Below are 72,089 nucleotides of genomic sequence, written 5' to 3'. Positions count from 1 at the left end.
TGAACTAAGAGATAAAGTTGAATTTAAAACCCGATAATGAACCGCATTCCTTACGAGTCTATCTTTTAGCCCCTTGACCACCGAGCGGCCCGATCGGACCACGGCCCACGGGCCACGACACAATAGATTTTCTATTGTGTCTGTGATTCCGGGGGCTGAGGCATTAAAGAAATACAAATTTAATCTTTATGATCTAAGTTATAAAGTTGAATTTAGAACGCGATATTGAACCGCACTCCCCACGAGACAACTTGGAATGAAATACAAATTTAATCTTTATGAACTTAGGGATAGAGTTGAATTTAAAAACTCGTCGCTTAAAAGGTCATAAATTTTTACGACTTTCGTGACACAAATTATTTTTGTGAATGTGTGATTGTGTTTCAATAGTGTGAGTTACCTTCCCCGCACCAAAATCAGCAGAAAGTTTAGTTAGAACATTTGCCAGCGTACTCCATCCATTACTTAATGATCTAAGACCATGGACCACGTTGCTATGAACTGTTTTTGTCAAAGAATTACTCGAACAATTAGAGCATACATTTCTACGTAAGATGTATAGGTGCCCGTAGCTGTATTGATGAGTCTCGTACTTAAAAACCGATAGATGCTGGTTCAAATCATTGCCGTACATCTTTTTTTTTTTCCTTTCCCGTATTTTATGGTCATATAAATAATACTGTTTACAAGGGAATAATTAAGAAGAAAAAAGATATAGACATTTTTTTTAACAGAAAATAAAGAATTTAAATAATATATATTACTAGCGGTCCGCCCCGGCTTCGCCCGTGGTACATATTTACGTTTACTCTACATAAAAACCATCCTCGTACTTCAAGGAATATAATAAAAAAAGAATTATCGAAATCAGTTCAGCCGTTCTCGAGTTATGCGCTTACCAACACATTTTGCAATTCATTTTTATATATAAGACTAGCAGTCCGCCCCGGCTTCGCCCGTGGTACATATTCACGTTTTTTCTACATAAGAACCATCCTCGAACTTCAAGGAATATTATAAAAAAAGAATTAACGAAATCGGTTAATCCGTTCTCAAGTTATGCGCTTACCAACACATTTTGGGATTCATTTTTATATTATAAAGATATACACTACTCTGATCACTATGTCGAATGTTTGTAGTGGGTGTCGAAATCTTATTAAAGGTACTCTCTTCCTTAAGATGCTCCACAATCCTATATAAGTTACTCTATGATGCTCCACCACCGCGTTGCTATGAACTGTATTTATCAAAGAAATACTCGAACAATTAGAGCATAAAGGAGAATGACCACGGGTGGTATCGGTAAAATTTTAGTTGTGCCACGTATTCGTGATATTGTTAATTCCTATTTGTATTTATAATGATCATATGTATCAATATTAAGTCTTAATTATACCGGATAAATTGAAATAATAGTAAAAGTTATTCTTTTGAAACATGTATGACCACGTATGGAATCGGTAAAATACTAGTTGTGTCACGTGTTCGTGATATTGTTAATTCCTATTTGTATTTATAATGATCATATTTATCACTATTAAGTCGTAATTATACCGAATAAATAGAAATAAAAGTAAAAGTTTCTGTTTTGACACATTATATCTATCTCTCTTGCAAGCGTCCTGCGTCATATGTCATAGTTGAATGAATGTGTTCGACGCATTGTTCGACGTTATTTATTTTGAATTATAATGTTTATTACGATTTACTTTTCACATTTGTCTTGTAAATTAAAATATTACCTATGTAATAAATGTAAAACTTAACGTTCATCGTTAGTATAAACTCGATAAAGTATTTTTTTGAAGCGTTGAATAAAACTATTGTTTTATTTTTATTGTCGTGAACTGCGGCTTATTTACATAAAAACTTTAATCGTTTCTAAAAGTACTAACATCAAGCTTTAAATTGAGCTATATTTCATCTTGACACAATAAGTTTGATTGCGATACCAAGTGCCATAGTCACTTGGGCAATCTCCTTTCAATGTAAGACGTATAAGTGCCAGTAGCTGTGTTGACTGCACTTGACTGAGTCTCGTACTTTAAAATCGATAGATGCTGGTTCAAATCATCGCTGTTCATCCACATTTTTTTTTCTTTTCCCGTATTTTAAGGGTCATATAAATAATACTGTTTACAAGAGAATACTTAAGAAGAAAAAAGAAAAGACATTTTTTTTAACAGAAAATAAAGAATATATATAATATACACTACTCTGATCACTATGTTGAATGTTTGTAGTGGGTGTCGAAATCTTATTAAAGGTACTCACTTCCTTAAGATGCTCCACCACCGCGTTGCTATGAACTGTATTTACTATTTATCAAAGAAATACTCGAACAATTAGAGCATAAATTTCAATGTAAGACGTATAAGTGCCTGTAGCTGTGTTGACTGAGTCTCGTACTTTAAAATCGATAGATGCTGGTTCAAATCATCGCTGTACATCCACAATTTTTTTTCTTTTCCCGTATTTTATGGTCATATAAATAATACTGTTTACAAGGGAATACATAAGAAGAAAAAAGATATAGACATTTTTTTAACAGAAAATAAAGAATATATATAATATAATTATATTATATACACTACTCTGATCACTATGTCGAATGTTTGTAGTGGGTGTCGAAATCGTAATAGAGGTACTCACTTCCTTAGATGCTCCCTAAAAACTAAAATAATAATTCAAAAACACCGGAGTTTTTAAAACAACGCCCTCTAGATGTAATAATTGAAAATCGATAGTTTGCTGTTTCCTTAGTTCTACAATTGGTCACTAGGTGGCGCTTTTAAAACTGCAAATTAAATAATAAGCTCAAATGAGAGCGCCATCTAGCAATAAGCTGAAATTACGGGGTACGATCTCTAGTATGACAATCATCAGTCCTCTTTAGATTCTATTAGTCCATGATAATACTTCATGATCATATCTACAATATATACGTTTTATAAATACCTACTATACGGATAATCTAATGTGTGCACGTACGATAAAAATCGTTTTAAAGTAAAAGTTAATAGCATATTGAATAATCACTACATAGTATACAAAAAAACAAAGTCGCTTTCTCTGCCTCTATGTCCCTATGTATGCTTAAATCTTTAAAACTATACGCAACGGATTTTGATGCGGTTTTTTTTAATAGAACGAGTGATTCAAGAGGAAGGTTTTAGTATAAAATTTATTAGGTTTTAGACAAAGCGGGCGAAGCTGCGGGCGGTAAGCTAGTATACAATAATTATTGAGAGAATTAAGCGTGGATACTGCATAATAACATTATAAAATCATTGTTTCCTTTATTCGCTCTTGCACCTGACTTTTATAAGAACACAATTTCTGAGTAAAGCGGATGAAAATGAAACTTCAGCCAATAATTTTCCCGAGTGAGAACACTCGACGAACAACTTATACAACTCCAATGTTTTAGAGAATTGAAGTTATTGAATGAATATAATATGAACAAAAAACTCGCTTTAACTGATATCCAAATCGATTTATTACCTTATTTATACATACCTGCTTATAGCTATTATTATTATTTAGTTTTTAAAGCCAACGTTTAAGCTCCGCTTTTCTCGTTCTTTACCTTATTAATTAACTAAAAAGTGACAAAAAGGAATTTTATGAACAAATCAAAATAATTATGTTCATTAGCTCTTCTCAACAGGCATTTTCTCTTCAAGTGTATTTTGTAATTAAATATAGGTATAGAATACCATGGCCGGGCAACTTACCATTGCTGATCAGCTATATCAACTATATTGTATTTGTAATTTTCAAAGCTAATTTCAACCTTATAACCATAGCTACAAGAACCACTCACGCAAAAATTAGCCACTACATCCAAGCCTTATATAAAACTAATGATAGAGTATCTTCTAAGACCCTAAAGGGACAGTGTAGGGCCGTTCTAACCCATTAGGGACCATGGCCGTGCGTACCCTTTAATTTTTCCATAATCTCTTTCGAAGTTGAGTTTCCCGGGTACTTCTAAGGGCTATTTCTAAGGGCACTTTGCAAGTAATTAAGCTCGATTTCAATTTACGGAAAACTGATCCGTGACCGAAACTTTACCTGCAGCTTAGCTAGTTTTATTTCTTTACCGAAGTCCGAATATAATAAACTTTAACAAGCCGTTTTAGATTGTATGGAAATTTTTAATTTTTAAATCTTTTCAGAAGCTTTCTTGTTGCGTTCGATATTCTTTAGAGTTTTTATTTTCTTCCCATGAATACATCGGAATTTGAATTTATATACCTTAGAAATAAATAATATCGCCTTGTCTGATAATTAGACAAAAAATTTATACTTAAAGTTATGTATCCGCATGGTAGCACATCTGATAATTAAAACTTAATCAAGGTGATATAATAATTTAAACAGTAAGTAAATAAGCAATTTTACTTAATTAGTTCAATAATATGTTACTGCTACCATAAACATTTATAGCGACCAATATCCAAGGTTTGAATCCTCCCGACTCAAACACAACGTTAACAAATTAATAATATCTTTAATAAAGCATTAATAAAACTGATATAACACAAACAAACACACAAATATAATTCGCTGTTAATAATCGAAACTCCCTATAAAGCGAAGCCACAAACGCCGACCCGTCTTCTCTATAATTAGTTAGTGAATACGTTAGCAACACTAAATATTATGGTTTAATTAAGCGTACTGCTGTTCCGTATATTGGTTTTCGTAAATAACGTAAATATAATTATTTATTAGATATAAACATATCTAAAAGGATATATAGAGAAATGCTTTTTTCGACGTCTATTGAAAGTAATGCGACTGAATGATGGAAAAATTATGATATTCCTTTTCTATTGGAGTATTGTTAGATATAAGTGAAGTCCCATGTCCCCAAGTGGGGTAAGGGGCAGATGCATTATACATACATCTGTTTCACTGATCGATTTTCTTTTAGAGACATGTAGGTGATCAGCCTTCTGTGTCCTGCCAGACCGAGACATTTTTTTTCTTCGTCTCCACCGGGAATCGAACCCAGGACCCCTCGGTTCTGCGCTCATGCATCAACCACTGTACCAAGGAGGCGGTCATTGTTAGATATAATATTAGTTTAAAAATTCAATATAGAATACAAAATAAAGGCATATAAAACAAAGATATGAAGCACACAAAATACAGAAAATAGAATGGTTTTATGGGATCAAGGTACATACCACCGTTTGTATAAATTATATAAAGGCGAAGATATGTTTATGTTATGTTTTGAAAACAACCATTATTTATTTATCCAATAGGTTATACAAATGTATTTTAGAATGTATTTTACTTATTGAATCGAAAATTTATTTGTAAATAATATTATGATACCCTACACTTCTACTTTTCTATCTAATATATTTCAAATGTAATTTGGAAGAGATCGCTTACTAGTGACAAAGCTGCCTTTTATAAGGTACTAGCAGTCCGCCCCGGCTTCGCCCGTGGTACATATTTACGTTTTCTCTACATAAGAACCATCCTCGTACTTCAAGGAATATATAAAAAAAGAATTAACGAAATCGGTTCAGCCGTTCTCAAGTTATGCGCTTACCAACACATTTTGGGATTCATTTTTATATTATAGACAAGTATCTAATTTTTGTATGTGTCTGTTCTTTTTAATTTTAATACAGTTATTGTATTTTATTTCTCTCTTTAGGCCTTATAGCCACTTCCAAAACACTAAAAAAATCTTCTTAGACCATGTTAATGCACTTCCAAAACAAAAAAAAAAAAGTTTACACTCACAAAAGTTTCTTTTAACTAAAATCGACACTCGTATCGGTCATCACCAATTCATAAGAAGCCCACACACTATCTCATAATGTTAATATTGTTGCTGTATAAATTACTAAATGCGCGAGATACAAAACAGCGTCTCGCCCCCGGGAAATCTTACATAAATTATTCCATCCCCCGACAGATTCGCTGTCAAATAGAATACTTAATCTACGGCAAAAGCTATATTGTGTAGCTTTTATTTAGATTGTAGGAACAAATACGAATTATTATGGTAACGGATATTGAAGCCGTGTACATTCAAAGAGATCGCGTACGGTTTGCAGGGAAATTATTGGCAGTTATTATAAACTGTCAGGCTCAAGTATCTCTGAAACCGTAAAGTTTGATTTGTTTATTATGTAAATTTTTACCTCTAAAAGCAACGTTTATTTAGATTATCTTGACGTTTTAATCTAATTTTGCAATGGTTTCTACCTTAGGTTACTACTAAACTACTTGTAAGTAACTAATAAATAATATAATTAGAAATTGAAATTTGCTTAAATTTTTATCAGTGTAAGCAAGTAGACTGATTTTTCTGTTACTAAATATTGTATCCTTTATACTTATTATATACTAGCGGTCCGCCCCGGCCTCGCCCGTGGTACATATTAACGTTTTCTTTACATAAGAACCATCCTCGTACTTCAAGGAATATATAATAAAAAATAATTATCGAAATCGGTCCACCCGCTCACGCGTGATGCCGTGACCAAGGATAACGGGTTTCATTTTTATATAATATGTAGATTAAAACGTACATGTTCTTACGTATCGATATTCCCCGATACGTGCAGACGTGCATTGTAATGGAAAGTCGATAGAAGGACGAATTTCAACCACCGGGCGATTCCATTAGACATAAATTCGTAAGGGCGCTTGTGCACTACAAGGAATTTTACTGTCCGGCATTCCGATTTTTTACGGTCCGGTGTGGCATGAAAAAACCGATGAATTGCTTGTGCACCTGTCTGTCTTTACTCGGATCAGTGCGGTACAGTTCAAGGAAGTTTGGCGGTATAATGCGGTAATACGGTATAATTACAAGAAACGAGTAAAAAATATAGAAGGTGAAATATTATATCTGAATATTACTTCGTTATAATAAAAAGTAAAGTTCCGTAAGAGATTTAAAATGCGTGTTTCACTTATTTATTTTAATCGGTGACGAGGAGCTAACGCTATTCCCACTTGAACTTTAACTTACCAACACTTACTTAGATAATAATTATAGGTCAATGCTTGGTCAATGTATATAAAATAACAATAACGACTTCTCAAATCTCATTGCCAACTAAAAGAAAGTAAAACAAGAGCTTGCTTTTAATTGGCATATGCAGTAAAAACAGTAAAATCCAAGCAAGTGGGCATTCGAAAACAATTATATACCTACAGCGACTCGTAAACTCAAAAAACCATCCGGAATAGGGAAAAGTAAAATGTCGGACAGTAAAATTACGTATAGTGCACAAGCTAGTATTTAGATTAATTGCGTGCCATACCGGACCGTAAAAAATCGGAATGCCGGACCGTAAAATTCCTTGTAGTGGACAAACGCCCTAAGCCTTGTGTGATTGAATTAAAAAAATATAATAGTTTAAAAAAACTAAAAAACACGCTTTTTGAAAATTGAAAAATGGAATAACTTTATCAAATTACTGTATTGTCATCGGTCCTCAATAAATCTACAAAGTTTGAACGAAATCTGGCCGTTAAAAGTGGGTCAAAATCGCGCCCAAAGAAGTCGGTTACAAACATACAGGTGAAGCTAATATAAAGCGTGTAAAAAACACTGACAAATAAATTCTAAATCCAATTTATAATATTATTATCGAGTTTTCGAGTTTAAATTTTCAACTAGATCAAAAAGAATCCGATCAGAAAGCTTTTTATAACACGCCCTTTCTGACATCCTACTAATATGTATTTATAAATGCGAAAGTTTGTGAGGATGTGTGTGTGTGTGTGTCTGTTTGTTACTCTTTAACGCAAATAATACTGAACCGATTACAATGAAATTTAGCACACATATAGAGGATAACTTGGATTAACACATAGGATAGGTTTTATCCCGAAAATACCCACGGGAACGGAAACTATGCGGGTTTTTCTTTGAAAACGCGGGCGAAGCCGCGGGTGGAAAGCTAGTTTTTTATAAACATCCATTCATGCTTTCTTATTTCATTAGGAAACAATTTTTCGTACTTTTACCAACGTTAATGATATAGAAAGGAAGAAGAAATACTTTCTTCCTTCTTTGTTCCTAATTATATGTATATAGGATGAGCCTTTTTTTACATTCAACAAACATAGACAGATCTAAATAGGCTTTTTTAATTTTGAATTTCATCCAAAACTGTTTAGTTATTTAGGATAAAACCACATGATACTGGTAGATTACATTCTCCAAAGTTAATATGCGATACTCTACAGCTACAGTATGAAACATAAAAGTTAAAAACTCTTATAACAAGAACTTATGTAGTTTTATTACTTTCACTTGATATTAATCAAACATTTTTAGAATTATTTGATAGTTGTTCTTCTAAAAATAGATAGCTTCACATCGAAAAAATCGATTGAATTAATAATAAATATTTAGCGTCAATGTTGTCTTAAAATGATTGAATTGCAAATATTAAATGTTATAAAGGATGGCTTAGTGATTAGGACTGGGACTTCATAAAAAGTCTGGGTCAGTTTTAGACGTGAGCTAAAATTTTGCAAAAATTAAATTAAATTTTGGCATTTTTAGGAATCAAAATTCGACAATATGTTAAATCTGTTCTTCACCTGCGTGTGAACAAACATGGACTGAAACTGATGATGATGATGAATGTCATTAAATGTTGTAATCTATATAAATTCATGGTTTTTATGATATTATAACTTAATATAAATTAAACTATATTCAAAAGCAAATATTTACAGTTCACAATAGTTTCAAATAATAAAAATGGCTGCAGTCCATATTTCAGAACAGCAGATGTCAAGATGCTTTCTATCCTGTAAGTATGAGGACATTTTATTGTGGACAATGCATTTAACACTACTTTATTTTTATTTATTTTTTTCTAATATAAAGGTATTCGCCAAAATTGACAATGTATATATGTACATTTTATTAAATAAACACAGTTTAACTTATATCTCGTAAAAACAAATTTACACTCATTATCTACGTAATATTATTAATCGATGTTTACTAAAAAGACTTTTCTAAACTTAGAATATTTTTTTAAGACGAATGTTTTATTAATTACATTTTGTTATCTAGAGTTACTTGGTATAACTTAAGTTATTAAGCGGGTTTAAACCCGCAACTTATTGGAAAGACATTACATAAAAAATATTAAATTAAAATAACTCATCAGCGTTAAAATTATGCTGTAAGTCTAACGTTCGAAGCAGCTGTTACCGGAATTAATTTTAATCGTAAGAACTGTAATAAAATCCGTCTAATCTTGGTGTAATGGTGTAAACTTCGTGGTTATAACTGAGAGTGTTAGTTTATATGTATTATTGGAAGGATATCGACAGTCAAGACATTAAGGCCCTTCGCTCATGGAGCTACTCAAAAAGAACTAGTCACAAACTCAAATTACTAACGAGTTGTCTGAGCGTCACAGCCCATACATGTTCTATGGAGATTCGCACACGACGCGACTAGTTACTAACTGGTGAGTAACGCGTTAGCAACAAATCACGCGCGACGCGTCGTGTCGGTCTCCACGCTACTGGTTTCCCGAGTTTCTTTGTTTTTTATGATAAAAATGAACGAGCAAATAACAGAAGTGACTGAAACCTTATAACTTGAGTAGCGTTGTATGCGAGATACAATTTGTAACAGGTTTGTAATCAGTAATTACTGATTAGTTCAGTCATTTTTGAGTAGCTCCATGAGCGAAGGGCCTAACGGGAATCGAAGTGACTTCTCTGGCTCTGCCTTGTGCCATCGCGACTATTTGTGTTGTAACTGAATTGAGAATGAAGTGTTGCAGATTCTTTGCAGAATCCTCGTATTGATTGTTACTGATTACGGAAGAAACATAAACTGTATGCTGTAGTATGCTTTTTCCGCGTGCTACAGAAATGAAAATGGGCCCTTTAATAAAAAATAAAAAAACACCTTTCTTTAAGACCGGCAACACAGTCACCTTATTGAATGTGCAAATGAGCAACGTTGATCATCATCAACATCATATTACTCGTCTGTTCATTGGCTGGTTTTTATAAAATAAATATGGCGGTATCCCTTATTTTTCCCTCTCTCATACAGCTCAATATTAAATTTGGGATACATAATAATTATTGGTAATGCTTTTGAATCAGAAGTTAATTCGTAAGTGATATAAATAAGAAATCAGATACCTACTGACGTATAAGTTTTAATTTCTAACAAGTAGGTATACGGAAAATTAGATGGCATGCAGTATGTAAAAGACACCGTTTAAACTTGAAGTTAAGTTCAGATAACTTGGTGGCACTAGTTAAAGTGAGAATTTGTTTCAAATCTAAACTTTCTCTGGTTGCCTGGAATTTTCTACTTTTTTCTTTTTAATATTGGATAAGTTTATTCAGTAAAGGTGATAAAAATATTCATCAGCTGTGATTACTTAAACTGGTACATATATACACGTTAAAACTCTGTACATAAACTTGAGTTAAACACAAAATTTTTAAATTTAGAAGTGTTTTTAATTTTGCGTACTACACAGCACATACCACTGGTTCGTAAAGAGATATAACATAATATAAATAAAGTACTTATACGAATATAATAAAACTCATGTGAATGTTGCTTCAATATTTATACGATAAATCCAATATACACAAAAGCTCTTAAATTATTAAATTCAACAGTCACGCATCCATAGTGATTATCTCACTATATCCAGATTACCTTCAAAGGTGTCACTTACTAAAGGATAATAGCCTTAAGGTACGGAATAAGTTACCCTTTTGACCCTTCAAACCTAAACCTTTATGTTATAAATTATTAAATTATTTATTGCTCTTTGTAGTTCATATAATGTTGACGTCACGTATGTGATGTTATAAAATAAAAATAGTTTTTGAGTCAAACGTTCGTATGAATTTATCATATTACCAACAATTAAAAAAAGACAGATGAGTGATAAAGAAAACAATAGACTATCCAATTATTCAAATATAATTTGGAAGTCTTAACTATGTACCTAGAATAATCGTATTTAATAATCTTCTTATGTATATAAAAATGAATCGCAAAATGTGTTGGTAAGCGCATAACTCGAGAACGGCTGAACCGATTTCGATAATTCTTTTTTTATTATATTCCTTGAAGTACGAGGATGGTTCTTATGTAGAGAAAACGTAAATATGTACCACGGGCGAAGCCGGGGCGGACCGCTAGTAATATTATAGATAAAACTCGCAAAGAATGTGATGTTACAGCTATTTCATATAAACAGACTTTTAAAATAGTAGCATACATTTATCAAAACATCCAATCTAAGGCGTTGGATCGGAAGTAAAATTAAATAAACATACATCAGCAGCTCGGAGTAATTTCCGTAAAACGGTGCACCGTGCCGTGACGTCACTCGCGTTTATTTTGTGTTCGATTTTCAATTTGAATTGATTATTTTTTTATGTAACGTTCTTTTAACGTACGTGATTTATAGGTGTTTATAGTTAACTAGGAAAGTTAAAGGATTCAAATTATGCAAAAAAATGTGTATATTGACTGCTCTAGATGTGCATATATGAATAACGGTGGAATAACGCATAATGTCTACATAATAATATGCTAAATGTATTTTAATTTAAACCCATAGAATTTAATTAAATAAGGTAAATTAATATATTTTCTTTGTTTAGAGAGATTCATGTTTAGAGAAAAGATAAGTATATAAAGTCTACAAATACAATTATATAAGTATTCGGGATTTTAGTGTTTCATTAATAATTAATATGAATACTAATAAAGAGCGCAGGGCCAGCAAAATACTAGACAAATCACCTTTGACCTTTACCTCATATAACTCTATATAATAGTAGTATTTATTTGCTAAACAAAATGTTTACTGCTGAACGCGTAAAAACTTTTTTAATAAGCATCCGAGTTCATAGCTTTCACAATAACAGAACAATGTTCAATGTTCATACAGTCTTTCCTCGAGGTTCATTTGTAAGTGCTATAACTTGTGTGATAATTTGTTTAGAAACTTGTAGAATGTTCTAGAAATATATGGGCTTAAATTTGTTTACCTAAAATATACTAGACGATTATATCCTTAACACGCATTTATTATTAAAAAGGCTATAATTTAAATAGGCTCAGAAACTTTTAAATTTTAACTTATAACACAAAACGTATAAATATTTAAATCGGCTAATAAAATACAAGATCCTTTGTAGCAGTCTAAAGCATAATAGTAATTTAGGGAACGCCATCTCCATACTAATTCGTTTCAAAAGGCACGGTTACATTAAAATCAAGTGACTTTCGAAGCGAACCGAACTTACCTACGTGTAGGGTGACTAGATAGAATGAAAATGGCAGACTTTAAATTTATTAAAAAAAAGTTAGATATATAAAACAATATCAATCTTCAATTTAGAGCAATGAAGTAGATTTTGTTTTGCTAGTGCATAAATTCTACATGTATGATATAAAATTATTTTAATCAAAGATTTCTAATTTTACAGATATTAGTAAATAGTTAAATCTAAAGGATTGGCGTGAGATTATGACCATTCTTTACAGGTGTGAACACTCAACGGAAGCAAAACTCACGACCGGTCACTTCCCATTCAATACAATAAAGTTAAAGTGCTCAAGGAAATTATCACATGAAAAACTAATCATGATAATGCTTTATAGAACAAAATATTCCTTCATTCTGCTAAAACAATATTCACTCTACAGACGCCCAATTGAAAAGGTGGCTCGGCCTAATTATATTGAGGCGACAACTTTTTTACCCGAGTCTTTCCAGTGAATACAGAGTAGACGCTGCACTAACGACTCCGTTTCTTGATTTTGAGAACTCGCCTAACTATTTTCATTACTTTTCTGTTAAATTGTAATTGGTTCGTTGTCTGTTCGTTTCGTTGGTCTGTGGAATCGTTGGGACTATGTTATGAATAGTTTTGTTCTAATAAAGTGGAGAGGAAGATTTTGGTATTTTTTCTCACCAGTAGGAAGGTGATTTTTTTTTTTTTGAAAAAGTAAGCTAAGTTAACGATCACTCAGCTGATGTTCACCATACTTCATAGCGTGAACACACACTGGTGGTATTACAGGTACTTCGTCTTAAACACTATTTGTGTTTAAATGTTAAAAACTGATAGATTTAGGACTAGGAAACTTTTCGTTTTGGCTAAAAGCAAATTATTCATACCGTGTTAACTAATGCTATAAGTAGGTACTTTATAGAATATTTGATGTTATTTATTACCTTTGGATAAGTCATAAGTTAGAAATAAAAATACGGTCAAGTAGTAAACTCTATTTTAAATTTATGAAAAATAATAAGTATTCATATATTGAACTAGCTTTCCGCCCGCGGCTTCGCCCGCGTTTTCAAAGAAAAACCCGTTCCCGTAGGATTTCCGGGATAAAATCTATCCTATGTCCTTTCTCGGGTATCAAAATATCTCTATACCAAATTTCATGCAAATTGGTTCAGTAGTTAAGGCGTGATTGAGTAACAGACAGACAAACAGAGTTATTTTCGCATTTATAATATTAGTATGGATTTATATATCAATAGCAGCCGACTTTATTATTTTACACTACATAATACCTTGTTATTTATAGGCGTTAAAATTGGATTGTAAAATAAGTGGTTTTGTTAAATCGATGTTAAACGAAACAGATTTAAAACAACCCGTGGTTTTGTTAAACACATTGTTGTACATATATGATTTTGCTCCCTGGGGAAATAGTTTTATATTTTTAAGGGCTAATTTTTCAATCCTTGGTTAAAACTTATTCGTCAAAGAACGTAAATTAAACTACCATTTCAAAAAATGTATTATAATTGTCCATATTTGACAGTTTTCGGGTGACATTTTAATAATATTATCGTGTAATACTTAATTGGACGGGTAAGTTTTAACCAAGGATTGAAAAATCGGATCTGAATAATTTCAATAAAGAAATGTAAAATATTTTGTCAAAACATATTATACATATAAAGCCGCCGCCTTTCCGCTGGGGCTTCACCCGCAGCCAAACTGCATTTAAATTGGAATGGGATGTTCTATTGCAGTAAGAAGTAGCCTATACCACTGTCTAGCCTACCAACTATATCCCGACGGAAAAATCATACCATAAAACCGCTCTATATTAGACACTAGCTGTGCCCCGCGGTTTCACCCGCGTGGCTCCGGTCCTGTTGGTCTAAGTTGTCTAAGCATTGGTCTAAGCGTGATGATATAATATGGTTCCTCGATAAATGGGCTATCTGACACCGAAAGAATTTTACAAGTAGTTCCTGAGATTAGCGCGTTCAAACAAACAAACTCTTCAGCTTTATATTATTAGTTATACTAATATATACAATACTTAATACAAACCAAAACATGATAACCTATTCTAAAAGATAGCAGCTCACATATAGTTAGTTATATGTGTTATAGAAAAGAATAGACACATAGTTTTATTATGTACTTGGGTACGTAATATGAGTGTCACCCTACTGAAAAGCTATGGTCACTAAGAGGACAACTTTCAATAGAAAGTAGAAACAACTGCAACGTTATTAGAAACGTAATATCTGATGTATTAACAAGAGTCATACATGGTGTTAGCCTAGTACAGTCCTTTCATACACCAATTACAATACCTAGAGGACGCGTATGATATTTAGATCATAATATTATTATGTATGATGAAACCCTGTGAGGACTTACCTAATAAGATTTTCATTTTCGAAATAGGAAAATAATATTGGATGTGACAATTTATTACAAATACAACAGAAGACAATATTACAATTACAATTCGTGTATTTCTATGAGTTCCGAGTTGACTGAATAAAAATTCTATTTATTTATTTAAAAAAAGCGTGAGTCAGATAATTTATAACAAGGACGCATCTATTAACTTCATAGCTCAGTTACAAAAAAAGACTAAAAGTAAGTATGTGGTAAGTATTTCACATTATATTGTATAACAGTTAATACACATAGAAATTGTAGAATAATTCCAATCGACAATTTCAAAACCGCGTTCCCGCGTAAATAGAACAAGATTCATTCGTCTCCAAAGCACACGAACGATTAAACAGAACAAACGAGCGAAGTCGTCGCTTCGTCAGCGCTTGGCTACACGTGATATAATATAATACTGCTGGTCGCTGAAAGCGCTGCTTTAAAGCGTTTTATGGTTATGGACATGAGCGTAGCGATATCGGAGTTGACAAGTCTTACCTTAATTTAATTGTTAGAATAATTAATTTGGTTCTATTAACCGTCATTTGTTATTAGATATCTTATTGTGATTTTATTTGGGTTGGTTTCCTGATAGATATTATTTTGAATATCTTTAATGTAGTGTATTAGCTTGAATCATAATCGTTTCATTTCGTTAAAAAATACATTAGAACTCTACCTAGAGTTTTAAGACAATTTCTTTATTTAGGATTTCTAACCTAAATAAACTTCAAAACTTCAGTAAATTTCCCGCCAATTTCGTCGCCCGCCAATGCATCGAGCGCGGCTTAACGGCCATCATATTGTACACACGCTTCAATGGATTCTTGGTTTTTGAAAATGGAACACTGTTGGCCTTGTATGAAAAATGTGCGGCCAGCGATGGTATTTTGTTTTAAAACTATACTCTGTGTTGCTTTTTAATTTGATACGTCGAAAAATAGTTAAAGGTTATTGGAAAAATGTAATTACAATGGCATGATAAAAAAAAATTTTTTTTTTTGAGAAAAAAAGCTACATGCCGCACATGCAACAAAATATCTAATTCGTGCTAAAAGTTTTATATAGTTTTATTGGCATTAAAAAATATTTCCTATTTTTTAATATGAACCAATTTTACTTGAATTTTGTGTTGTTCCTTAATCCTAACATTTCTTTGCCATTTCGTTCTTTTTTATAGTAAACGTTATAAAATTCTTTCTTATAAAATTGAAGACATCTAGAAACATCTAGAATTAAGCATCAACATGCCTATTTGTTATCAGTTCACTAGAAAAAAACATGTTTATACATCTCGGATTTGTGTGATCCCACCATTACAAAACACCGTGTAGCCGCACCATGACGAAATTATACAAACGCAAGTGAGTTCTACATAAAATATGAAAGGAGTACAAATATAATTTACCTTACACGCGTATCATCTTAAAGTCGCCATTTTCCTTAACCTGTTTTCGTTTTTGGTACAAAATTGACTATTGTGTAAAATGGAACGACACAGCTTCTTGCTCGCGGGTTTTTGCCGCCATTTGTAAAGATTGGTGCGCAATGGGTAATTTTTTTATTTATTTCTATTACAAATATTATCAGCATCGATTCAGTCGCTAGTCGAAAAACATAAAACAGTTATACAACGACAGACAGGCAATTATAGAGAAACGACTTTGTACTGAATTTTTTTTCGTGTGTGAAAAATTTGTTAAGATAACATGGTAGGAAGGTACTTAACTTTAAAAATATTTTTGCTTCACATTTTTGTTGGTCGTTGATAGTTTTTTTATAGATGATACATTTAAAATTGTAGAAATATCATCTTTATAATACTGTATAATTTAATTAACTATTACCTATTTTAGCTGTTATAAAAACGCTTTGACACAAATAAACGTGAATAAAACACAAGTATTTCTGTAACATTATTCTGTACATTATGTTACCGCAGAGAAATATAAATATTTGTGAATGTATGGAGTTATTACTAAAATAGGCACGTATTCAATATTTGGTCAAAATGTGTTTTTGTCAATATTTTAGGTAACATCCGAGTTTTTAAGCAATAATAGTTTTTTTGGTTCTGGCTGTAGCTTTACTGATTCAGGAATCAAGGTAAATAAATGGTAATAGGTTCCAGTACCTAAGACCTTTTATCATCTACTAGCTGTGCTCCGCGGTTTCACCCGCGTGCCTCCGGTCCTGTTGGTCTTAGCGTGATGATAATAAAATACAATAGCCTATAGCCTTCCTCGATGAAATTGCTATCTAACACTGAAATAATTTTTCAAATCGAACCAGTACCTAGTTCCTGAGATTAGCACGTTCAAACAAACAAACAAACTCTTCAGCTTTATGATATAAGTATATAGATTGGTTTTACTAAGTTATTTTTCTTCCTCTGATAGTGTGTAATAATAGTTAAACAGTTAATTATTACTACTTAAATGAAAAGCTATTATGAGTATGAAAACTGACGCCTGACCCAATTTATAATGAAGCATGCTTGACGCTTATTGGACCTCTTTTGGACAGTGGTAAAATTGTTGTGTACCTATACGAAATACGAAGTTATTTGTTGTTTTTTTCCATAACGGGATGTTTTGTACATACTGAGTTTTATATTTTTGGAAATTATTTAAACTTTTTATAATTTATATCCTAATCAAAGCTGATATCCACCAATACAACAAACCAAAGATAATTACAATCCGTTTAGACTTTAGAGGCTTACACAGGTAAGTCATGTAACTAACAACTAACAACTTCTATAAAAGTTTATCGCAATCTAAGAAAAGAAAATATCCAATGAATATATTATCTTTATACTTAAGTAATCCTTACACATCTGTATTAAAATTCCACTCTTGTCAGCTCAATCAAATTTAAAGCGCAAATAAAAACCCCTGCACAGAATTAAACCCATTGATTAAATACCATAACTGTCCGAACTGAGAAACTAATTTAAATTCATTAACGGTCTCTCGTTGTCTAAATATTTGAATAATTCGATTTCGCTCTGTTGAGTTGGAATAAACGCAATTCAGGTCCGTTAATAATTAGAAGGGACAGTGGTAACAAGGGTGTAGCTATGTAAGTATAAGTGAGCTGGAGTTCAAACTCAAACTCAAACATTCATTTATTCAATAAGACTACTATTTAGTAGCACTTTCGAATCGTCATTACATAGTATTTTTAACATTTACCACCGATTCGGAAAGCAGTATCTATGGAGAAGAATCGGCAAGAAACTCCATAGTTGCTCTTTTAAATAATGTCAATAAATTTACATAATATGTAACTTATATCTAACTACATAATATGCCAAAGAACTGTCCTGTGGTTTTTACGCGACAACCCTCCATGGGTCTTTATCGTCCATATATTCCTGAATACTGTAGTACGCTCTCTGAACTAGTACATTTTTTATGTAAGTTTTAAATTTAGAACTACTAAACTCTTTAATATTGTGAGGAATTCTATATTATAAGCGTATACCTTGACCCATAAATGAATTTTTAACTTTAGCTAATCGGAAAAATGGCATTTCAATTCTATTCTTGTTCCTTGTGCCATAATCGTGTCTATCTCCTACTCTTGTGTGTAAGTCAGAGCTTTTGTGTACATGCAAAATATTATTAAATATATACTGTGATGTACAGTACAGTTGTATAGGACAACACATTTTTGAAGAATAATGGACCATTTAGGATTTTCTGTATTTATAACCAACTTCAAAAAAAGGAGGAGGTTCTCAATGCTACTGTATTTTTTGGGTTCGTAACTTCGGAATTTGAAAAGTTGGTGAACCGATTATGATGATCCCATTTTTATATGAAAGATAGTGCTTTCCCGTTGATTCTATTTAAATTTTGTCCACTTCGTAGTATATTATGACGTGTGTACGATATTTTCGACAATTGTGAACCGATTTAAGTTTTTATTTTGCTTACAAGTGACAGTCCTGTCTAAATTCTTGGCGGCTCAGATTTTATCGGTTTTTCTCTTGGGCATTTTTGTGGCACATGGATAATGTGAATGGGCATTACGAATTCAGTCTAAGCTTACAAGATTTGACTGAGCTACGCAACTGTCAGATATGATATCTGACAGATCTTAGGCCTGTACCCTAATAATAAAACATATCAAATGTAGAATAAGAGCTGCTGAAAATTATACGAGATCAGGATTAAAAATAAATCGATTTAAAATAAATCAAATGTATAAAATGAAACGAACATTTGTTAAATGATTAAAAATTTATTGATTACATTACATAATAACCACTACATTCTTTAATCAAGCGTATACACATTGATGGAGATACTCTTTAAGAGTAGTAACTCCTTCATCAGTGTTCCTCCTTACAACTGAGCAGCAATTGGCCAGCTTTTCGCAAGACTGTCCGTTGTGACGTCGGGCATTGGTTAGACTTAAGTCCAGCTCATAGCCCAGAGAAGCGGCCGCACGAGATATCTCCTTGAGACAAGATGTTATATTTGATCTGAAAGAATATTGTAGCATTTTAAGAATCCATCGTGATCTGATGGAAAATACGTGAATAATGATCCAAATTTTATTTGAGTTATTAAATGTTAAAACCATTTATTCTGCAACAGAATCTATGTCATTTGCTAGGGCATATAGAATGGTGCAAAACTTTATCCAAATATGAAAGCTTTAATTTTTCAATATTAATCCCCTTCAAAGTGTACTATTATACTATTAATGAAGGGGATTAATTTTGAAAGAGTATTAACATAAAGTGGGTTAAACAAACACGATAAACAGGCGTCAACTCCTGAACTAATTCTGATGAAATTTAGTATACGAATAAATCATGATCAGTTGTAGGCTTTGCATTATTTCATAGTAAAACATATTATAGCTTAGATAGTAGATAATTAAATAACATACTTCGGTACATCCTTATTCATAAACTTAGTAGCATCAGCTACAGCAGCTTGCATATGATTTCTTGTAATGCTGATCATTTCTTCAGCATATTTACCCATTTTGGCTATAGATGCTCTAGCTTCTTCTGTACATCGGTATGTTAGTGCTACATGTCTGCTGGCTATAGTTCTGGCTTCTCGTTTCTCTTCGTCACACATTTCTGTTAAATATTCGTGAAAATTTATTAATGGATAGTGGATTTCCTTAGTGCATATATCTTTAGTGATCTTATTAACGAGACAGTCGTCTTGGCTTTCTATACAACTTAAATATTAGTTCTTCTTGCTTAAACCCTAAGTCATATTTTATAATCAAAAATTCCCTTTATAATATGTACTATCGTTTTTTGACTTGAATTTTTACTCTTTACAGTCTACGTAAATTTCTATCTATTCAAAGACCTTCTCATACACACACACACACATACACATTTTACAAGAAAAGCTCCACTTTAATATTTTTTCTGGAATTGGTAAGAGCAACAATAGTTTTTCCAAATTACTATATTAGTAGCTGGTTGACCCAAATGATTATTTGGCTGTACACTTCCCGTATTGTTTACATTCAACAAAATATACAAAACAATTCAATTTTAAACATTTTCAACAAACACGGCATTTGTTTGCAATACTTTGCGAAAAGATCCGGAGTAGCTAACCCAGTTTTAAAATATTTCATAAACGTGTCCTCTTTTCGTTTGAATGCCGTGGCATATAAAATGTCACCTGATACTTTAATAGAAGTTTTCTGTTTACATTATACGCTTATTATACAATGGAATATTTTCATGGTATAAAATAAAGATGAAAAGTAAAATTAAGTTAATGGTTGGACATGAATATAGCTCTCTCGACTCGTATAGATCATCTTATTCCGTAGAAATATATTTAAACTGTTTTGTTATAACTGTCAAAAATTGATTCGACCACGAATAGCTGAAATGGAAAGACTGCCTAGTTGGTCTGGTTGTGAGTACATTTGATGGCAGATGGCAGAGGCAAGAGGTGCAGTGTATAACCCGGGTAAGTTCAAAAATAATTAATAGAACGTTTTTTAACTAATCTAAACTAAAGCCAGGAGGGAAGAAATAGTAGGAACAGAAAGAAGAGAAGAAGATTATGTAGTGGTGTCCATTCTACGCCTGATATCATCCTGGTCGTGACAAACAGTAGGAATTTTGAATTTGTGCATTTGTGTTTGCGAACATTTTCGTGCACTTTAATATAATCTCCAGAGAAGTCAGTCTCAATTGAAATAGCCGAATATAAACCGGGAGAATAATTATTTCAACTAGCTATTTTAGCAGAAGTAAAATGAAAATGGCGTTTTGATGAAAATACCTGGTACGTTTAATTTATCAGCCAGATCAATGAGTTCTGAATAAATCTTCTGCTTCTTTCTTAATGCTGCATTAATTTCCTCTTTTATTCGTTTGAGAATTTTATTGGTAAGTTGCTGGTATGCGTTCTGGATGTTTCTGTGGTATGTGTCCAGAAACGGTGCTATTACTGTTGCCATGTATCGGTTTACCTCGCTGGAGAATATATATCAATAAGATAAGTAAGTATCCGTAATAATCCTACTAATGCTATAAATGCGAAAGTAGCTCTATCTCTATGTCTGATTGTCTCTTCTTCAATCCTAAACCACTGAATCCATTTGGACGAAATTTGGTTCAAAGATAGTTTGAGACCTGAGAAAGGTTTTATTCCACAAATCCCATGGGAACGGGATCTATGGAGGTTTTCCTTTGACTAAACAAGCGAAGCTGCGGCCCAAAGCTTGTTCAGAATAAATAAATATTATTGTGCGTGTAATGGAAGTTAGAAGTAGACAGAAATAATTGAAATGAGCCGGAATTGAAGTGTTCTCGTGATAATATTGGTTAAAGGTCAAACATAAGCATCGCATTCATAATGGATAAAATGAAAGGTTATTCAGCTTTTATTGCAGTACGTATATAATTAATAAACTACTGTTATATGAAGGCTTTGTATTGTTTTAACTTGGCTATTTAATGACATTGTTATTCGTTATTCGCAAATAATTAAAGTCTCGCGTACAATCAGTTTAATGACTAGAAAAGTTAGTATTTTTTAATAATGAAACATAAAACGTTATCCACATTGGTAGAATTAATAGAGATAAAATCGAATAAAAAACTACAGTCTAAACATAAGCATAGGCATTAGTAGTTTTTTACTGGATAAATAATTTCCAATCAATAGTTCAGAATATAACTTCCAACCAACAAACTTCCTATTTTTATTTTCTTTTATGTCGTGAAATGGCCGTAGGTTATGTCGGACCCCCACTGCCTAAAGATCCATAAGCAGTGGACCGAAACTTCTCACTTTATAGTATTACTATACATGAATAAATTCTCACCTATTTATAAGTGATAAGCGTGGTTTCCTCAATTGCCGCCTGGTGTCATTTCCCCATACATCCTTTATTTTATTGAGATGTTCGTCCACTTCGACTGGTTGATGCTGCCACGGAGGTATCTCGAAGCAAAACCCTCCATCTTGGCGAAGATGATTGCTACGGTCCTGAAAGAGAGTAAGAAGTAAAGTCAGAAGTGACTGAAGAGTAAAAACATTATAGTAACTAGGAAAAGAGTCTTTCAAGTTAAGACCGAAAATTAAAAATGTTTTTTTTTTCTAAATTGAATTGACATTATGTCTATTACGGTCGTTATCTTCAATCAATAATGTTGTTATGAAGGCAATGCATATTTAATTGAATATTGTTGAACGTGTTGTAGGCTTAAGTTTATGAATTTCATAAACTTTATTTCTCCGGTTAAACTTGGCGATAATTTCAACAGATCTACATCAACAGTAGTAATTTTTTTAGACTCCGGTTTCCTGGTGGCAATTTCTATAAAAGTCTTCAATATAAAATATGCTTCTTGTATATAGCCTAAGAGCTGATGACAAATTTTTCAATTAAACATTAACATAAGCAGAATATTAAACTTAGTTCGAAACAACCGAATAGTACTGACAATTGGATGAACAAATGACACTCATTTTAGAGCTACGCAAATTATTTCATTCGTAACTAAAAACGGACGTCATGTTATTAAAACTGTTCCAGTCTCACGCGAATTTTAAATGTGAGTTATATTGCAAATGTGGCAATACAAAACATACTGTATTTTATAAACCTATATTTATTTATTTATTTACTCTTTATTGTACAACATATTAAAATAAAAGTACATAAAACAAAACCATTTAAAATGTACAAATGGCTATATATAGGGTGTATTTTTTTTTGATGTCAATGTCACAAAAGAATTCCACCCAAACGACGTTAAAACGTAAATTACACATTTACCCACCAGTAAAAATACACAGTGGAGTAAATTAAATGCTATTTTTAGCTATATATTAATTTAATTTAAAATTTTCCGTACATTTATTTAACCCTTTACAATACGAAAACTGATATAAACGTTGTTCTGTCAACCAACGCAACTGGAAAACGCCCACATTGGACGAGCGGTTACTTTCCGCGGTTTTTCGCTATATGTTGTGGTAATATTTCTTTCGCCCGAGAACCACGGCGGGTAACACTGTAATTTGCTCCATGTTACTTGAATTAAAATTATGTTTATTTTACTTTATTAACTGGTTTAAGCCACGAAGGCATCAGTTATAGAAAATTCGAGATTTTTCTTTCTTGAATTTAACGTATTGATACATTCTGTATAGTCTCGGTTTATAAGATGTATTTACTAAATAAGTTTCAGGACCTTATTTTATGATGTTACCTTATTTTTCAGTTCCTTAATATTGACTGACCGGTTGGCTTGGTAAGTACAGGCCCTGCCTTCCAAGACAGAGATCGTGGGTTCGATTCCCACCCGGGGCAAATATTTGTGTGATGAACATAGATGTTTGCTCTGTGTCTGGATGTTAATTATCTATATTAGTATTTATTTAAAATTATATTTGTATGTTTATCAGCCATCTGGTTTCCATAACACAAGCGAAAGCTTAGTATGGGATCAGATGGTGCCGTGTGTGAAAATTGTCCTGAAATATTTAATTTATTCCTGAAATATTTTTCGATTTTATATTATCATTTTTTTACAATCACAAAGAGAAGGATACGGCCAAAATGTGTGATGAATCTATCTTTCCATAAAAACTCACCCTGCAGTTAACAGCCGGGTGTACGGTACCCACCAACACACATACGATCACAAAACACAACATAGCCTGTACTTATTTCACATCAATTTCACGTAAAGCAAACCAATTATAGGCTTCAGTGAGACGTAAAAAATGAATCTTATATCTTTATTGGTTTTTAGGGTGCCGCGAGTCGAGGAAATTAGTTTCATGGAATGCGTCAGTGTAAGCAAATTTTATATTTGACATATATCCCTTTTCCCTAAATATTAACTGTGTATTTGTTTTTAAGTCGATTTTGTAAACATCACATTCTAATGTATTATAAGGACTTAGAGTTCTGGTGCGAAATGAAAACTTAGTTTATTAAATATGAATTAGCCATTTTAAATCAATACATATAATAAAATTCTAGAAAAGTGGTGTCTGTACAATGAAAATATGTAAAAAAAAATTAGCAGGGGTTATTACTAAATCGATCCCAAACCCAAAACTGTCGTTAAAAAATTTTTTGTCTGTTTGTCTGTTTGTCTGTTTGTCTGTTTGTCGGTTTGTCTGTTTGTCTGTATGTTTGAACACGCTAATCTCAGAAACGGCTTATCCGATTTAAATGCGGTTTTCACTAATATATTGTGGTAAGCTTCATTTAACATTTAGTGTTTATTTCATGTCAATCGGTTCATAAATAAAAAAGTTATGACCATTTAAGTAATCACAGCGAACATTTGCTAAGGCATTCTATACATGAATTACTTTATTACGTAAATTATACGCTAAAGTTATTCCTTAACATGTCCAGATGATCATATCGAAAGTTCCCAAGCGTGGGGGGGGGTGGTTATGCTGAGGGGGTAGTAGTAGTATAGGTCAAAGGAACTTTATTTAGATTTTTGCTCATAAGTCTAAAACCTGCACAAATAGCATTATGGTTACTTCTAGGTAAATTTTTTATATAAAAGGTCTTTGAAATTATGTCGTAGGTATTATATTTTTAACCCCCGACGCAAAAAGAGGGGTGTTATGTTCGCTATGTGTGTATTGCGTGTCTGTCTGTGCCACCGTAGCTCGCTAACGGGTATTATACGAATTAGATGCGTTTTTTTGTTACATTAGTTGTTTATATAGGGGTAAGTGGGAATGAAAAAAACGAATGTTAGTTGTTAATGTAGGTTGTAGGTTATACCCAAGTGATATATCAAATGAAAATAGACGACATGTCAGAAATAATTAGTCAAATTTTATCAAAATCGGTTCATCCATTTATTTGATATAGGGGTAAAAGTGGGAATAAATAAATGAATTTTATCAAATATACTCAAGTGACGTATCTAATGAAAGACATGACGTGTAAAGTACAATAAGACATATTTTATCAAAATTGGTTCATCCATTTATTGGATAAAAGTGGCAATAAAAGTTGTCAAATATACCTAAGTGGCATATCAAATGAAAGGGCATGACCTGACGTGAGAAGTATAATGAGGCATATTTAATCAAAATCGGTTCATCCATTTATTGATTTATAGCGGTAAAAGTGGGAATGAATAATCGAATGTGGTCAAATAATATAAACAAGCGGCATATCAAATGACGTGTGAGTTACAATTAGTCATGTTTTATCAAAATTAGTTAATCTGTTTATTACATATAGGGCACCTTAGGGGTGATAGTGGGGATACATAATCCAAATGGAGTACCAAACGAAAGGATATGACATGTACATAATATATAGGTATGATTAGACATGGTTTAGAATTTAGATCAAAATCGGTTCTGCCATTTACCAGGGGTGCAAGGGAAAAGTTGAAAGTCTGTGAAAGTAGAAGGAATATGGGAGCGGGAGAATAACCACATCCAGGAAATTTTGAACTCTTCTGTACCTAAGTTTTATAGCTCAGTTTAGTAATAAATTTTACTAACAGTTCTTTTGTGTTATTATTTATTTTATTTCTTAACTTTATAATAATGTGTAAGTACTTATAATTTAGTTGTATATGATAGTACGTGTTTCAAGACGTGTTTACTCAATAATTGTGTGTTAAGTGGTAACTACTATGCAGTCACTATTCCACGCGGACGAAGTCGCGGGCACAGCTAGTCATAGGAATAAGGCTTATTACCATGCACATTATCTGCTCAATAAACATCTCCACTAAATCCTTATCTATTTCTACATACCAAAATCAGCGGTTTACAAATTAACATACAAACACTATATTCATGAACTTTAAACGGATTATTTAAGGATGTATTGATAATCTAAATCTGTACCGATAAACCTACAGAATGCATTTTTACTTGTGACATAACTTATTATGGTAACAAGCATTGAAGGAATATATTAGATTGGTAATCCGGATATCGCAAGATTCTGTCCAATTAGTGATCAATAAAATAATATTATAAGTGCATTTTTCTATAATATGTCTTATCCGATATCTTGCCATCTAATCCCAATATAAAGAAATATTATATTTCCTCGACTTGGTTGTACGTACTATTACGACTAAAAGTTCAAAGCTTGCGATAAAGTTGATCTTTACGTATCAATTGACATTATAAACACTACTAGCTTTCCGCCCGCGGCTTCACCCGCTTTGTCTAAAACATAATAAATTATATAATAAAACCTTCCTCTTGAATCACTCTATCTATTAAAAAAACCGGATCAAAAACCCGTTGCGTAGTTTTAAAGATTTAAGGGACAGAGAAAGCGACTTTGTTTTATACTATGACTACATACTCTTATCACTATCACTAGATAGTGATAAGAATAATAATAAAAAAAACAAATTCTCCATATTTTTTTGGTACTAGCAGCAGATAAATTCGATAATTTATCAGACGTTCGACAGACGTTTCATTATAAAATCTAAAAGAACATTCAACAAACGCATCACCACCAATCTTAATTAAAACAAGCTAAACACTATAAAAATATGAAAGCACGTATTTTGCACCGATTTCGCAGACGGTGGAAGAAATTTAATTAACTGTCTAATTAATTCAGGTAACGCTAAGACTGGTCTGGCACTTAACGTTGAAAAAACACATTATGAAAGATCCTTTGCAGTGCTGGTATCCTGGTAATATTTTTGATGAAAATAACTCAGCGTTTCCAAGCATTTCATTATAATTGTTTGGTCTTTGGAGACGTTTCTTTAACATGTTTCTGTTTTGTCTTGTGTAGAAAGGCATGTGCTTTGAAATATATATGGTTTTAGTGCAAAAAATATGTTGATTTTGTTTTTACGATTGGATAAATTTAAGCAAGGTGAAATAATATTTAATTAGCAATGTTATAAATCAAAGCAAAATATTGCTTTAACACACGACTAGGCTATAAAATCACACTTCAATACATGTGTATTTCTAATTTTAACGTGATTATTTTTCCGACCCAAATATCGACCAATAGAATTGCACCATTCGACGTCACGTGGTACAACCTACATGGTATTATATCTAGTGATAATTTTTTGAAAATTTTCTCTGGTAGTTGACGTCAAACTGACAGGTTGAATTCAATTGTGAAATTATTGGCCGACATTTGGGACGGAAAAATAATCCCCCGAATACCACACGAGCTTCAAAATCAAATAGCAAAAAAGCTCTTGAGGTATTATTACTCATTAGCGTGTCTAAAATTAGTCTACATTATGTAAGGTCATACCTGTATTTTCTTCAGTTTCTATATTCAGTGAACACCTGGAAAGCCTTTTACGAGCGATGTGGTTCTTGTGAAAGCTTATTCTTTGTAGCAAACGTACTGTTAACCCTTCGTTAGTCTTTATATTTTTATTTGTGGCTCTGGTCATTATAACCATAAATTGCTGATAAAGAAGAAAGGAAGTTTTAAAATTATTAAACTTTATTCACATAAACGTATGCTTTAAATAATCTGGCAATCATTGACAGACTTTATTAATTGCGCTCCTTTATAAAATTTTGTTTAACTGTCATGTTATATATTTTAATTTTAATATATAACAGCTAGTGTGTGCGTTCAATATGTTTCCACATGCAATAGATACACATAGTTACATCTATAATATTATTATCAACGAAACTAAAAAAAGACAAACCTAAAGGAAACAACGCAGCCGAATACCAGTGACATTTTAATCGGATTATTTCACCCCACGCTGGCCGAGCAAGGGTTAAACTCTAAAGAAATATTCTATCGCCTGCCTACGTGTTGCGAGGTAAGGCATGCTTCAGACTTGTTCAGAATAAGAAAAGGCTGAACATAAAATACGGGATAAAACGAAATTTTTTTAGCTCCATTTCCAAGTGCGGTTCTTTGAGGAAAAAATGTTTTCATTAGAGTTTGTTTGATACGCTCGCTTTGAATTTTTGTTATTTGTTTATCCATGTTCTGTCTAGTTTTAGAATGGTTTAGCGATTGAACATGAAAGACGGTAAAATGTTTGTAGCAGCTTTTGAGATCCTTGAAGCTTTTGTCGATTTAAGGAAGGTATTCGTTTGTGTTGAACTACTAACTAGATGTTTGAATGCGGATGTTCTTTATGTAATTCATCGAACAATGTCGAACTTCGAATTCAGTGCATTCAGTATAACCCTCCCATTTCCCAAGTATAACATAACATAACACAACATAACACTCCTGCGTTATGACTTTTAGAAGTACATATACCTGTATACGAATAGTGATGGTAAATATGTGACAAAAAGTTAGAATTCTTACGGCTCAGATCCTGATATTAGTTCTCACAAGCTTAACAATTTAGAGGTATTAGTTAAGTCTCAAATTATATTAAGTTTGCTTCTAGGTTTCTCGAACATTCGCTTCACTTTGTCGATGACGTCACCGTCACAGCAGCTAATCACTCAAACTGCACATGCAGGTATATAAAAGATATTTCACTACATTCCTGTACTAGACATCAGAGTTTCAGACACATAATGTAAATAGTAAAGCGACACGTATAAGAATGCGTTAACTCCAGCAATGCAGACGGAGTTTTGTGACTTGAATATTTATTCCTTCTCACTCTTTAAAGAGCATTGCTCCTGAGATATTGGGTGTTTCTGTACATTTGTCTGAAGCTGCAAAGTTATTTGGCTTTAAAAGAAACCAAAGTAACGTTCAGCACTACAAGTGTTGAACAGTTAATTTTTAAAATTAACTAGATAACACATTCTCTATTAACTTAATAAAAAGACACAGAAATGCAAAGTGAGAAGAGAAATGAGATACTTACTTGTTATATACTAGTCAATTTAAAATTGTATTATATGTATTTACCTCCTCATCCGCAATAACCCTTGCATATATTACATAACAAATATTATAAAGAGGAAAGGTTTGATTTTTTGTTTGTTTGTTTGTTTGTATGAATTGAATAGGCTCCGAAACTACTTGGCAGATTTGAAAAATTCTTTCACTGTTGGAAAGCTACATCATTTCTGAGTGACATAGGCTAGGTTTTATCCCGGAAATCCCACGGGAACGGGAACTATGCGGGTTTTTTTTTTGAAAACGCGGGCGAAGCCGCAGGCGGAAAGCTAGTATATTAATAAATTAACTAACATCGTCATCATCATCTTCAATCGTCATCATCAGTCTATGTTTTCTATAATACCTATCAATTATTTCAGAAAATATAATATTATTTACCTATATTTAAATACAATTTCATCTTTGCAACTCCGAATGTTAAAATCGTATCTATCAAGCACGAACCAGTTAAACTCATTTCTATACATTCACATAGTTATCGCAAGGAGCGTACAAAGAAAAAAATAATAATTTCACTTTTATTGGTAAAGTCCTTCAACAAGATTTTTCCATACGAAGAAAGCAATTTATGTGATAACGTTCGGGGAAAATTGCTTTCTGGCCTTTTCTTGCGTCTATTGAATTTATTGCCTGATTCAAATTGAGTGATATTTATTATACGACCATTGATATAGAATACAAAGCCGCGCTATGGACGCAAAGCCAATTATTAACTGATTTCCTTAAGGCTACTAATACAATAGGTACTTACTATATAGTGATTCAAAGTGATAAACTATTGTCATCCAGATAATTTAGCTAATAAAATAACGAAAAAAGAATGAAACAAAAATAACGCTATGTACCGACAGCTCTAGGTGTGAAACTACTAATAATATAATTTTTATGAAGCTTAAAAACGATACCGCATACTATTATGAACTTTGAGTTAATTTTTTAAGATTTTCCTTTAATAATTTCACATAAAAAAGTGAAATTATTAGTTATAACTAATAATTTTATAATTTATAATAAATTATAAATATTTACTTACATTAATGCTGAAATCATCTTGTGTCTTGCAAGTACCTACTTTCAATGATAACACCACAATTCACGTCATATTTGTTTCAAAGAAAATATTACAACGAATCCATACATATTTCAATAAGGATGCAAAAAGAAACACGGGATTAAAAATGGAATCTGAAAAGCGCGCCAATACACCGCGTTCTGTCATTGTAAAAAAAAAAAATAAAACAGGCAATGGCCGAACGGCGTTCAGCCTATATTTCATTCCACAACCACAACCCTCCAAGTTCGATAAATCTACAAGATTTCTATTACAGATAACGGCTTGATTCTTTCCGGATATTTTAATTTTATGTCCGCTCTGCAGCTTCGGATTCTTGGTTTGTTATTGGTTTTTAATTTTTATGTATTCCCTCGCTTCAATTTGTTACCTGAGCCGCGGTATTCGTATTTCGAATTTTAATTTAAGCAGTTTTTTTTCCTTTATTTGCGTATGGGTATTTATAATTAAGGTGTAGGTATTTGGTAATTTTGTTACTTTAATACTCATTGAAAGTTAATTACACCACGGATAATATTATAATACTACGATCAGGCTTAGTTAATAACATTATTAACAATTACAGTAGAACAGTACACACACACACATACATATTATGGTGTGTGTACTGTGTGTTTCAAATTTCTTACGTTTCTGTGTCATTATTTAAATCATGGACGTATAAAAAAAGACGGACACCGTATTACGAACAAACAACGTGAAGCCACCATAGTAAGCTAGCGATAGTGTAAAGACAATAAACACGCACACACTCTCACCATAGTAAGCTAGTCGGCCGCCATTACGTCGTGAACTACCGACTGATTAACTGCGTCACTGTTTCACAAAAAATATTTAAAATGCCGTCTTGTGTGGTTAAATAGTGCCGCAACAGTACAATTTTAAATAACAAAACACAAGGGATTACATTCCACAGGGAAGCAAGTTATTTCTTTTATGTTTTAATGACAAAATTATTACGGCAAAATTTATAGAAAAAAAATACAGCCGCCATTGTCATCAGGACAGCTGTTGCCATGGCAACATGGCACACACACATGGATGTTTCGCCGCCATTACTAGGCTTCACTCAATGTTTAGGCGATATACCGTCCGTCTTTTTTTATACGTCCATGATTTAAATCTTTTATTTCTTTCACTATTAAAATAATTTTTATATCCAAATAAGCATACATTTATGTAAGAAAGTATAATTAAATAATACGTTAGAACAACTACATAATAACAAATTGCAAAGTAAACGTTCCTACTGAAATAATCTCACAAATCCTTGAGAAATGATCATAAAATAAAACAAGCATTGGCGGTATTGCAGAGTCGTCATATTTTAAAAATTCGTTAACAGTAAACATGAGAGATAAAATCTCAACTTTAGACTTCTGTATTTTATAGAATACAATCTACGGACAATATCAAGCTGACTGTGCTATTTTTCAATTTATTTCCAGGTAAAATATTTTTCAAAAGATTCATAATATATGAATTTTTATTACCTCCAGTTTGTGACGTGGTTTTTTAATGTAAAAACTGTGTATTTAAATAAATTTCGCTGTAACCGGAGATAAAAAACTATTGAATATGATATTGTGCTGATGTTCAGGAAAAAACTGTATTGACTATTATTTCAGGATCGTGTCGTTGGATGTGGAATATAATTTTCGAAGCTCTCACATAAAGTGTTAGCACAAATATAATCTAGACACATACCTATATATAAATGTATAGGAATTTTTAGAAATTCACGATTGATGTTTTTTTTACGGTAGTATAATTAAGTATTATTTCATAGGAAGGAGGTACCTGTATAAATTGGGATCGAATATGAATGACGAATGATGGTGATTATATTTTTTAGGACAGATTAATAAATATTCCATCTCTGCTCTCAAATTTTACAAAGGTGTGTGGCGTTTCCACATTTGTGTGGCGAAAATTATATTGGTGAGGATAAACGTTTATGATTTTTGTTTAGAATTTAAGAATGAGTCAGCCGGGTTTGTTGGTATGGCCGGTTTATCTAGTTAATATACTTTTTCATTTGTACATGTAGTATTTCATTTATTTTTGTTTAATTTTCATTCAATTAATCTGCAGGAATAGCAATCAAAGCCGCTGGAGCATCTAGTACAGAATAAATAAATGAACCACACAGCTGTAATTATATATCAAACGAATTTACAGATTAGTTTCTGAATGCAGGCACTGTAAACACTCGGTTCTAGTACCAATGTAACTAAATAGGTAAATTCCAGCATTGAAGCAGGCGCCGCAAACCTTTTGTTTGATTTGCGAATGCTGTTTGCTTTTGGGAGATTTCCAAAGGTTTATGATTTCTGAGCAACATTATTGTGGTTATTTAATTTATGTCGAATGGTTTATGTTTACTATGTAATGACAGAACGATCGTTTTGGTAAATAGAAGATTATTATACATTTATGAATTATTCCAAGAAAAAGTATTTTAAGTTCTATTTATTTGTATAAAAGGTAATATTTAAAGATATTAGAAGTTAGATAGTAAGATATTTATTATTTGATCTCTCTCTATGTTAGTCTGAATTTATTTAGTAAATACCTAGGAGTAAGATTGAATTATGAATAAGTACTAAGTATGATTGCCCTTTGCAACGACTCTCATATAATATTATGATAGTCGATGAATAATATGAAGCAAAAAAATCTGTTTTAAATTAGTCAGTAAAACAGAATTTCCCTTTATTAAAATGTATAAATTAATGTTATAATAAAAATCGGCTTTATGTATGTTCCCCACATCATATAAGTCGTAAAGACGATGCATAATCAATCTGTATACAAATTACGAACTAAATTAAAACAGTAAACCAAAAAACTCAATACAAAAATTCCAATAACATACAATACGGCAAAACAGAATAAAAATATAAACAAATAAACGTTAGAAATTGAATTTGGATCCTTGTCTTTGGATACTTTCCAATTTTTGCAATTAACAGAAAAGATATTTAAATTTTAATTGGATACTGAATGACTCGTTACCTTAATGGGTACGAGTGCCTACTTTTAAATAATTAAAATTACTACGAGCGTCTTTGACTTCTGCCACAGATAATAAAATATTAGACAGTTCAAGAGTTCGCCAGTCAGATAAAATTACGCGCAGCAAAACTTTTGCGGGGGTACTAAGAAAACAAAATCCAAACTATAAAATGATACTTAATGTTTATTATCATACCCAAACTATAAGTAGGTACATAAGTTTGGATTATGGTAATGGAAAGGCTAAGTAAAAATTAAACAAGATTTTTTTATATGTCTGTAATAGTAAAATGCAATTTTATTTATGTATAACGTATTCTATTTCAGTGTACTTTTACATATATACACAATCAAGCTTTAGTAATGTGCCAAATCACAATATAGATTCATTGAAATAGATTCTTACTTGATTTCGCTATTAATAACTAAAGTTAAATAAATATCTAGTTTGAAATAAAAGAGCAAATAAATAGTTTGAAATATAAGAGTCAATAAATGCTTTTACAATGAAATTGAAAATTAGTATCTAATATAAGATGAAGGAATCTCTCATTTTTTATTTGTCTGTGTCGTTATTTAAAAGCGATGATACTTGATGAAAAGGGACGCTATTTCGTCGCCAACCCTTTTCTAATCATATCTATTTCTAACAAATATTACAATTCTAATATTAGTAATAGAATAATTCATATTTGGTATTTTTTTCCCAACTTGTACGAATTTATTTCATCATTCTATACATTCGTTCTATAAAACTTTGATTGATTTTACCGAGAATAGTTTTGCTTTTTGTAGAAAATGTTATGAACTGATAAATAACTATTATAATACCGAATAATTTTAGGCTTATAGTTACAATCCCGGATGTATTATATTACATCCCAAAACGAGATTCTTATAATTATTTTTAACAAAAAACTAACCCCATAAATGGTCAGAGAAAAACCAAATTTGAATGGAACGACATGGGAAGCACCAGCTTTGACACATCAAAATCTTTCTTCATTCCAAGTTGTTGTTAGAATAAGTTGTTATCTTAAAAAATACACAACATATTTTTGTAAATACATGCAAATTCTTCGACATGTGGCAAGGCCAACCTAGATTTGGCCTGTGGAAGAAAAATAAGAAGCCTATTTTCTTGCAGTCGCAAAAAATATAGGCTTATATGAGAAACACCCTGGTGACAACTATATATTAGGTATATAGTTTATCCCACGATATTTTTGTGGAGGTAGTTCAACTTACAATTGGCACAACATCAATCAATTATAAAGTGGGTATATTTCTATATGATTTTAACATGTTTTATTCAAAGTAACTCGCGTGGGTGAGAGCACTGTTTCTATGAGTGCTTCCATAATAAGATGCCTTAGGCGTGAGCTTTTTGTAGGCTGAAATTTATCATTATTATAAACAAACATTTGGGGTTGTAGAGTCAGTTTGTAGAAAGCATTACGAGGTATTATTTTACTGTTTTCATAAATTTATATTGGGCTTCATTATTTCGCACTTATAAATAATTGTGAATACTTTTAGTATCCATAATATTTTACTGTTTTTATATTAATGCTATTTTCTATATAGTTTCAGTGAAATTATGAGGATAATTTAAACCAATAAACCCATGGAAACATTCCGGCGAACAACACTCAAAGCGAAATCTGAAAATACATATTATAACGACATCAAAAACAAACGTTAAACATTCTCAAGAAGGATTAAAAGTTAAACAGAAAGCCATGCATTCTATAACGACACTAAGTTCACATCACCCTTATCCTTTAATTAAAATAAATACAATCTTACATCCGACTTAACGAGTTGGTGCCATATTGCCCCAATATTTATTTAGGCACGTTCCAGACAAGTAATGACGATACATTTTAATATGGGGTTCATGCACCAGGGGTTACCATCTTATAACAGTATTATTTCTTGTGTGGGACAGTGATGGCGCTAGACGACCTATATAGCGCTGTCTCTTTTCCATACTGGAAGTAATACTGCTTTAAGACTTCATAGTACGGGGGCAGGTTTTGGTATTCGTTTTTGAAAGGGCTCTTTAATTGGTGGTGAGGAACGTGTTAATATGTCTCATTGTAGCGTGCGTAATCGTTGTTAGAAATTTGAATATCATTAAAAATATGTATTCTTGAAAACAATTTAGCTAAATGAGACTGTAAACACGACCTTAATGAATGATTGTGTATTGACTGAATTATAATTCAGTTGATTATGTTTAAATTATGTTTTAAATGTCAATACTCATAGAGCAATAAATAAAGAAAACAGTTGAATTGAAATCTATCTAGTTAAAATGACTATTTTAATAGATTTTCTAGTCCTTTTTAATATTACTTATGGTCAAGAATTGCAGTTACTATTTGTGTTTATTTCAACATGTTTAATCATAGGAGTATAAACTAAAACCAAAGTGATGTCCCGTGTCTCTGTAGTGGGGTAAGGGGCAGATGCATTATGCATACATCTGTTTCACTGATCGATTTTCTTTAGGGACAAGTAGGTGATCAGCCTTCTGTGTCCTACCAGACCGAGACATTTTTTTTCTTCGTCTCCACCGGGAATCCAACCCAGGACCCCTCGGTTCTACGCTCCCGCGTCAACCACTGTACCAAGGAGGCGGTCAAACTGAAACCAAAGATTAGGATTATTATTTCATCGTCATTTCTTGCACTTAAACCTAACAAGAAAATGTCCAATTTCATTTCATATAATATTTGGCTCATCAAAAGCCAGAATCATATCTGCTACAAACCCATAACCTGTGAGCAGGTAAGCGGGCATCATATTAAAGAACGAGCTTAAGGGCTGACCCCCTTTTATCATCGCCCAACAATGGACGCGGGAAATGAAATACTGAATCTGAGATACCTTCCGTGGATTACGCACTGCGCGGTGGATATCTACACAATATCGATATATGAGGTAGCCGATTCCCCCAGCTTAAAAAATAGCCTATGTTACTATATAGCTTTAAGGTAAACTAATGTGAAAATCGATCGAGAAGCTTTCTACTTAAATTGCATCTTCGACTTAAATAATATAGCGTATAAGTCGCATTTAAATCCTTCAAATGCGACTTATACGCTTAACTTCCTTAATTTATCCAAATGTTAACTTAGGTAAAAGCAAACACAAGAAAATGCCATGTTTAACAATGATTAAATCAGTTTTTGTGCCATGCAAAGTAAAGTCTTTGTTGGTTTGGGACCAGAGAGCTTTCTATGACATGTCCGGAAATATTTTTTATGTTGACGCTGAATTTTATGTACAGGTTTAAAAAGTTAGTTGCATATGAATATCTATACTAATATTATGTAACTGAAGACTTTGTTTGTTTAAACGCGCTTATCCCAGGAACCAAGGGTTTGATTTCATAAATTATTTCTCTGGTAGGCAGTCCATTTATCGAGGAAGGCTATAATATATCAACACGCTTCTTAGCATTATAGCCAATAAGAACGGAGCAATGCGTGTAAAACATCGGGACACAGCCTAGCTATACGAAGCACGACTGTGCTTTGTTGTAATATTATTTTTTTTTAGCACAGTCGGTAAACTAGCTTACCCGAAAGAATTGTTTCCTTAAGAGTTCCTGCGGGGCACGTAAAAATTAAATTGCCCTTTCTGACTGAATATCGGATGGGTCTCTATGGCGAATTGAATTTGCCCTGTATGATACAAGAATCAAATTATTTTGACGACACTCGATACAAGTTGTGTTGTGGATGAATAGAATATTGATAATATAACATCACCACATATTTTCCGAGCGAGTAAATGTGATAATAGGTCACGAATGTTATTGTTGATTTGTGTGATAGAGAAAATGAGAGACGATAGAGATGTAGTACCTAGATAGAAAATAGAAACAGCATTAATAATACGATAAACTTTATAGAGTTAACTTAAAAATCGCATTGCTTGCGAAGAGCTGAAGTATTACAGTTAAGGTCTTCAAGGTTTTGCGGCTAAAAGGGCACGCAAATAGACAAATTGATGATCTTGGAGAAAAGGTACTTATCTACAAAATCTCCACATCACTACTTTATGAAATGGTAGAGGTGCAGGAAAGAAAGGATTGAAGTAACGTGCTATGTTTAAAAACATTTGATCAAGCGTCTAATAATATATAATATCGTCATATCAATAATAATCAGTCCAGTTGTTAATGGTCTAAGCTTTTATCCTCACGAGCCTTGTCCCAGCATTAATAAAGATTGGTTGAACTGAAAAAAAACAATAGCTAATTTTGTAAAATATAAACATTTGAAACATAACTGTGAATTCGTACCTTTAATAATAATTCAATACAATATAGAAAGAGAAAAATAATTTCATTTCGCATTTTAATACTCTAAGTGCAAATACAATGAATTTTAAAACGTTAATTTACTTGTCCACCCTGACGCAGCACTCGAGAACTTTCCTAACAAATTATATCATGAATAGACAAATAGTCTCTTTTAGCCTTGTTTGAGTATTATATTTTGATTGTCTGTAAATAAACCTCTCATCTACAGCAATAATAGGAATTTATGGGGGCAGAAATGATCCCGTGTCAATACTCGTGATTAATTATATATGGGCATGGACCGTTGCTTAGTCACCGTGAAAGGGTTAAAAGGGTGCCTGTGATACCTTCGATTGTGGGAAAATCTATTTAAAATCGTGGCGCTAAATGATTTTTAGGGTTATCAATATAACCAATGTTGGCTTGAAAAGAACGAGTAGGCGATAGATGGTGCCTTTGTTAGTTACTAGATAATTGGTTGATTTGAATATAATCAATTATGCTATTGTGAAGAGAAATTGGCGATAGGCTATATTTTTTTAATCTCCACCATTTGAAACATTCATGTCATTACTACATGTATCTCAATTATTAGATCGCATTCAAGTGATTTTTCCAATAATTGCATTTAAAAACTATCATATCATATAACTAACTTGTAACTATCTTCAATAGCTGTCTCGAGGATCAGAAACTCTCATAGATACAAATATTATCCTATTATAGAATTCAAAGCATGGTCAAATTTGTCCGCACGGCTAGTTAAACATAATACGGTTCTACCTCAAAGCAGTCTGTTTATAAGTCGCTTGGGATACTTTGGGGTCTACACTTAATGTCATTAGTCCCACTTCTGAGTACTTTGAATCTAGTTAAATTAATAATATAGAAGTTAATTTTAGACTTTGATTTAAGGAAGTGTGCACTTTTAATTTGAGTGCTCTTGAATACGCTTTTTGGAATAATTTAATGTTGGTATTTTAAACTTCTTTTTTATCGACTTCAGTTATAACTGCTATTAGGTGATGTGAATGATATGAAACGAGTAGGAAAAGTAAAAAATAGCAGAGATATTATATTTATTGGAAACAAGGTGAATTTTTCCAACGAAATATTTGGCGTAGAAAGTTTTCCATTTTTACAGTTACAATATGACAAGTTTAAATTAAGTAAGAAAAATTTGAATAATAATTTTTTTCTCCGGTAAACTGATTGTTGCGTATATTTGGATTTCAGAAAAATAATATAATTTTGTCTGAAAAAGACGATATAAACAACAACGCCTTTTTAATCGCACAAACCAAAAATATATCAAACAATAGACCTCAAGAAAGAAACATTCAACAAAAAGTGTAGAATATAAATTAAAAATCTTAACCGCTTTTATTAATGGATGAACAGAAATCCGAGGGACGGTCCCCGCAGCAGACAATTACGTGCCGTAGTTTGACAAACTTCGCTTCACTGACTTAAAGACAAGTTTATTTCTAAAATACAGCTTTCAAACAGAATATTTTATCTTGAAAGTAAGTAAAAGTGACGGACGTAGGGATTCTGGATGTGATGGATAGAAAATTTTCAAGATTACAAAAATACGAATTTTCTTTAGTTCGTACTTTTGTAGTGTTGGAATCTCAAGTTAGCAGCTCAACAATATTTTTTTGAATTCAGAAAATCCAAACCAGATTGTCAATAGATTGTTTATAGTAAGATTGGATATTTTAAAGTGTGTAGACTATGTTATTTTGGTAATATAAAATTCACTACACGTTAAGTTGAAAGGACCTGAAAAGCCGGCAACATACTCACAATGTCTCTGGCACTGTGGGTACATATGGGCGACGTGGAGCACTTACCACCAGGTGACGCGTCTGCTCTGTTGCCTCCTATTGCATAAAAAAAAGTTGAATGCACCACTGAAGAACTAGTATTGTTTATTTGTCTGTATGGATGTGGTTATGCAACTTTACAGCTATTTAAATATGTACAGAGATATTAATAAATAATGCCCAAGTTTTTATACTTTTTAAACAACTTAAATTCTTTTGTTTTGTTTAAAATATTTTTTTTTGGTAGTGCTGTTGTTCTTAACACATATAATATGAATTTATTTGGTGTAAAGTGAGTGTTGCTTTAACCTATTTTAAGAACATCATGCATTTCAATAATGACATTTTTTGGGTTGCGAATTGGAAAGATTTCTAAAATATTATGTTGAAAATAGCTAGCTAGTTTTCTAATAAATTTTGTGGTAAGAAATTATTTTTGTGATTACGTAAGATGATTCCTGCTTATTGATAAATTAAAATAAAACTTAATCCAATATCAAGTTTGTCTATTAAAATAAGGTTTCCAGTGATAAATTAAGTCTTTAGAAACCTTATCCGTAGAAGTATAACTTTTCTTTGATCTCACATAAGTGTCTAATGATGTAAACGTCGTTCGGATAAATTCTTTGTCTCAAGTATGCATATAAGAATGTTTTCTTTGTTCTGGGGGGTTACCATTGATGTCTTATAGCAGTTTTATTTCTAGTGTGGGAAAGTGATGGTGCTAGACGACGATAATAGCGCTGTCATTTTTCACTCTGGAATTATTTCTGCCATACATTGTTCGTGAGCTGAGCTGCCCTTTACGATATTATGTTGAAATATAAGTGATAGTGAGGTCTGTAGATAGATGCATGTAATGTTGTTTATGTGGTTTGGAGTTGTAGATAAGTACAATTTATAGTAGAATGAAACCAATAGCAAAAGAAGGAGAATTTAAAAAGAAGACAGGGTGAGATCGAGTTGCCACTAAAGAAAAAAAAAAAAGACGTGTGGCACTCGGGGACTGCCGCGGTAAAGCTATTGCATGCTATGCCTTCAAGCCACACCTCCGTGCCCGTCGGAGTGGGGAGCGTGAGGTTTTTTCGTTACGGAATTTCTGGATTCGGTCCCCGCGCTCAAGGCCCGCGATAGAAGCTATGCAATAGCTTAAAAGAAGAATACAATTTAAATAACCACAACAATCCACATTCCTCTTAGTAAATAAAATAGAATGTACCAAAAGACACATAATCTATTCATAAGCGATATCGTTTTATTAACATTCTATAGTACTCTTAAAACCCGATTGTAAAATAAATATTTTAAAAGCATAGAGCATTAACCACATTAAAACCATTCATTAAATATGAATAGTGCTAATGCTCCACTAATTAATTTAAAGCTAATTCGTGATCAATAAATCGCCGATCAAACAGCAATGAGAAGTTAGAACTGAAATCAGCTAATTCTATGACTTGAATATTTAATGAAATGCACTTCTAGACTTTGACGCTGACTTCGTAATTTGCAGTTCGACTGCCGGAGTTTTGAATATAAGAGCTGCTGATCATTTTTGAGCTGTTTTATTTAATTTTACTCGTTTATTATCTGTATAGGATTGCTAATAAGGTCGACTTTATCATCAGCCGTTTACGGAATGAAAAAATATATCTATCTAAATTTAAATTGATTTGCAAGATAGTATTTGATTACTTTTATTTGTTACAGCGTTCTTGTACGACTTTTGGCTTTTCAGCCTTCTTAACTGCAGCAAGATGAAATACTAAAACATAATAAGACAACCAATAAACGAATGTTACATATTACTATTGATAATAATAATTAAAAACACCGTATACCTGCTATATTTTATTAATGTAGGGAAAAATATAAAAAAATATAAAAGGGAATATTAAGGTTACCAATAAATTAAAAATAATGTCCTCCAATATTTTTACTCCATACAATCACCGGAAAGTTGCCAACTACCCTTAACCACGAAAATATTAACATAAATATGAACGTTAATTATATCATCAGCCCTTGGTCTAAAAGCCCGACAAAATTCAGTACACCCCCAGCGAGTTCAAACTACTATTTAAAGTGAAGCCATTGCAATTGGTAGCTTTTCGTTTTAAAGCAAATTTGACGGGAATCCGGGACTCGCCTTTTAGCGCAATTTTCATATTGCTTTGGGAGTTATGGTTGCCCTTAGGTTATTAATTAATACATTTATATGTTTTTTATCAAGGGAGAACAAATTGGCTTGTAATTAAGGTTCATTTTTGTATTATTTTTCATTTTTATAAATTTATTTAATGTACAAGATAACATAACCTTTTTTTTTCATTTTATCCTGCCAGATTGAAATAATGTTATTAATCATAAATACACCTCTAACCTAGAAATCTGTTGATACTAAACAAGTATGAGGAAATAAGACGTGTTATACATTTGTAAATAGGACCGTCTTCACTATCAACTACATTGTATAAAACAAAGTATGCTTAAATCTTTAAAATTAACGCAACGGATTTTGATTGAATAGATATATAGATTCAAGAGGAAGGTTTTATTATAATTATAATTTATTAGGTTTTAGACAAAGCGGGCGAAGTAGCGGGCGGAAAGGCAGTCAATCATAAATATAGGTCTTATCTAGAAATCTGGGTTGATATTAAACAAGGCGTGTATGAAGAAATAAGGCATGTAACAAATGAGCTAAAATAGACCATCTTAGGGTTATAAATCACGCGCTCATTAGGCATTCAGTTGTTCCCCACACCACGCTGCACGGCCTACTATCTAGATCTTAAAATCAGCCTTCTGTTTACAGAATTAGACTAGGGTACACAACCATAGCCTTTGCTGAAATATACTGAAGTTGTAATAAGGGAGTCGCTGAGAATCGCTTTCGTATTTAAAACCTGTGCTTGTATGTTATGGTATGGTTAAGAGGCAATCATTTTAGCATGAAGACAATAATTTAAGTATTTTTTGAGTTAGCGAATGTCACATGACCGCGTATACGTAATTATGTAGCCTATGTGCAGCTATATGGCCTATCTAGCCTATATGCCACTCTGATGATTACAACTACACCGTATAATTCATAATCCGACCAGTGGTTTTCGCTGTAGGGCGTGTCAAAGAAATATAAATACTTACCTACATTCTTTCGCAGTCGGATAGAAATACATCGGCCTATTGGCTCTTTTATTCGAACATTGCGTTAAGGAGTAGCGTTTTATATCGCTTCATAATTGAATACTTAATAGTATAGCCTACAATGTTTGCTGGAGTACACGTATTTCCTTGTCGTGGGCAGCATGAATGCATTACATAAGCCCTACCCTGATAATACCTTATTGCACCGAATTGCCACAAGGTCCGCTTGGAGTCACGCCAGGTAGACTTAATCTTTGATGCCCGACTTGAATTATTCTTGCTTTACCTTCGCGACCTTCTGAAAAGAGGTGTTTTTATTTACTACACATATCTATTTCAAAAACTGCTGCTCTTTTTATAATACAAATGTTGAATCGCCAAATGTTTTGCTAAGTGCAAAACTCGAGAACGACTGAACCGATTTCGTTAATACATTTATTATTATATTCCTTGAAGTACGAGGATGGTTCGTATTTAGAGAAAACGCCAGGGCGGACCGCTAGCATTAAATAATAAAAAACTTGAGCGATATCAAGGGACATCCGGATGGAGCGAAGTGTTAAGTTAGAGAGAGACAGACAGAGAACAACGCGCACGCCGCACGGCTTACAACTTTAGCAAAAAGTGTCGTGAAAAGTTTTCGCAAGAATTTTTTCCGTCTAGCCCCTTTTCACAACGCGCGATAAGGAACTTCGTTCCAAAAATTGTATGACTAGTATGTTTCTCTTTGATATCTACCATTTAAAAAAGCAAATAGGGTTGGAAATATTCAAACACCATTAATTAGCAAGTAGTATTTGCTTTTGTTAACTACATTGCTATAAATTGTGAAAAATGGTCGTCGCAACTAACAGACAGATGGAATCAATAAGCCAGTAGATTGTATTACATCAATCAGCCTCGGAACTATCGGATGGGATTTGTAATTACAAGAGAGGATTCCTTTTTTGTTCAAAAATATGTATTTTATTTTTATTTTTAAAGTATTTAGCGTAAATAATAGGCTACGATAACATTTTAGCGCCACGAAAACTACGATGTAAATCAATTAAAAAAAATTGCAATCATTGTTAAAAATCTTTAACAAAGCTATGCTTTTATAGTTGACTACATTTCCACTTCTCCCACGTTTTCAAAGAAAAACCTGTACAGTTCCCGTTGTGGAATTTCGGGGATAAAAAGTAGCCTATGTTTTATTCTTTCAGCTACCTACATACCAAATTTCTTTGTAATCGGTTCAGTAGTATTTTCGTGTTCATAAAATTTCGCGTTTATAATATTAGTAGTATGGTGGTTATTATTTTATACATCTAGTTTAAATAAAGCTTTATATGAATTTAAATTAATTATTGCTATTCCCAGAATTTTTTTTTGACGTGATAACGTTTTTAAAATCGTTTTAGTCGGGTGACATGTTCAGAAACTTGTGTCACACCAAAACCTCACCAATAAGACGTTATCACGTAAACATCTCGATCGTAAACCTACTTTACAAACAACCAATTTTTTTTTATACTCGATAGGCAGACGTTTGACCACAATCCCACCTGATGGAAAGCGGCGATGTGGTCTACTTGGGTGCACGTCTGCCTAGGAGGAGCCTATTCACCCTAGCTTTGAAGAGGCCCAGGTTGTATTGAACGAAAAATTTTAATTACTTCAATAAATATCAGCGTACAACTAATTCATTGTTTCGTTAATTCATGCAGTTTCATAATATAATATAATTAACAAATTGAGAAGTATTGTCTCATTTTAATACCATTCTTTAAATACAGTTTCAGAACTAATTTAAAACATTGTAAAGAATCTACGCGTTCAATTTAGTGGAGTCGTTAAGTCATCGTCCAAGTTCGGCTTAATTTAATCGAACTGAAACCAGATCGAACTGAATTAGCAGCTTTCTTAGTGCGCATGTAAATCGCAATTTCGAAACTATCGCTATAATATGATGGGCCATCTTCACAATGGGCATCGTTGGGCGAGTAGAGGCAATAACGATAGTGTAGAGGGCCTAAAATGTGTTCGCCCATCATTGTAGATGTTTCTGCATTATCGCCGTATTGGCGGCAACATCGACAATCATTTGATGGGCCATCGTTGGCCATTGTGAAATGGGTCTATTAAGCGTTCACTAGTCAAGTGTCGAACTGATAGAATCAATAATCGTGCTCGGATTCGCTTACATCAATCATGATGTGCCGGTTGACGTTTGCAATTTGGCTATTTTGGCCGGCTTTATATTTGGCATTGTATGATTTTTGGTGGATTGCTCCTTATAGTGTTACTGGTTAAGGAAACATTTTTATTTTTATTTATTTATACTATATTGCTCTTAGATAACTTAAATATGAACTTAATTTAATTATAAATTAAAACAAATGGCGGTCTTATCGCTATATAGCGATTTCTTCCAGACAACCGGAGTACGGAAGGAAATTAGTTAGAGGAGAGGAATAGAGCAGAGCATAAAAATATAATATGTAAGAATATAATATATATTCACAAAAGTACAGGCAGGAATAATTAAAGCCATAAAAATATGTTAATCATCATCATCATCATCATCATCAATACATATAATAAAATTCTAGAAAAGTGGTGTCTGTACAATGAAAATATGTAAAAAAAAATTAGCAGGGGTTATTACTAAATCGATCCCAAACCCAAAACTGTCGTTAAAAAAATTTTTGTCTGTTTGTCTGTTTGTCTGTTTGTCTGTATGTTTGAACACGCTAATCTCAGAAACGGCTTATCCGATTTAAATGCGGTTTTCACTAATATATTGTGGTAAGCTTCATTTAACATTTAGTGTTTATTTCATGTCAATCGGTTCATAAATAAAAAAGTTATGACCATTTAAGTAATCACAGCGAACATGAATATATGTAAAAAAAAATTAGCAGGGGTTATTACTAAATCGATCCCAAACCCAAAACTGTCGTTAAAAAAATTTTTGTCTGTTTGTCTGTTTGTCTGTTTGTCTGTATGTTTGAACACGCTAATCTCAGAAACGGCTTATCCGATTTAAATGCGGTTTTCACTAATATATTGTGGTAAGCTTCATTTAACATTTAGTGTTTATTTCATGTCAATCGGTTCATAAATAAAAAAGTTATGACCATTTAAGTAATCACAGCGAACATTTGCTAAGGCATTCTATACATGAATTACTTTATTACGTAAATTATACGCTAAAGTTATTCCTTGACATGTCCAGATGATCATATCGAAAGTTCCCAAGCGTGGGGGGGGGGGTGGTTATGCTGAGGGGGTAGTAGGGGGGGTCAAAGGAACTTTATTTAGATTTTTGCTCATAAGTCTAAAACCTGCACGACTAGCATTATGGTTACTTCTAGGTAAATTTTCTATATAAAAGGTCTTTGAAATTATGTCGTAGGTATTATATTTTTAACCCCCGAGGCAAAAAGAGGGGTGTTATGTCCGCTATGTGTGTATTGCGTGTCTGTCTGTGCCACCGTAGCTCGCTAACGGGTAATACGAATTAGATGCGTTTTTTTGTTATATTAGTTGTTTATTATATTATTTAGGGGTAAGTGGGAATGAAAAAAACGAATGTTAGTTGTTAATGTAGGTTGTAGGTTATACCCAAGTGATATATCAAATGAAAATAGACGACATGTCAGAAACATCATCATCATCAATACATATAATAAAATTCTAGAAAAGTGGTGTCTGTACAATGAAAATATGTAAAAAAAAATTAGCAGGGGTTATTACTAAATCGATCCCAAACCCAAAACTGTCGTTAAAAAAATTTTTGTCTGTTTGTCTGTTTGTCTGTTTGTCTGTTTGTCTGTATGTTTGAACACGCTAATCTCAGAAACGGCTTATCCGATTTAAATGCGGTTTTCACTAATATATTGTGGTAAGCTTCATTTAACATTTAGTGTTTATTTCATGTCAATCGGTTCATAAATAAAAAAGTTATGACCATTTAAGTAATCACAGCGAACATTTGCTAAGGCATTCTATACATGAATTACTTTATTACGTAAATTATACGCTAAAGTTATTCCTTGACATGTCCAGATGATCATATCGAAAGTTCCCAAGCGTGGGGGGGGGGGGTGGTTATGCTGAGGGGGTAGTAGGGGGGGGTCAAAGGAACTTTATTTAGATTTTTGCTCATAAGTCTAAAACCTGCACGAATAGCATTATGGTTACTTCTAGGTAAATTTTCTATATAAAAGGTCTTTGAAATTATGTCGTAGGTATTATATTTTTAACCCCCGACGCAAAAAGAGGGGTGTTATGTCCGCTATGTGTGTATTGCGTGTCTGTCTGTGCCACCGTAGCTCGCTAACGGGTAATACGAATTAGATGCGTTTTTTTGTTATATTAGTTGTTTATTATATTATTTAGGGGTAAGTGGGAATGAAAAAAACGAATGTTAGTTGTTAATGTAGGTTGTAGGTTATACCCAAGTGATATATCAAATGAAAATAGACGACATGTCAGAAACAATTAGTCAAATTTTATCAAAATCGGTTCATCCATTTATTTGATATAGGGGTTAAAGTGGGAATAAATAAATAAATTTTATCAAATATACTCAAGTGACGTATCTAATGAAAGACATGACGTGTAAAGTACAATAAGACATAATATTTTATCAAAATTGGTTCATCCATTTATTGGATATAATATGTAGGTATAAAAGTGGGAATAAAAGTTGTCGAATATACCCAAGTGGCATATCAAATGAAAGGGCATGACCTGACGTGAGAAGTATAATGAGGCATATTTAATCAAAATCGGTTCATCCAATAATTATATGTAGGGCAAAAGTGGGAATGAGAAAAACGAATGCTGTCTGTTATACCCAAGTGATATATCAAATGAAAAAAGACGACCTGTCAGAAACAATTAAGTAGTCCAATGTTATCAAAATCGGTTCATCCATTTATTTGATATAGGGGTAAAAGTGGGAATAAATAAATAAATTTTATCAAATATACTCAAGTGACTTATCTAATGAAAGACATGACGTGTAAAGTACAATAAGACATATTTTATCAAAATTGGTTCATCCATTTATTGGATATAGGTATAAAAGTGGGAATAAAAGTTGTCAAATAATATACCCAAGTGGCATATCAAATGAAAGGGCATGACCTGACGTGAGAAGTATGATGAGGCAAATTCAATCAAAATCGGTTCATCCATTTATTGATTTATAGCGGTAAAAGTGGGAATGAATAATCGAATGTGGTCAAATAATATAATCAAGCGGCATATCAAATTACGTGTGAATTACAATTAGTCATGTTTTATCAAAATTGGTTAATCTGTTTATTACATATAGGGCACCTTGGGGTGATAGTGGGGATACTGTATAATCCAAATGGAGTACCAAACGAAAGGATATGACATGTACATAATATATAGGTATGATTAGACATGGTTTAGAATTTAGATCAAAATCGGTTCTGCCATTTACTAGGGGTGAAAGGGAAAAGTTGAAAGTCTGTGAAAGTAGAAGGAATATGGGAGCGGGAGAATAACCACATCCTGGAAATTTTGAACTCTTCTGTACCTAAGTTTTATAGCTCAGTTTAGTAATAAATTTTACTAACAGTTCTTTTGTGTTATTATTTATTTTACTTATAATTTAGTTGTATATGATAGTACGTTTTTCAAGACGTGTTTACTCAATAATTGTGTGTTAAGTAGTAACTACTATGCAGTCACTATTCCACGCGGACGAAGTCGCGGGCACAGCTAGTCATCATCATCAATACATATAATAAAATTCTAGAAAAGTGGTGTCTGTACAATGAAAATATGTAAAAAAAAATTAGCAGGGGTTATTACTAAATCGATCCCAAACCCAAAACTGTCGTTTAAATTTTTTTTGTCTGTTTGTCTGTTTGTCCGTTTGTCCGTTTGTCTGTTTGTCTGTACACGCTAATCTCAGAAACGGCTTATCCGATTTAAATGCGGTTTTCACTAATATATTGTGGTAATCTTCATTTAACATTTAGTGTTTATTTCATGTCAATCGGTTTATAAATAAAAAAGTTATGACCATTTAAGTATTCACGGCGAACATTTGCTAAGGCATTCTATCATCTATGGACACTATTAAACAGTGTACGATAAAACGTAAGTTATCTGTTATACGCTACAGTTATTTCTATAAAATGTCCAGGTGATCATATCGAAAGTCCCCAAGGGTGGGGTGGGGGTGGGGGGGTAAGCTGAGGTAGTAGGGGGGGGAGGGGTCAAATTAAAATTATGCTTATTTTTAGGTAAATTTTATACATAAAATGTCCTTTAAATTATGTCGTATTACATATATTTTTAAGCCCCGACGCAAAAAGATGAGTGATAAGTGTTTGACCGCTATGTGTGTCTGTGTGTGTGTATCTGTTTGTTCCACCGTAGCTCGCTAACAGATAATCCGAATTAGATGCGGTTTTTTGCTAGGCAGCTAATTTTCCGACGCTGGTTCTTAGATAAAGTGTATCAAAATCGGTTCATCCATTTATTATACCTACCTATATAGGGGTAAAAGTGGGAATGAAAAAAAAATAAAGTTGTCGAATCTAAGTGAAAAAAAAAAGTATATTAAATGAAAGTGAACGTTTTATCAAAATCGGTTCATCCATGTATTTGATATAGGTAAGTATAAAAGCGGTAATAAAAAAATGAATTTTGTCAATTACTTATACTCAAGTGACATATGAAATGAAAGGGCATGACGTGTAAAACTTAATTAGACGTATTTAATCAAAATCGGTTCATCCATTTACTATACCTATATATAGATAAAAGGGGGAATGAAAAAAACGAATGTTGTCAAATATACCTAAGAGACATAATATATCAAATGAAAGTGCATAACGGGTGAAGTACAGTTAGTTATATTTTTATCCAAATCGGAACTTATCCATTTGTTAGACTACAGAGGTAAAAGTGGGAATGAACAATAATCGAATGTGGTCAAATAATATACTCAAGCGGCATATCAAAATATGAAAGGGCAACGTGTAAATCACAATTAGTTAGTAATGTTTTATAGAAATCGGTTCATCCGTTTATTACATATAGGGCACTTTAGGGTAGGACTGTTAATAAAATATCTATATATCGAAATATCGTTATTATTATTTCTAAATATCGATATTTATTACTAATATTTTTTGGACGATATATCGATAGTTCGGTATTGAAATATCAATATCGATGGTCGATATTTTTTTAAATATTTTTTTTCCGCAATTTATTTAATCTAAAACATCATCGTGAACTTAATGTTAGCAGTCGCTTGACAATTTTTTATCATCTGAACGAGTTGCTTCTTCAATCAATCTTTCAGTGCCTAACAATCTTAGTAGCCAAACAGCTGAACATAATATTTAAAACAAAGAGTATTTTTAAAAACTCTTACAGAAAAATATTGGTATTGGTACACATAATTGTCTTATTTAAATTTAAAAAGTAATTACCAAGAACTATAACCTACTACTAATGTACATTCATAATTTAATTTGTTCAATAAATCTACTAGACTATAAATTGTGTAATCATTTTTGAGCTGACTTACGATTTTTTTTAAATAAAGCCGATATATCGAAATATCGATATTTTTTTCGATATATCGAACTCCGATACTGATATATTTGAAAATATCGATACATCGAAAATCCGATATTTTAAAAAATATCAACAGTCCTACTTTAGGGGTGACAGTTGTTGGATAAATAAACCAAATGGAGCATCAAACGACAGGATATGACGTGTACATATATAGATACAATTCATGGGCGTAGCTAGCCATGGGCACAGGGTGGGGCAAAAAAAAACCGGCCAAGTGCGAGTCGGAGTTGCGCTCCGAACAAACCTACTTTTTATTATGTTGTAATTCTAAAATGTATGTTTTAGCAATTTTTTCCTTTATCTGTGCTATAAGACATTGCTTTTAACTATGGAAATATATCCAGGGTGTCCCATTGTTGGGATACTAAGCTCAAAGGAGGTTATAGTTTTGCATACGCTGAGTTCGTAAAAAATACTTATAAAATTCCAGACGCATTTTTTTTCAAATAGATGAATTCTTAAAACTCTATGTGTACACCCTTATCATGCTACCCGCCCAACTTTGTCACCAGCACGTGAGCTATCGTTTAATATAATGTTTTCATAGACAAAATGCTCATATTAGCGAAGCGGTATATATCGGCTGCGCGAAGCTAGAGGAAAAAACATGGATTTGCAGGAAAAATTTAGCAAAAATTTTTTGACGTAATTTTGTTGTTTAAGTATTTTTTTCGTGATCAGTGTAGGTGGCAACTGAGGTGAGGGGAGCTGGTGTAAATGAAATAATACGACCGTCTCGGTTGAGCTTATGATTTATTCTGTCTTAGTAAGATACAATACCACTACACCTCCGGGGCAAAATAACGAAAAAAAAAGTAATTAATACAAATTATTTTTTTTTGATTATAATATTAATTAATTAACAATAAGTAACTTAAATTTTCTTAATACGTAACACGTAGTACGTACGATAACATTAATTATCCTTAACAAAAGGTTTCGTTCTATCTTTGTGAACAACATCAATTTTCCCATTTTTCATAATTTTCACATTTGGTTCCTGTTCTTCTATTACAATATATGGACCATTATACAAAGTTTCTAATTTATTTCCTGTCTCATTTTTCACTAATAATAAATCGTTTGGATTGTATTTTACTTTATTAACATTCTTATCATACTTCAGCTTTCGGTTTTCTTTACACTTTAACAAATTTTCTCTTGCGTCTCTATTAGCTACTTGCAACCTGTATCTTAACTCTAAACTATAGTTATCTGGATTATACAATGGTTCTATATTAGAAGAAATTCTACTGGGAATTTCGCACGGTTTGCCAAAAACTAATTCATATGGGGCATATTTTGTACTTGAATGAACAGTATTATTGTACGAGAAACACCAAAATGGTAGCCAGTGGCTCCATGTTTCAGGGTGACTATCGCATTGTATACGTAAAAATGAACCTAGATGTTTATGCGTATTTTCAAGTGAACCAATAGTTTGGTGATGGTATGCTGTAGAGCTAACTTTTTCTATGTTAAGTAATTTACATACCTCTTCCATCGTCTCCGAAATGAACTCTGTTCCACGATCTGTAGTGATGACTTTTGGAATGCCAAACCTTAAAATGAAATTGTTCACAAAACTCCTAGCTACACTTACCGTATCTTTACTTCTAAGAGGATAAGCCTCGACAAATTTGCTTAACTCGCACTGAATTGTTAAGATATATTTATTATGTTCTAAATCTAAATCTAAGGAACCCACTATATCTAAAAATACTTTTTCAAAAGCAAAACTTGCCGTGGTTGTTATAACCATCGGTTCTCTTATATACCTAGAGTGTTTCATTTTTTGACACTTCTCACATTTATGAACAAAATTTTTGACGTCATTTTCAATTCCTGGCCAGTAGAATTTACGTTTTATATTATTAATCATTCTGCGTACCCCAGCATGTCCGCTTGTTGGTAGCAAATGAAAGTCATTTAAGGTAAATTGTTTTTCTTCGTCATTATCTATTCTTTTTATTCCTTTTAAAATACAAATGCGTGGTCCGGACCACTTTTTAATACTCTTTATTTCTTCTATCATATTTTTAATGAATAACGCGTTATCTTCACTTTTTATCATACAAATCTCTTTTATTTCTAATTTTTCACATAATTTTCTCAATTTTTCCACAAAAACGTCTCGCGTGTATTGTGCTTTAAAATCGAGATTTACATATAATACCTTTTTATTAGCAACAAATGCGAAGCATTCAGATTCGACATCTATGCTTTTATTTTTTCTCATTTTCTTTAACAATTCTCCCTCAATCAAACATAACTCAACTGATCCGTTCGGTATCCTAAGTATCTCCACAACTTTTGGTTGATCAGGCCAATCGTTAGAGTTGATACTTGGTACACCGCTTTTCTCACTATCATTACCACTTTCATTCTTGTGTTCATTCATCTCTTTCATTTTTCTAGCTTGAGCTCTTGTTGTTACAGCTACTATTTTATCATTCATACCCTTTAAATCTTCTGACGTTACAACAATTCGTGACAAAGCATCTGCTAGTACATTTTCTTTGCCTTTAACATAAGATATTTTGAAATTATACTCTTCTAATGCTAAACGAAATTTTAAAAGTCTACTTGATGGATCCTTCATTCCAAATAGATAAATTAGTGGCTTATGGTCAGTTACTATAGTAAAACTACGTCCGTATAGATATGGTCGAAAATATTTAACACTCCAGACAATAGCAAGAAGTTCTTTCTGAATAGTAGGGTAATTTAACTCTGCTTTATTCAAAGGTCTACTAGCATAAGCTACTGGTTTCATATTACTGTTACAAAGTACTGAACCTATCGCCGTTCCAGAAGCATCTGTTTGCAATACGAATTCGTTAGAAAAATCTGGATATTGTAGAATAGGTGGTGAAATAAGAGCATTTTTCAAAATTTTAAATGAGTTTTCGCACTGTTCCGTCCAATCAAATTTAATATTTTTTCTACATAATTTATTTAAACAATTAGTTATATCTGCAAAATTTTCTATGAACTTTCTGTAATAGTTACACATAGCAACAAAACGTCTGACTTCATCAATATTCGTCGGTCTAGGATAATTTTGAATACACTTAATTTTTTCTTTGTCAGGTCGAATGCCATCAGCCGATATAGTATGACCTAAGTATAATAATTCAGTTTTTAAAAATTGACATTTACTTGGATTCAGTTTAAGATTCACTTGACGTAAACGTTCAAAAATTTCGATTAAATTTTTGTTATGGGACTCTAAATTTCTACCAAAGCAAATAAGATCATCTAAGTAGATAAAACAATTTATAAAGTTTAGTCCAGACATAGCTATAGACATGACTCTAGAGAAAGCACTGGGACTTGTCTTCAATCCCATTGGTAGGCGTTTCATTTGATATTGTCCTGTACTGGTAGTAAACGCTGTAATTGGTCTTGAATCTGGTTTTAATGAACACTGATAATAAGATTGACTAAGATCTAAATGTGAATAATAAATAGCACCAGACAACGAATCTAAAATTTCTGTAATGTTTGGAAGTGGAAATTTGTCATCTTGTATTATCTCGTTTAATTTTCTGTAATCAATCACTAAACGCCAATTTTTATTATTTTTACTATCTGATTTTTTAGGTACCAATAAAATCGGACTGGACCATTCACTTTGAGATGGTTCAATTACATCATCATCTAACATTTGTTTAATTTGTTTCTCTATTTCTGGTTTTAAACTATGTGGCAATCTGTATGGTTTAACATATACCGGATTTACATTTTGTTTCAATTGAATTGTTTGTTCACCTAAGTTCGTGGTAGTAAGTTTATCGCCGGGCAAATGAAATATGTCAGCATACTTTGAACAAATGCTTTCTATGCTATGGCGTTCACTTGTACCTAAGTGATCAAGTTTCAAAGATTGCAACAATATTTTTGCACGTGTGGAATTAGAAGTACACTTGTCAAATGAACATATATTATAATAATTTAAAGATACTAATTCGGGCTCAAATACAGAAATGACTATTTCTTTTTCACTAGTATTCAATAATCTAATAGGAATTATGTTATTTTTAGGTTTTACTATTAATCCAGCTAAAAATAAATTTTCTTGTAACTCTTTCGGTATAATCACACAATCTTCTCTCACATCTGAATTTAATTTTATGTAATGAATAGATTCACATCTCGCTGGTATTGATATATAATCGGTACACAGTTTAGGTGAAGTATATAAAGGCAACAAACTTTGTTTTTCACTATTTAAGATTAAAATATTTTTTTCTAAGTCAATAGTAGAATTAAAATTATTAAGAAAATCTAATCCAATTATTCCATCTGATTTACAAGGCAAACTGTCAAATAAATAAAACTTATGTTCAAAATTAGTTCCATCGGATGCTTGTAAAGTTAAATAAACATAACCTTCTGAATAAGTTTTACCGCCTATACCATTTATAACTATAGGGTCTCGATGTATTGGTATACGTTCCGATAAAGAGTTACTACGAATCGCTGATAATGAAGCGCCTGTGTCTAATAACCATGAACACTTTTGAGTACCTATATTTAAGTATATATATTTTACGTTATTGTCACAAGTTAAAATATTATATTGTTTAGGTCCGAAAAAACTGACTCCGGTCCTGAGATTCTACATCTTGGGGATTTTCGACTTGTACTGAACAAATATTTCGACTATTATTACTATTACCCCTACCAGTATTAAATCGACTACGATTCGAAGTCACAAAATTATTTTTGTAATTATTACCACGTATTTGGCGAGCGTTATTAAATCTCCAATCATAATTATTATTGTTTACATATCTGCCTCTCGTATTAAAGGTGTTAGAATTCCGTCCTCGATTCGAATAAAAATTACCTCTAGTCATTTGACCTGAAGGTGGTCGGCTCTTTCGCGGGAACCTAGAGTAATTAAAATGGTTACCTCTTTTTTGTACGTTAAAAACGTTATTCGATGACGAAGGTTGTCCGAGCTCCTCATCCTCGGCCGCACGCACCGCGTCCTTCAGCTGCGAATAGTCCCTGGCTGATATGATGGTACTCAGCCGCCTATTACGCAAACCATCTGCAAACCTTTTAATTGCAAGTTTTTCATTTATAGGTCTCAGTATCTCACAAGCTTTCGGGTTTCCGTCACTTTGAGCGATAGTGAGGCCTACGAATAAATCTGACAATTTATCACCAAACTCATTGATTGACATATTATTTTGTGACAAATTATTTAATTGGCTAAGTATAGAGTTAGCCGATTTCTTAGTTAGTAAATAATTCTTAATGTCTTGAATAAGACTCGCTACATCACTATACTCGCTTTTTAACTTTAACTTAGCAGATTTTGACAACCTTGTTTTTAACACAAATGAAATTAACAATTTTTTCTGACTATCATCTACAAGATATTCATTATACATTTCAATACCATCTATAATTTTATCAATAGTTTGTTCTGAATTATCCATTACTGGAATTAAAGAAGTAGCGGTTTTTATGTCAAATTTCTCCATATTTGCAACTGTGTTTTCACTAGTACTAATTTTATATGTTAAAATTTGCTTATATGCTAATTCTATACGGTCTATTAATATTTCAAAGACATATTCTGAAAGTTCTAAATTACTTTTAAAAATATTAATTATATTGTTATACTCTAAATATAATTCATCAGCTTCTAAAATTTTTTTCTTAACATTACATGCATATTTTTCCCTTCTAGTAGGACCTAATTTTCTTAAATTACTACTTATGTCATTCAACTTACTCAGAATTATTTCCAAATTATGTTCCATAAACTAACTATGTCACTTAAAGTCACTTAAATAAAATTGTTCATTTTCTTTTCTTGAAAGTGAAGATCGATGCTCCTAGATTGCACGTATTATATACGAAAAAAAAAAGAAAGAGGAGGATTTTCACAGGGGCAAGAGGGCAAAATTACGTTAAAAATAATTTGGACGAACGAAACAAAATTAATTAAAATAATTTGGGGAAGGGGCCGCGCACTTTTATTTTAGCTTCTGTCATCAGGCTGGGTCAGCTCCCTCGTCTGCTCCGCCGAATCTTCCGGACAGCCGTTGCCGCATTCGCAAGAAAAACTGCTGCTGCATTTTCCTCTGCATCCACTTCCTTTCACTGCGCCTCCACTTGGTTAGCAAGAAGTAGATCACGGTAGCAATAACCACGACTAAAATTACAGCTAGTAGAATGTTATTTGTTACGATCTGGTGTTGGACGTCATTTTCTTCGAAAATTTGTGCCTTGTTGGAACCTGCCGCATTTTGGTTTATCTGGATTTCCTTGTCTTCGGTTTTTGAGTACGATTTTCTCATTATGTTCAAGCACATTTACTGTCTCTTTACACACGTTTGTCACCACTCGGCTCCAAAGTGACGCACTAAAGTAAAAGTTTTTATAACGACAACTGTAAACTTGGCTATCTACGAGCACCGAGGCACACAGGAATCCGCCGCGTTGGCGAAATTCGCCGAGTCGCCGGTCACCCGACACTCGCCCACGCCACGGTATGGCAGGGTCGCCATGAGGTGAGGGGAGCTGGTGTAAATGAAATAATACGACCGTCTCGGTTGAGCTTATGATTTATTCTGTCTTAGTAAGATACAATACCACTACACAACTGGCAGGTGCATACCTACTACCATTTTTGCATAAAAATAGAAGTTCTTTCGCGCTTAGTATACCAATAGTGGGACATCCTGTGTAGTATGACCCATATTTCGTACTTTTAACCAAATTTCAAGACTTTGTGTTTACGGGAAGTACAATGTAGGTTTTGATTCCCATCCGAATGTCGAAATTTGCGATAATTTGCATTTTCAGAGCATTAAAATGCTCTTAGTTTCAAATGGTAGACATAACTCAGTAAATAAAGCATTTAACCTCGCACTTCCGATTCAATTTCATTTTTGTTTTAGGTTAAGGGTCACTTATCTTCTTATATATAAAAATGAATCGCAAAATGTGTTGGTAAGCGCATAACTCGAGAACGGCTGAACCGATTTCGATAATTCTTTTTTTATTATATTCCTTGAAGTACGAGGATGGTTCTTATGTAGAGAAAACGTAAACATGTACCACGGGCGAAGCCAGGGCGGACCGCTAGTTGACCATAAAAATACAAAATGTTGATAGATCCAGGTGACCGATATCTCGAAAACTACCCACTTTAGGGCAAAAGTTACGTAGACTTTTTTGTAGAAAGTCAAATTTTGCATCTTTTATATTCTGTAAACTTTTTTGTTAAACTTACTGCTTACGGTTTATGGACTACTACCTTTCCACCCGCAGCTTCGCCCGCGCAGTCAAAGAAAAACCCGCATAGTTCCCGTTCCCGTGGGATTTCCGGGATAAAACCTATCCTATTTCCCGGGATAAAAAGTAGCCTATGTCCTTTCTCGGGTATCAAAATATCTCTATACCAAATTTCATGCAAATTGGTTCAGTAGTTAAGGCGTGATTGAGTAACAGACAGACAGACAGAGTTACTTTCGCATTTATAATATTATAGTATGGATTTAATGAACCGGTTTATCGTTTTTGGCTAATAACTCGTAAAATATTGGACTAATCAATAAAATGCATGTATATAGTTTTTAGAAAACTTTATTCTCTACAACTTTTATTTGAAATTTTTTCTAGTGCCTATATTTTTTGAGTTGTTGTACGTTCAAAGTAGAAATGCCGCTCGGCGGGTGACGTGGCAAGCCAAAAGTTATTTTTACGGATGTAATGAAAACGAAGAAGAAATTTCTAATGCAAGAGGATTTTCGCCGTTTTGGAAACGGCAAAATTTTTGATTTTTTTTACTTATAGAAGTTTTTTTAATACATTTTTGAAGTGAAAACTTCTTTAGCGGCGTTGAGCACTTTTTCTGTAATGGGTATAAAATCTTAAACTCGCGTCAGGACACGTGACCTGATCGAAAAAGCGTAAGACGGATGGATATCAAACATGCTCAACGTTAATAATCAAGTTTTCACTTCTGCCGGCACTCCCGGAGTGCAACCCGTCTTTTTTTAATATTTTCCTTTCATTTCCTTTTATTTTATTCGTGCATCCGAATATAAAATAATTACTCAATATTATTTAGTTGTACGAAATATATATGAAACATACATACCTTGAAATTTTCTATTTTTTGCCCGGTAATCCAACATTAAACGTTAAATAACTCAAAAAGCATTAGAAAGAAAGTTTCAAATAAAGTAATCTTAAAAAGTGGATATATGCATTTCATTGATTAATCCAATATATAAAGAGTTACTTGCCAAAAACGATTAGCCGGCTCATTAAATAGGCCATAAATCGTAAACGGAAAGTTTTACAAAAAAGTTTACAACGTGTAAAAGATGTATAATTTTACTATCTTCAAAAAAATCCAAATATTTTGTGCCTTAAAGTGGATAGTTTCCGAGATATCGGCCAAAAACTTTTATTTAAGATTGCAAGCGATTATAAAACAAAAGTGAAATTGGATGGGAAATTTAGTACGAATTTGGCTAAGTAAATAAAAACAGCTCTATTTAATGGGGTAACTACTACTTTTTCTGTCACCAAAGGTGGTTTAAATCATGCAACATAGAAGCGCAAGCTTTTTGTGTCGACTGACAAGTTTCGAATGAGAATTTTTTAGCGGATAGCGGAAGTTTTGTAGTCGGTACCTAGATAATTAAGTTTTTTAAATTTGGTTAGGTACCTTCCAGGTCAGAGCCAGGGTGGGGCAAGCGCCCCACCCTGCCCCACCGTGGCTACGCCCATGATACAATTAGATATGGTTTACATCAAAATCGCGGTTCTGCCATTTACTAGGGGTGGAAAGGGAAGTCTGTGAAAGAAGAGGGGACATGGGAGCGAGAGGATAGCCACACCCTGGAAATTTTGAACTCTACTCATAGCCACATAGGCCTGGCCATTGGCAATTTTTTTTCCTAAATATACCTTCTTCCTACTTCTTTTACCACTGTGGTCCATTGCAATTTGTGCACGGTTACGGCCCAACTTAAAAGATTTCAAGGAGCAAAAAGCTTATAGATATCAATATGATGTAGGAATGTAATATGGAGGTAGAATTGTTAGCTCGGTCTCGCTCACTTGAAAATATTACATGAAAATAAGAAAATTAAATTATAAAAGAAAATTTAATAAAAAAAAACCCAACGCAATGAAGAAAAAATTTTAGGAATAAAATATAATTTTACAAACTTTCCGACGATCTTTAAAATTAAGTACCATTATAAAAGAAAAAATATGACATATGTATTATGATAATGATGGCATGGCAGCCCCGTCGACTTTGTTTTTTATTTTTATAAATATTTAAAACTAGCTTTCCGCCTGCGGCCGTTTCCGGGATAAAACCTAGCCTATTTTGCTCAGTGAAGATGCAGCTTTCTGATGGTGAAAGAATTTTTGAAATCGTTCCAGTAGTTTATGCGTGAAAACCATACATACATACATAATTACAAACATTTCCTCTTTATAATATCAGTATAGATGGTATTTATTTTTAAAGATCGTCGGGAAGTTTGTGAAATTATTTATTCCTTTTTCTATGCACTTTTATTCGTTGCGTTGGGTGTTTTTTAATTTAATTTTTATTGCATGGTCTAAACGGTAATTAATTACTACATGCGTGAGACAGGAAAGATCTGATTTGGATTTGGTGCTGGATTTGATAAAAACTGAGTATCGATTAAGCTGATCAGCAGGCCAAGACTAATGTCAGAGAATAGAATAACGCTAAAGAATAGAAACTACTATCGCTAATTTTTTACATAAACTCATGATATTTTAGTAATGGTTCGGTCACACTACCAACGTCGACGACAACGACCAAAATTGTCCTCCAGACAAAATTGGTTTAAAAAAAATATAAAAATTTCCCGTCATACTGGTACTCGAAAAGAAAAAAAAAATCGAGGATAATTAATATAAAAATAGGTTTTTTGCGATTGTCGGCGAGACGGTAAGTTAATCATATATGTAATTATCTTTTACCAAAATTGTAGATCATAAAATTATCTATAAAAAACTTCAAATACATTTTATTCTAGGAGCCACCGTTTCTAAGAAAAATATATTTTTTCATTCATTGATCTCAAAAAAAATTCCAGGCACCAGAATGACAGGAAATTTTAATATTTTATTTTTAATTGTGTTTTGCACAATTTTGTTAAATTGCGACTGAATGAAAATTTTGTTCGTGGTCGTCGTCGTCGTTGGTAGGGTGAACAAATCCTTAGCAAAACATCATACGCTTATGTCAATTAGTATCGATAGCGGATTCTATTCCTTTTCGTTTTGACGTTTGTCTCGGCGCTCAGTTGCTGCACGATACATTGTTAAAAACACACATACAAGAAAGGAAGGTAAATAAATTTGCTCCCCTCGACCCTGGTGCCTAAAAAATAATATGACACGTAAAAAATTAATTAGGCATTTCTTTTTTATTTTTTAGCTCATAGATCAAGAGCCCACGACGGCCAGACTTTCCTTTCTTTCGGAAAGTTGAAAGTTTCTCTGTATATGTCTCCTATACAGATAAGAACGACCAGCGACTATCAAGTTTGGGTTGTGGTTACTTTGGCAGGAAACAGGTAGTAAAGGTGTATAAAATAGTACCTAACTTTCATTATAGTTTAAAAGCTAAATTTTATATATGTTACTTGGGGACCTATAAAAAGATATCACCTTAAGAGCCAGACAGTTTTCATGGTTCTTACATCTAGCCAGACACATTTAAAAAATAACTAACATATCATCAAATTCACATAACTACCTAAAAGCGTAACAAATATGAAATAACCCACTAAAACATTAGTTAACTATAATTATTAAAAAAATAAAAGTATAATATATAAGTAATAAAGTTATTACTTATCTTTTACGGGGGCTTATGTTGATGGAATTTCACGTATCTCGATGACACAATAAAAAAGTCATCGGGATACGTGAAATTCCATCAACATAAGTCTAAGTAAAAGATAAGTAATAACTTTATTACTTATATATTATACTTTTATTTTTTTAATAATTGTAGTTAACTAATGTTTTTAGTGGGTTATTTCATATTTGTTACGCTTTAGTAGTTATGTGAATTTGATGATATGTTAGTTATTTTTTAAATGTGTCTGGCTAGATGTAAGAACCATGAAAACTGTCTGGCTCTTAAGGTAATATCTTTTTATAGGTCCCCAAGTAACATATATAAAATTTAGCTTTTAAACTATAATGAAAGTTAGGTACAATTTTATACAACCTTACTACCTGTTTCCTGCCAAAGTAACCACAACCCAGACTTGATAATCGCTAGTCGTTCTTATCTGTATCGGAGATATATACAGAGAAACTTTCAACTTTCCGAAAGAAAGGAAAGTCTGGCCGTCGTGGGCTCTTATATTATCAGTTTAGTCATAAATTTTACTAACAGTTCTTTTAATTATTTATGGTAGTACGTGTTTACTCAATAAAAGTTAAGTAGTAACTACTATACAGTCACTATTCCACGCGGACGAAGTCGCGGGCACAGCTAGTAAATAATATATGAAGCGATAAAGATATAATACAATTATTAAGTACGACAAGCTATATGCAAAAAAAAAATAGACTGAATCGATAAGTACGTAGTAACATACATTAATTACATATTATTTTGATATATCATATCATATATATATAAAGCTACACTACCACTCACTGACTGACTGACTGACATCGGGTTTCTCGGAAACTACGGGGAAAGTTGGGGGGATTTTGACGTGATCATGTAGAGGTGCTCCCAGTGACCACCGGAAAAATATAGCGATCTCGATCATCTTCGAAAACCGAGTGGACCCCTGGAGGTGCGCAAAAACGGTGATACCTGGAGGGGGGGTATCTGAACAAAAAATGCTCGGAACTGGTGGCGATTACCAGGGGTGGTGGAAAAATGGCGATTTTCGCGAAAACAAGATGGCCGCCGTACTTTGCCAAAATCGCCGTTTATGAATCCTTACGTCTCAAATTTGGCACACGTGCTCTGTTTGAGCCGGCCAATCGATCGGTGCCCCGTTCGAGTGGCTCCGGGCCCCAGTTTCCAACTTCCATACAACGTAAAATCCAACGGCCCGCGGAAACGGTGCGAGTTGGGTGGGGGGTCCCGGAACTAAAAATGATCACCACCCTGGGACGCTACCAGGGAGCCGTAGTAGGACGCTCGATTTTGGAATTTTTCCATTTTTGGCGCAAACATAAAAACGTAAATTTAGACGAGGTGGCACATCGCGGAAACACACTCACACCACGTTCGTACTCGCCCAGCTCCCAGGATATCCAGAAAAATCCGATATCTTGAACTTTCTCACAGCCCGCGGAGACGGTCAACGGCCCGCGCAAACGGTAGCAGCTACATCTGGGGTGCTCAAACTAAATGTGTAGTAGACCTCGAGCAATTACCACAGATAGTGAAAAAAATTCAAAATGGCGGAAAAAATGGCCGCCGCCATACAAATGCTAAAATGGCCATCGCTGGTCCGATCGCGCTGAAACTTGGCAAAGGGGCTTTAATCGAGCCGCATATTAAGTTGGCATACTCATAATCGAGTTTTCACTGCTGGTTTCCGAGTTTCATACAACGCGAAATTCGACGGCTCTCCGAAACGGCGCAAGATAGGTGGGGGGTGTAGAACTAAAAAATGATCAGAAACATGGGGCGCTACCAGGGCAATCGAGAAATTTCAAGTTGGACGAAATTTTTTTTTCAAAAATGGCCAATTTTTCAAAGCAAGATGGTGGCGCCGGTTACTTTACGATCGGTCTGAAAATTGATTTCTGTGCTCTAATCGGCCAGATTCACAAAACTGCATACTCAGAATTTCTCTCCGACCCTCGGTTTCCATTTTCCATACATCACGAAATTCAACGGCTCTCTGAACCGGTGGCAGGTAGGTCGGGGTCGCCGAAGTAAAAAATGCTTCAAAACCTGGTCCGCTTCCAGGCATATAAAAATTTTTGGTAAAAAGCGAATTTTTTTTTTCGAAAATTTTGTATGGAAATTTCCATAGTAGGAAGAGTAATAGGAATATAGCAACGGAAAAAGATGGCACCGCGGGCTGCTTGCTGCCCGCGCACCGCGCAACCTCGAAGGTCGACAGCCTCCCGGAGTAGAAAATATTTATTAACTTTTGAACTACCGCACGAGCCAAGCGAGCGAAGCGAGCGAATAGCGGCAGCGGCTGGCGTAAATATTCAAATAGGTAGCGAGGAGCGAAGTGACGAGCGAGTTAGGTTAACTTTTGAACTACCGCACTAGCCAAGCGAGCGAAGCGAGCAAGTCACGTCAGCGGCCTGCGTAAATATTCAAAGAAGTAGCGAGGAGCGAAGCGACGAGCGAGTTAGGTTACTTTTGAACTACCGCACTAGCCAAGCGAGCGAAGCGAGCAAGTCACGTCTGCGGCCGGCGTAAATATTCAAAGAAGTAGCGAGGAGCGAAGCGACGAGCCAGTTAGGTTAACTTTTGAACTACCGCACTAGCCAAGCGAGCGAAGCGAGCAAGTCACGTCAGCGGCCGGCGTAAATACTCAAAGAAGTAGCGAGGAGCGAAGCGACGAGCGAGTTAGGGTACTTTTGAACTACCGCACTAGCCAAGCGAGCGAAGCGAGCAAGTCACGTCAGCGGCCGGCGTAAATATTCAAATAGGTAGCGAGGAGCGAAGCGACGAGCGTGTTAAGTAAACTCTTTAACAGTTTATTATGAAAAGTCACTGCCCACTATCCATTAGACACCTCAAAATGATGAAATTCGGGGATCACGTTTCAAGAATTTAACCAATATTTGAATAAGTAATTTATAAACAGTTTCGACTGACTGTAGAATTGCTGTTAGCAGATGTAACAAATGGACAGGAAATTCAAATGCATTTTCAAATGACTGAAGATTTCTGCCCTGGGATGAGCCGCGAGCTGCTTGCAGCTCGCGCACCACGCACCCTCGAAGGTAGACAGCCCCCCGGAATAGAAAATATTTGAATGGGAAATTTATAAGCACTTCCGATTGACTGTGGAATCGCTGTTAGCAGATATTAATTAACAAATTGACGGGGAATTTTTATGCATTTTCAACTGACTGAAGATTTCTGCCCTGTGATGCTTCGCGGGCTGCTTGCAGCCCGCGCACCACGCACCCTCGAAGGTGGGCAGCCTCCCGAAGTGGAAAATACTTGAATGGAGAATTTATAAGCATTACCGACTGACTGTAGAATCGCTGTTAGCAGATGTAACAAATGGACAGGAAATTCGATTGCATTTTCAAATGACTGCCCTATTGCTTCAACCCAGAGGCAAAAGAGGCTCGCGGGCTGCTTGCAGCCCGCGCACCACGCACCCTCGAAGATCGACAGCATTCCAGAATAGAAATTTTTTTAAGTGGGAATTTATAAGCACTTCCGATTGACTGTGGAATTGCTGTTAGCAGAAAATTACAAATTAACTTGGAATTCTAACACATTTTCTAATGACTGCCCTATTGCTTCAACCCAGGGGCAAAAGGGGCTCGCGGGCTGCTTGCAGCCCGCGCACAACGCACCAGCTAGTTTTTTCATATAAAATTAAAAGTAGGTAATGAATTTGTTTTATTAGATTACTAAAAAAAAAATTAGAATTATTATTTTTCCAGCTATAGTTAGACAATTTATAGCTACTAAGTTGTTGTATGCCAAAAAATATTGCTCTATAGGAGGAAAAAATAACTATGAGTCAATTATGCGATTGAATGAAATGAAAAATATGTACATACTATTTCGGAAGGATATAATGAATACGGCTGATACCTGAATAATTTGAAAAACATATCGGTTAATATAGACGTGAATACTGTTTAGTCCTTTAGGTTTCCTTTTTTATCTTTATCTGCATGGGAAAGCGATATACCGAACCGCCATTTTCAAAAACTTTCTTTACGATGGCTCGGAGAGATCTTTACATTTGAAGTTTGGTTTATGTTATAAACTATTGGAAGAATTTATTTTAAAATAATAATCTTTATATATAAAATTCTCGTGTCACAATGTTAGTCTGCATACTCCTCCGAAACGGGTGGACCGATTCTCATGAAATTTTCTGTGCATATCGGGTAAGTCTGAGAATCGGCCAACATCTATTTTTCATATGTACCACGGGCGAAGCCGGGGCGGACCGCTAGTCTTATATATATAAAATTTTCGTGTCACAATGTTAGTCTGCATACTCCTCCGAAACGGGTGGACCGATTCTCATGAAATTTTCTGTGCATATCGGGTAAGTCTGAGAATCGGCCAACATCTATTTTTCATATGTACCACGGGCGAAGCCGGGGCGGACCGCTAGTTTAAATATAAAAACGTGATAGTGTGAAGGCAGTCATTGTTTAATTATGTGGTGGTGGTATCTCATCATAATATTGTGTTCGGACAAATTGAAAGTGAAACATATTATAGTATTGATCAATAATTAATATAAGTAATCAGTCTTTAAAATCGTTGATTTTAAAAATCATTGATTATTTTTTTCATTAACATGATCGATAAATTTATATTATTTTTACCAATTACGTATTTTCGACATTATGATTTATGATTATTGTTTATAATAATAATAATAAATCAAGCTTTTGCTTATTATACACGAGTAGGTAATTCTAAAATTTACCCATCCATTTCGGCGTGTAGTTATGCTGAAATTATTCCATTCTAGTATTGTTATAGAAAAAAATTGGTTGTCTGTAAAGTCGGTTTACTGACGATAGTTGAACGTGACATCGTCCGATTGTGCTTCTTTATCGCTCGTTCCGCGCTCTCGCTTGCACTTCAAGCCTTACATGGAACGCCTCAGAGCGAGGTAACGCCGCATGAGTCATGTTTTTTCGTGCGTGCAGCCGGCGCTTGTCACGTCAAAAATAATCTCCTTCAACTTGTACCACACAAAAACTCCCTCTAGTTCTTGCTAACATATTGCAAGATTTTTGTAAAGTGTTGGGACCTACGATGTTTTTCTTGTATCTATTCAACGAGTTTTATTGGACGCTCGACTAAGTTTTATGATTTCCGCTGAACACGATTCAGACTTTAAGCCTTGGTGACAGAATGGCTTTTCACTTGAACTTAATGAACCTATTTATTATTAAACATTTTAGTTTACTATAAATTTAAGATTTTTGGTGTTAATGATAAAGCACTTGATCCGGCAAAGACTCTGTGAGGAAGTTCTTATTACAGAAAACTAGTGAAGCCGTTTCGGATGACTTTTGTAACAAACAACCGAAAATTTCATAGTCCTGGATTACAATTTATTATAATTAGAAATGAAAGAAGACGCAAAGTGGTTTTAAGTTATGTGCTCTGTCTTGTACGGTTGGGGCAAAAGCTTGACGATTTTCCCTCGTTACTTTCCAATGGGAATGGAAACCATTACCGCTTGGTTTTACGCCCACCTCTTAACCACTATACGAGTATATGAGTTACTAGTGCCCTGCGGTTTCACCCGCATTGCTCCGATCCTGTTGGTCTTAGCATACTGATATAAAGCCTATAGCCTTCCTCGATAAATGGGCTATCTAGACACTGCAATAATTTTTCAAATCGGACCAGTAGTTCCTGAGATTAGCGCGTTCAAACAAACAAACAAACTCTTCAACTTTATTATATTAGTTTAGATTTCATTGACAATTTGATTACTTGTTAATAAATAACATAAAAGTATGAGTTCACACATTGGTACAACTATACAATCAATAAAATTAATATAATTCGCATAACATACCAAACTCATTAACAACTAGCAGTCCGCCCCGGCTTCGCCCGTGGTACATATTTACGTTTTCTCTACATAAGAACCATCCTCGTACTTCAAGGAATATAATAAAAAAAGAATTATCGAAATCGGTTCAGCCGTTCTCGAGTTATGCGCTTACCAACACATTTTGCGATTCATTTTTATATATAAGACTAGCAGTCCGCCCCGGCTTCGCCCGTGGTACATATCTGGGGGCACGGCAGTGCCCCCGCCAAGTCGAGCAAAAAAAAAGCGGCACGGCCGTACCATCCTTTTCTCGAAGCAATTCGGGCCTTTTTCGACCCCCTATAATTCGGTTGTGGATAAAGCAAGAAACCTGAATCTTCAGTAACTAATCCGGCATTGTATAAACACGGAATATTTAAAATTTCAGTAAATTTGAACCAGTAGTTTAAGAATGACAACTTGTTAAAGTTTCTAAATTTTGTCACTCACTGACTCACCGATCATCAAAAGTCCAAGGCACTTCTAGCAGACTTAGAAGCTTCATATTTGGAATACATATAGAGTTTAGTGTCTTAATCATGGGAAAACTTAAATATTTTGTAATTTCGGTCCAGTTTTCCAAATACACCAACTGCATCAATAACTTTGTAATCCCATATAAATATATGGGATTACAAAGTTATTTATGCAGTTGGTGGTTGGTGGTGGTTATAAATTTAATAGGTGTAGATAGGTACCTACCATATGAGGCAAGGGAGGGGGTATAGGGTGGGTAAGGGTGTGTTTAGCCCATGAAACTGAACAACATTATTACTTGTAAAATGGTCGACGTAATGAAAAACACATGATTGGTCATTGGACATGTCTTGAAGTACGAAAATCTAATAAAACAATATATTATAATTTAAATCTGTTATATATAAATTGTTGGCGCGACTAGCCTCCTTACAGACAGACTGGCCTCTATTTTACTTTATGACTGAGTAGATGGTATCAAAAAGAAAGGCTCTACAAAAAGAAGTGAGATCCCATCAAAAACATCCTGTAAAAAACCCAAGTCTCGCAGCTCAGTCTTTCTACCGTCAAAAGTTGTGAGATCCATGTAATACCAAGTCGGTTAATCTATTTAGTGTCTACTTGAAGGACCTTCTGTCTTAAGTTATTACATAAGTTATTATCATGCCAATATTAAAAATATTTAACGTTTTAAACAAATAGATCGACTTGGACATCGCATGAAAACAAAATGAATATTACAATATTATATTAGATTCTTAGTCTCTCGCGCCTCACGCGATTGAAACTCTCGTTCCTGTTGGTCGCTGGCCCGTCGTGCTGTGTGGTGTGATACTGTATACTAATAATCAAATCAAGCGATGTCCAAGTCGATCTATTTGTTTAAAACGTTAAATATTTTTAATATTGGCATGATAATAACTTATGTAATAACTTAAGACAGAAGGTCCTTCAAGTAGACACTAAATAGATTAACCGACTTGGTATTACATGGATCTCACAACTTTTGACGGTAGAAAGACTGAGCTGCGAGACTTGGGTTTTTTACAGGATGTTTTTGATGGGATTTACGTTTTCTCGACGTAAGAACCATCCTCGTACTTCAAGGAATATAATAAAAAAAGAATTAACGAAATCGGTTCAGCCGTTCTCAAGTTATGCGCTTACCAACACATTTTGGGATTCATTTTTATATTATAGACAATATGTCTCGAAAAATTAATTACATCGCTGTTGTTAGTTTACTTTTAAATGCAAATTAGTTTATGATTTATGAAGCGCATTAACTGTTTATATCAATTGTCTATTTTCGTTTCAAAAAATTGCACATAATATTTAAACTCGAGTTCAAATAAACCGCATTCTATTTTAATTAAAACCAGAGTAATAATTTACACTAACATTTACAGTTTGAAAGAATTGTAATATGAAAAATGTACATAAAGTACAAGGTATTCTAGCCATTACGACTTACAATATAGAGCCGTATTTAGGCAGCAATAATTAAGTATCCAATTTAATTTGCGACTTGGCTTCTATTTCAGCAGAAGATTGAATTATACGGGACATACAATTTATTTACTAATTTAATGCAGCTAAAATAAACCATTTCTGTTTGACATTCTTTCTGAGTGTTACCATGTGTTACTTTTAGTGTGAAATAATTGGACATGTTTTAATTGTATTTTATATTATGTGTATCTTTACAAAGGTTTGTTTTTATGGAAGCCAAGTTAAGTGAGGGAACTGAAATTCATATAACATTTGCTAAATTAAAAAATGCATTATTTTTATATAAGAAAGAAAACTGTAATTTAAAGATTTCCGATAATTTTCTTGTACCGCCGGATTTTAATCGATAAAATTACATCATGTATTTATTGCATTGATCGTTAGGACAATTATTAGGAATTGAATCTATGTAACAAACTTGATAAATCAAATGAATGAACAACCATGAATTCACTTGAATTTTACAAAATTAAATATGAGGGAGACGTTGCAATATTATTCATTGTTATTTCAGTCCCCTTTAAAATATTTCATGCAAATGTTTAATAAATAAAAACGTTGTACAATCGATCACGGTCTTCGGTAAGCTTGTAATATAAAGGTCAGCGTTCACTGAACGCTATTTTAAACTTTAAATATAACTTTTTTAGGGTTAGAATCCTTTCAAGATGGTGATGACAGATTTAGAATAAATAGATGATATTGTATTATCATATTTTCTATAATTTAATTATTCAATAAATGGTCAGTTTCAAAACTTGTCAACAAAGTATATTTTCCTTCATTATATTTTTCCATTTTAACTGACAGATAAGCTAAAGTGATCATGTAATAGTTTTGAAATCAGCCAACATTGGAGGTGAGACTAACGGCAGAGAATAGAATAAACGCTAAAGAATAGAAACTGCTATCGCTAATTTTTGACATGATATTTTAGTAATGGTTCGGTCAGTAACTGTTAACCGATGGTTCTAGTAATTCTAGTATTTTTTAAAAAATTTCTTTTGTTTGGAAACGTTTCCATAGTTTTTTTATCTCTATTTGTTCACTAATTGCAGTTTTAAGTGATAAATAACAATTTATTCGATTAATTTTACACACAATCATGTTAGCTTAAGTGGTAATATTTCTTATTTGGCTTACACATTCTAAAAATACACATACTTACTATCCAGCAGTGCAACATCTCTGTACCCGATAATTCCTTAACCCAATAAACATATACTTTATATTCCAAAGTAGGAATGATATAAAATTTCATACATTGGTGACCGCCGCGGCTGGCGCACACAAAAATGTATGACGATTAGGGAATGCAATCCCGATCCCGCGGGATCCCGATCTCGCGAGATCTCGTGTAATTTTTCGGGATCAATCCCGACGCATCATATGACGAGATCCCGTTCGAGATTGACGGGATTAGGCGGCAGTGGTCAGCGACGCATTACACAACCACTCGGGGCGCAAGCGGTGACGGCCGGCCGCTAGAAAACTAATCCGACTATTTCCGAATATTAGCGACAGACAGGTGACGAGTGGGACAGATAATATTATAGAACTGTATCGAGTACTGTCGAGTAAGTGAGAAAGAAGTATATGCGCGCGCAGAGGCAGTCATTTGTTTGGTTACGTTCGTCATTGTTTTAGTTGTGCAGCTGTAGTGATTATTTTTTCTTTAATTACACATTTTTTTATTGTAACTTGTACTAATCGAAGATGACTTGCCTCTTTCAATGATTGCAGAAGATTTGAATTTACGTGCTGCACAAACTAATAAATTGCTTCAAGAGGAATTAGAAGAAACTCTGCGAGCTTCTAAAAGTCCTTTTGCACGTATATCCACGTCCACGAGCTTAGACAAATTAGAATCTACCATTAAAAAAGAAATGGATTTGTTTGAATGTGGAGGAACAAGGGGGCGATTTTTGCAGTTTGCATATAATTGCTTCGCCACGCTGTTGCCAACCAGCGTTGAGTCGGAGAGGGCATTCTCAGCAGCGGGGTACATTGCAACTGACATTAGATGCCGTTTAGCAGATTAAACTATTAATACCCTTTGTTTTTTAAGGAGTCATTTTCAAAATCACTCTTTTTCCTAATTCCGTTGAAATAAGCTTATTGTTTTGATTACCTAATTTAACTACGTTAATTTCCTTACAACCTGATTATTATTTAGTTGGTAAGATTAAATAATAAAGGTTTTTATTTTCTTTCGAGTAATATGTTATTTTAGTTAACCTCACTATTTTATTTATTTATTTATTTATTTATTTGATTTGCCAACAGATGTACATCTTATATTTATAATATATTTTGAGTATGTGACATAAATTAGCATGCATAGCAAGATGTAGATCCAATTACAGGCAAATACAACATGCATTTTTGAGTTGTATCAAATTATAGCTTCTAATCGTAGTATAAATTCTAATCAGAAAACATTATTCTCATCAGTATAATTTTTATGTAAAACGCTTTTATATGCAAACAAACTAAGAAAGTTGATGTCAACTTTTGTGCTATTAAATAATCTATTATGTTCCCGACAAACTCTAGCAATGACGCTGTTGAAGCCTAAATTGGTTCTATATCTTTTGACAAAAAATACATTGGTTTTCCTAGAGTATCTCCTTGGAACAGCTATATTAATTTTTGATAGAAGATTAGGACAAATATACGAATTTGTAACAATTTTATATAACAACATTTGATCTGCCATCCATCTCCGATGTTTAAGACTTTCCATTTTAAAAAAGTTTAATCTGAGGTCGTATGATTTTAAAGATTTAAGTTTTTGCTGATGAAAAGTAAGTAGATAAAGAAACTTTTTCTGTACAGACTCAAGTCTTTTTATGTGACATCGATAAGATGGATTCCAGACTGGTGAGCAATATTCCAAGAGAGATCTTACTAATGAACAATATACAATTTTTATAGGTAGCACACTTTTGAACATTTTGCAATTTCTCCATACAAACCCAAGAAGTTTTAGAGATTTCGTTACTATATTATTAATATGATGAATAAAACCTAATTTTTTATCAAATGTTACTCCTAAGTCTCGCACTTGGGTTATCTCCTCAAGGATGATATTATTTATGGAATACGAAGATGATTGAGGTCGTAACTTTTTGGAAAATTTTATAAATTTGCATTTATTTATATTTAACGGTAGCTTATTAGATACTGTCCATTCTGAG

At 33.3% G+C, this 72,089-nt stretch overlaps 1 protein-coding gene across 1 annotated transcript; it reads right to left on the bottom strand.

The window, feature by feature from the left end:
- Positions 1-19,023: 19,023 nt before the first annotated feature.
- On the bottom strand, positions 19,024-44,583 carry LOC149480251 (uncharacterized). The gene is made up of 5 exons (XM_089706845.1): positions 44,365-44,583; positions 22,069-22,232; positions 21,021-21,214; positions 19,642-19,840; positions 19,024-19,228 (listed from the first exon to the last, which is right to left on the bottom strand). The coding sequence occupies exons 1-5, from the start codon at positions 44,581-44,583 to the stop codon at positions 19,024-19,026; spliced, it is 981 nt and encodes a 326-aa protein (XP_089562971.1).
- Between the last annotated feature and the right edge of the window lie 27,506 nt (positions 44,584-72,089).

The sequence above is a fragment of the Colias philodice genome, chromosome 18 (assembly GCF_061535455.1).
Source record: "Colias philodice isolate Cphi_HAF_F1 chromosome 18, ilColPhil1 Martin Lab GWU primary, whole genome shotgun sequence".
NCBI classification, from domain to species: domain Eukaryota; kingdom Metazoa; phylum Arthropoda; class Insecta; order Lepidoptera; family Pieridae; genus Colias; species Colias philodice.
Note: the sequence above shows the minus strand (reverse complement) of the source record. Positions and strands in the feature narration are given on the sequence as shown.

Coding starts and splice junctions, on each gene's coding strand:
- LOC149480251 (XM_089706845.1), bottom strand. CDS start 44,583: ATGGCCAACGATGGCCCATCAAATGATTGTCGATGTTGCCGCCAATAC. Junction 19,841..21,020: donor TGATAAATTAAACGTACCAG/GTATTTTCATCA, acceptor AATATTTAACAG/AAATGTGTGACGAAGAGAAA. Junction 19,229..19,641: donor ATGAATAAGGATGTACCGAA/GTATGTTATTTA, acceptor ATATTCTTTCAG/ATCAAATATAACATCTTGTC.